Below are 72,089 nucleotides of genomic sequence, written 5' to 3' on the forward strand. Positions count from 1 at the left end.
GTGTTGAGGAGGTCACAGCGACGGTGTGGTCCTCCAGACCGTCTGGACTTGTAGATTTTTTTTGTATATATGTAGTCTGTTTTCGCACCCCGCCGGCCTTTGTTTTCAAAGGAGGGGTGAATGTGGTGAACCATCGTTGGTTACCACTGTGGGGTTATTCTAATGTTGCTGTTGGGTTAGGGTGTTGACACTGTGGGGTTGTTATAATGTTGTTGTTGGGCTAGGGTGTTTACACTGTGGGATTAATATACCTGTGGTGGATGCTGTTATGGCACATCCCAGTCGGGCCCCGCCTCCTGGGAGAGGTATAAGACCCTCTGCTCAGGCGGGACCCCTCCAGTCTGGAATGGTGTACTCGTGTTTAAATAGTTCCACTGTTTGTCAATAAAAGCCTTCAATTACTGAAGCCTTGTACCTCGTGCTTGATTGTCGCGCATCAGACTCCTTACGGAGAAAGAGATACCAGGCTTGCATTTACTGATATCACAATTGGATTTGTCAATCACAGACAGATGGGAAACAGGTTGCCGGCTTTGTTTCTCTTTCTCTTTCGTTTCGTCCTCCTCTTTCTCCTCCTGCTGCTCAGCTGTATAGCTGGTGTCAGCGGCTATGCCCTTATGATGGCTAGATTGTGGAGGATACATTAGACCACCACAATCACTGAGTACAGCAAGGCTTCTCCATAGTGAGGCAGAAGCATAGGGTTGTTTAAGTACTCAAGAGTCTGCTGCATCACTTTTACTTGGCAGCAAGGCTTTTACTGTGTATATGCTTTCCATGTGTGTGGTACATCACAGACATATCAATGATATTGTCAAAGGATAGTCCTTGTTGCCCCGCGGCCAGTCTCTGGTTTGTCATGGTGGCTCAAATGCATATGATACAGCAGCCAGACACAGATTGAAGAAGGCATCATGAGAGGTTCCATGATAGCAGACATTGACCTGCACAGTAGCAGCTGGATATAAAGAGACCTTTTTGTTGTGATACATCTTAAAGTTAATATACAGTGCCTGCAAAGTGGCATGCATGCAGGCGTTAATATCCTGGGAGATATTGCAAATATAACTGCTCCAGTTTCGAAGGTGCCAGATGCACAGATGTTCATGGCCTTGGTGACCTCTACTAACATTGCCATCCTGATTCTATTGTAAAGCTGCACGGCAGCTGCGACAGGTGGTATGTATTAATGAGGACATACTTAATGAAACAGAGATGTCTAACACACTGTCCATCACTGAGGTGCAGGAGAGAGGACTGCTCTCAAGACACCCTGGGTAAATATGGCCTCTTGTTGAGAATATTCTTTCATCTCCCCGCTCCTCCAGCAGTTTATCCTGCTCTGTGTCACTTTTACTCTTTCACCCTGTCATGCAGTCGTCAAAAGTGGATGCTACTGAACCCATGTCTGGGAGCAAATCATTTGTGCACTGAACTTACATCAAATCTGTCTAGGCATCTGCAATACATCTTAAGCATGCCAGTGATTTGTTTGATCATATATCCAATGGTAATATGACGCACATTTGGTGCTACTGCACTTCACAGGTTAGGTTTCTCATGCATCATCAGCCATGTTTGAAGTGATAGACCTTACATCTTAACAGCCACCTCTAAGTTTGCTTGCAGGTCCAAAGATGTCAGGGAACTCGGCACAAGAGCTGCCTTGGCACAAGAGCAGTATGGTGGCTTCCCTATGGTATGCTTCTGCATACACCTACAGAAATATCTTTTTGGGGTTCACACCAGATGAAACTGAGACCCTTACAGTTCAAAATTACTGCAGATAGTTCAGGATCACCACGTATTTTGCTGTACATGATGTCCAGCACCTGTGGAAAGTTAGAATGAGAACCTATTCATTTGAACTGGTGTCATCATGGGCAAAGTTTATAGAATTGCTAGTTTTGAAAAACAAACCCTTTTGCATTTTTGTTTTTATTCATTCGTGGGGCATGGGCATCACTGGCCAGTATCAATTGCCTAGTTGCCCTTGGAGGGCTATTGCTATGGCTCTGGAGTCACATGTAGGCCAGACCAGGTAAGGATGGCAGGTTTCCTTCCCTAAAGGACATTAGTGAACCAAATGGGTTTTTCCGACAATCGATAATGATTTTCATGGTCACCAATAGATTCTTAATTCCAGATATTTTTTTATTGAATTCAAGTTCCACCATCTGTCATGGTGGGATTCGAACCCAGGTCCCCAGAACATTAGCTGAGTTTCTGGATTAATAATCTAGCGATAATACCATTAGGCCATCGCTTACCCCCATTGTGGGTCACCTACTGGAAGGTCTTGATATGCCTCCATCAGAGCACTGGAAGGATCCAGAGGCTAAAAAGTTAAGGATACTAGTGATTTGACACATCCTGGTCATATGTTTATAGGTCAGGCAGGGAGCTGGCCTACCTCTAAGGGGCTACAGGTAAGTCCAACACCCGACATGACAATTGAAGACATCGAAAGTCAAGGGAAATTAGATTAGCCTCTGACTGTGGTGTCTCCTATGAGTTGTAGCGTTCCACTGATAACCGCTCTGTTGTCCAGCTTTTGGTCTCTCAAGAGCAGTTGCTGTTGTTACTGTTGCATCTGGTACTGATCATATTGCTCCTCATCTAAGGTGCAACCTTGGGCAGTCAAGGCACCACCCACCCTGATGTGATTCAGAAAACCTCAGGAAGTGTTGAATGTAAATTCCCAGCAAAAGTACTGAACACACTCTATCCACTCGTAGATAAAAAAGCAGCTGTGAGTACTGGCTAGTTAGTTTCCATATATTCAAATCAGCTAGTGAATCGCCACTAGATTCTTAAGTTGTTTTCAATAGTATGTTTCAAACCAGGGATGCTACATGAATTTCACATGTGTTGAAATATGTTTCCAATTAAGTGATTGTCATTTGTTAATAGGCTGTCATACCCTCCTACAGGGGTTGCAAACAACCAGAAAGAATTAATCAATGACCTCTTAATGGAGGCACCCTTATGTAGCAGTGAATATGATATGATTAAAGTTCATATTCAGTTTGATGGAGAGAGGAATCGATCTAAGACTAGTATTTTAAACTTAAACAAGGGCATTGGTGAGACCACATCTAGAGTACTGTGTATTGTTTCGGTCTTTCTATCTAAGGAAGGACATACGTGTGTGCGTGTGCATGCGTGTGCGCGCGTGTGTGCACGCGCGTGCAGTTATCGTATGAGACAAAGTTGGACAGACTGGACCTGTATCCATTGAGTTTAGATGATTGAGGGGTGCTCTTATTGAAACAGAGAAGATCCTAAGGGAACTTGACACGGTGGATGCTGAAAGGGCGTCTCCCCTTGTGGGTGAGATTAGAACTAGTTTAAAAATAAGGAGTCTGCCCCCCCCCCCCCCCCCCCCCCTCCGCCCCGTACCTCCAGAATTTTTTAAAATTGGGAAATGGAACAGTTTGGGACTCATGATTAATTATAAAAATACCTGAGGATAACTCCGATGGGATGTGAGCAATTAATGCCTAATCCTCTCTATACCATCACTTTAAAGTTATGTCAAAATAGCTGACCCCCAAAATATCCCATAGTGTTATGTGCTTTTGTCTCATGATTCGCTGTTCTGTGCTTTGTCTGCCTGGTGTTTTTCTGCTCTTGACGCCCATGTTTCTGGGAATCGGAGAATGAAATCTCGACATGAACACTTTACAGGTGTTCTTGAACAGCAATTTAATCTAATTCAAACGTAATTGTCAGGGTACCAAAAGACAAAAATGCTGGAAAATCTCAGCAGGTCTGTAAGGAGAAAAAAGAGCTCAGGGTCATCTGGACTCGAAACATCAGCTCTTTTCTCTCCTTACAGATGCTGCCAGACCTGCTGAGATTTTACAGTATTTTCTCTTTTGATTTCAGATTCCAGCATCCGTAGTAATTTGCTTTTTATATAGTTGTCAGAGTAATTAGACTTAAACTTTTCATGTGCTAATTGGAGTTTCCATTTTCAAAATATTTAAAAGCTCAACTCAAACTATACTTAGTTTATGCATTTCACAGTAATTTTATGTATATTTTAATTAGAAAAATGATACAACACTGTTGAACAATTAAAAAAAAAATTCAGGAGGTTTCAGAGATTATTGCTGGCAGCCATGTCGATACCAGTTATCTATCACAACTGAAAGAACTTAGCTTTTCGGAGTTGACTGCTGCTGCTTGTGGTCACAGCTGCAAGTAATTGTGCTTCCAATTCTCTTTTTCAGTTCCTCTTGTGGTTTGGAACAATGGTGGGGGATAATTGAGATGCATTCAAGTGTGAAGGGAAAGGTAAATAAAAACAGCTGACTGCATGCTGAGTAAAAACCGTTAAGCTGTCAAACAAATAAAGTTTAATTATTAGTCACAAGTAAGGCTTACATTAACATTACAATGAAGTTACTATGAAATTCCCCTAGTCGCCACATTCCGGCATCTGTTCAGGTCAATGCACCTAACCAGCATGTCCTTCAGACTGTGGGAGGAAACTGGAGCACCCAGAGGGACACAGGAAGAATGTGCAAACTCCACGCAGGAGTGACCCAAGCCGGGAATTGAACCCAGGTCCCTGGCGCTGTGAGGCAGCAGTGTTAACCACTGTGCTGCTGTGCCGCCCCACAGCAAATGAGTTAAAAGAACTGGAGCCAAAGGTTTTAAAGGTATTTCAAAGGCTCTTGGCACTCTATGAAGATTCAGAATCTTGAACTAAATGCTGTGTTACAACAATGGGGCTAAGTGAACAGCTGTGGAGAAGGGAATTCCCTCCCATGTTAAAGTGAGTGGCTTTTGTCAGTCAAAGGACTTGAAAGGGATCTTTTCATACCTGCAGCTTCCTGGACAGAGAAAGGGGAATCCCTTCTTTAGAATGGAGTGCTGCGGTGATTTGGAAGCCTGCCAGCTGTCCTGAGGGCATGGAGGTTAAAGTGGACCTCGAAGGTTTCAGAGGATACCCACAATAGTGAATATCTTACCCCAGGATGGTATCTGCATTAACCATCCTTAAATTGAACACACCTTTCCCAGGACTAGAAGGGGCAATCCAGCCATGGGACCACCATCCTGGGGGAGAGTGGCAAGGTCAACCCTTTGCCTCAGGCTCACCCAATCGCCAGGACCCTGCAGCCTGCAGCAGCAGAGGAGCACGTGAGCACTGGAGCTACCTCCTTGACCCCACCCCCCCTTTGCGGTCCAAGGCATCAGGCCAGGGTGTCTGCACCATTGGCACTGCCAGGGGGCGGGGTCTGAAGGGGGGCCCGAAGGTCAGGTAACCTTCATCCCTACGTGATGTGGAGGTGGGGCAGGGGCGACCTGTTATTTGAATGTTGGGGGTGAGGGAAGGATACCCCTCTTTTCTGAGGGGTTGGGAGTGCTCTTCTTGGCTGCGGTGGAGGGGGGGGGTCACCATTTCTGTTTTTGGGGTGAAGGGGACCTGTCTACAAACACTATGTTGAGGAGCTGAAGATGTTGGCTACCTTCTCTGAAAAGCCGGGTTGGCCAATGTGATTCCTGAGATGCATTAATTTGCAACTATCAGGTGGGTGAATCCCACCTGATAGGAGCTGCTAGTGCCAGGGGAAACACTCCGCTTTCCCCTCTGGCGTGGGCACTTTGTGCTGACTCAAGAGAATTGCAGCCAACATCTTCAGCCCCTCACCTCTTTTGAAGGGTGCCTATTTCCAAAGTTAGTTCTAGTTCCAAACAACCTTCCTAACTTTCTTCCCTTCCCAAGAAGTTTCAAGCATCTTCATCCCTCCAGTGCAGCATTGTCCTTTAGCCACAGTTGTAGTTACGGCAATTCTGTTTTTACCACATCCACTAATTTTAGTAGGATCCATGTTCTGCGCACTCACACAATAGAGGCAACCTGAGTGTAGTTTGCCTGCAATTTTTAGTTTAAAACTCATACCACAAGAGAGAGAGAGTAAATAAGGAAATACAGCACTCGCAACAATGAAGAAACACTTGCAACTGTTCGCACATTTTCTTCCCAGTTTTCTGGCAAACTCATAAAAAAAGTTTAAGTTTATATATATGCACTACATGAACAAGTATTGAGTTTATGTGCAACATGGCTGTGAATTCTTATTTTGTCAATTCAATTTTCATTTGTTAATCAGAAATACAGTAAGCCCTATCTGGATTCCCAACTCACCACATCTGGCTAATGCTTATCTTTTTGGAGAACATTGTTCCAGTAGACATCCAAAGTGTGACCATGGTAAAGTTGGCACCTCTCAGAATTATTCAAATAAACTGATCTTATGTGACTCTGAATGCTTCGGCAGGGTTATCTGTGGGACATCCAATTCACTGTGTTCACATAACAGGGCCAAGGAATTCCATCACATAAAGCTAGGAGCATTTTATGCATATACTGTATACTTACATGGCAAATATTTAATGTTGTGTACACAGTGGGCTCACAGCTAATCTTGTTAGCAACCTTGCACATCTTTTATAGTCTGAAACAGAAAGCACACAATGGATTTTTGTAATTAAATATTTAGAGAACAATTACTTCTGTGAACAATTTTATTCAAAATGTGGAGAAAATTCTTGATGGTTTTAATAAATTACTAAACTTCATTGTTAAAAACAGAGCCTAGTCCAGAAATTTAAACTCCAAACGAAATTGTGATCACCCTTCACTGATTTGCCCCCACTGGAATATTCAATAAAGCCCCCGTGCTTTAGGAAGCATGCAAAAATTTTGGATAATGCTTGGAAAAGATTTACGGGAATGGTTTCGGGGATGTGACTTCAGTTGCGAGGCTGAATTAGAGAAGTTGAGATTTTTCTCTGGAGAGAGGAGAAGTTTGAAAGGATATTTGAAGAAGACATCAACATCATCAGGAATCCAGACAGAATAGATGGAGAGAAACTGGCATAAGAGTCAAAAATTAGAAGATGGATGCAGATAGAACCAAAGGCAACATGAGGAAAATCTTTTTTTACGGAGTGAATGGTTACAATTTAAAATGCTGTGCCTGAGTGGGTGGTCAAGGCAGATTCAGATATGCCTTTCCATAGGAAATTGGATAAGCACGTGAAATAAAAAAAGTTACAGTGGCAGGGAAAAGAGTCAGGGAATGGAACTAACTAAACGGTTCTTGCAAAGAGTCAGCACACGTTTTTCTGATCAAATGGCCTGTTTCTGTGCTATAGCTATTCCATGATTCTGTGAGGAAATTAAACTAAGATTTCTTATTTTATTGAAATAAGGGGACACAAGTATAAAAAATGAACTTTATTTTAGCAAAATCAAGGTTAAAAAAAGATTTGGCTTCAAGTTGCAATTTTCACATTCTCAGAATGTCCCAAATGCTTATTTCTGAAGTATTTTTCAAGTGTAGTAGTGTATCATTAAATTAGCAAAGACACTTCCCCACATTAATTACAATTATACTGCCATGGAAGAAATGCATCTCCCACCAATTTCCAGTGCAAAATGTGTGTCGGCCATAAAGATGCCAGCCTCAAGCTCAACCAGAAAATGGGCCTTAGGTTTCATTTGTAAGAAAGTAGAGAATTTCAGACACTAGTCGTGTGTCTTGTAGCCTTTTGGGACCTGGCCAACTCCAGCCAGCTCAGTCACCAAACCCGGTAGGTTTAAGGAGGGGTGAGGAGAGGAGGCAGTGGCAAATGGAAAGATGTCTGGCAGATGTCAAAGTATTTTGCAAAGCTAGTCAGTGCACTCCTGTTCCTCCTGGCTCCATTCAATGAACATGTTTTAAAACAATTTTCAGGGGTGGGATTTTCTGGCCGTGCTCGTCCCAAGAACGGAAAATCCCACCCGAGGTCAACAGACCTTTGCAGGGTCTGTGTCCCACCTGCTATGATTCCCAGACCAGGTGTTTCACAGCGATTCTCACAGCACATTTAGGAAAGACGGGTTAATCCACTGAAAATCTGGATGGAATACCTTCAACCTAAGCTGTGACCATCTGTTTACCAACTTCAGTCTGCGTCCTACATTTTTATTTATGGGGTCCTAATCAGCCAACTCAAGCAACCATGCTGCATCCCCAGAGGCCACCAGCATCCAATTTGGTAGTCAATGCATTTCTGGGAAGGAATTAGCATGGAGATTATGACCCAAAATTTGACACCCTCATCTTTCTGTTTTGTCCAAGAAATGGAGAAACAGAATTAAAATTCTCCCTTCGTGATTTCAACCCTCACCTCACACTTTCATTTCCAGAAGCTTAATGCTGCTGGACAAAGGTTGAAAATGTGATAAGAACTTTGAAATTGTAACTTGCTACCTTTGAAAATTGATCATTTTAAATTTTCGATGGAATATTTCATTTTGTTTCTTGATTCAGAGGAGACCACCCAATGGACAGCAGATGTTAATGAACTTTGTATCCTTGATACAATGACATTCACACAGTGGAATTGGTATCTCAGGATTATAGAAAAATAATTTACAAAACACTCCAATAAACATTTTATGTTTGTGGATAATTGTAAAAAACCTAAAGAATCGAGAGTGCAGGCGTTCACACAAAGCCACCAACTAAAATTGGCAGATCAAAAAGTGTACTATTTACATTATTCAACACCACTAAACTTGTTTTTCTCCTGGGGAAACTCTTTTATTTCAAAGCAGATGAAATGTTAACGCTGCACAGCGAGGGAGAAAAGCAGCTTCAAAATCTGAGGCATTGGGAAAGAATGAGTTGGAGTGGGAGAATGAGCAATAAATCTTGATTTCAACATTGTGAGGTGTGGTGCATAAGAAAAAAATGCATGGCAGCAGATTTGGCAAAACACAGCAGGGAAGCTCAATGGTGCTGTCCCATATTTGACCTGTAAAAGCTCAGAAAGGAAATATCTTTCAAATGGTCAAGTTTTTTGTTCTGTTCAGGCTGCAAGCGAAGTGTTAAACAATCAGAATTGTATTTACCCTTTCTGTTAGTGGTCTAATGAATATTTTGACATGGTGCAAAGATGTGAGTGGCACAGTGCCACAGCAGTTAGCACTGCTGCCACACAGTGCCAGGAACCTGGTTTCAATTCTGGTTTTGGTTGACTGTCTTTGTGGAGTTTGCACATTCTCCCCATGTCTGTGTGGGTTTCCTCCGGTTTCCTCCCACAGTCCAAAGATGTGCAGGTTGGGTGAATTGGCCATGTTAAATTGCCCCTTAGTGCTCCAGGATGTATAAGTAAGGGGGATTGGCTGGATAAATGCATGGGTTACAGGGATGAAGTGGGCCTAGGTAAGATGCTCTGCTGGAAAGTCGGTGTAGACTCAATGGGTCAAATGGCCTCCTTCTCTACTGTAGGGATTCTATGAATGCTGCTGTTACACCACAGGTACTGCTTTGACAGCTGGCACTTTGGCACAATTTCATGGGTCTCTGCTGGCAGTAATCATGAGGGGAGTGGGAAGGAAGCCTGGGAGAGGGAGGGTCTTAAGTCTCCAATGGTGTCCAGAGGAACATTCTGACCCCCCCAGGAACACCGTATTATCGCCTCCACCATCCCAAAAACTCCCAAAAATAGCATAATTTCTGTCTTTATCCTCTTTTAAGCTTGTCCATCGTGTTAAGTTTCCCAGGTGAGACCAGCACCAGATCTTGCAAGACAAGCACAAAGTCAAAATTATATCAGGGTCTCACTCACATCATCAGACCATGACTTTCAAATTTAAAAGGGCCCACAATTGTTCCTGGCCTGCTTAAACAGGTTTCTTAAAATAAGAACATAAGAGTGGAATCTTCCATTCCAGAGACTAAGGCCAGGGTATCCTGGCTCCGTCGTAGCAGGATCCTCACTGGGAGATTCAGCTTTCAAGCCTAAAGTCCATTTGCTTTTGGCAGGACCAGACAATATCAGTGGCGGATGGTGCAGGAAAGTCTTGCCCTAAGTGTGGGGGTGGGCAGGTTTTGAGGCACATTTCCCATTGGGTGGCATGGTGGGAAATTGCATTCGATTTAATGCTCAGAAGTTCATTAATTAATCATCAGCAAATAGCTCTCCTAATCATATAGTAGGAAAGCACTGATTCATCCACTGGGGTGAAAGGTCCAGGAGCCAATTTTAAATGTTACCTGAACATACACAGTGCTCTCAGGAGGCCAGTTGTCTATGGGAAAGTTCTTGATGTGGTTCTTCCAAAGGGAAAAACTACTCCCAGCTTCAGCAATGATTCCCTTGAGGCCTTCATTCATGAAGTCTGTCAGCTTGAATATTCTCTACTCGAGGGGTGGTACCAGGAGACCCACCAGCCTCACCTTGCCTGTCTGGGAGGGGGTTGCAAAGGTGGTCAGCAATCAGCAATCTGCCTGAGAAATGCTATGCAGTGGAGAAAGAGGATGAATGATCTCATCTGCTCCGCCAGGGTTGGTCAACTTTCAACTCAGTCCAAACTCACATTCATAATGGCATCATGCACTCAGGGATCACACGGCTCAGGGATTCCACACAATATTAGCTGGAGACACATTGACACTGACTCTCTCACAGATACTTTCACATCACCAGTATCTCATCTAACATGCCAAATGATCTCCATCCTCAGCCCTCAGTTCAATCAGTCTACATCATGCACCTTTGTAAATACATTTGCTATTCATGAGAATGGCCTCATCATTTGAAAACATTGCGCATATGCATCTGTGTGCCCTCTTTTTGCGAGGGGACTCCATGCTCCCAATTAGTGATCACCCAGCCCCCCCCCCTCTCCCCAACCTTTGTGAGCCTCACATTCATTTGAAGTGTAGCTGAGTCATGATAGTTACTCGGCCCTTGTGTTATTTCAGCGAGATGTGTCAAATTCTTCATTGGAGGTATCTGCTAAATGTGTTACTAACCCCTACTCCTTACATGGCAACATGAAGTTAGGTTGCTCAATAGCCTTGGAGGGGTAGCTGTAATTGTTTTTCAGAATGAGAAGGCTGTCCTCATTGGTAGTGCCAAAGAACAAAACCTGTAGCCTTTGACGCAGTGCCTGTGCTGTGTTAACTTTCACTTTCCAGAGGGCATAGATACAGGGTTCATAGCTGACCTTTCCAAAGGTTGGGGCCCATTGAAACACGAGGGCTGAAGGAGAAAGCCTAAATGCTGAACCTCCTCTCAATGTTACTGGTTGTAAATACATTTCAGTGCACAGGCATGTCATTAAAGGACTGAAAGAATGTGGTTGTGCCCCATTACCTAGACCTTACTCCTCCTGGACTCTTCTGACTATCAGTGTGGCATCGGCATGTCTTCCGCATGGTGTTTCTTTGAAGGCATCCTCACCGGAAGCTGACCCTCATCTCTCCCTTTAGGTCCCTGCCTCTCCTGCTCTCCATCATCTGAAGAGCTCTCAGCCGCCTCCATGTTTGGCATTGATCCCCCCATTTGGAGGGTCAGGTTGTGACGGATGCAGCAGACCACAATTATGCAGGACACACTCTGTGGAGATAACTGCAGAACCCCACCTGAGTGATCCAAACATCTCTTCAGGAAGTCAATGGTCTGCTCAATGAATGATGGTGTCAACCAATGCACTGAGAAGGCACTTGAAGGACAATGTATGGGTGTCATGAGCCGTCATTTGAGGCATCCACAAGCAACCACCCCTGTAATTGCTGAAATCCTTTGAATATCTGTTGTTTCTCCTTGGCACCTGGGCGTGACTCAGGATATGAGTCATGGGAACTCCCAGGGTACCTGGCACAAAAGTGCATGATGTGCTTCTGATCACACGCTGGTTGAATGTTCAGTGAGTGAAACCCTGTCTGTTAATGAATATCAGGGACTTCTGCCATGGAGCTGTCAAAGCCTCATGTGTGCAAGCAATTGTACCCTGAATTCTGGGGACGCCTGAAATATCTGCAAACCCCAGAAATCTAGCCGCCTGGCTGGTTTTATTGAATATGAATTTCACATAATGATGAGACTAACTGTAAAGGGCATCCATCACCTCCTTGATAGGTCTACTGTGTATCCCTGGAATGATCCACAGGCAAATAAAATTGAGGTGTCAGTGACCTTCGGGGCACTGGTAGGAGATATCCTCCCAGTCCATGCGGCATTTGAACTTCCCACAAAATGTGGCAGATGTGATCTCACTCATCCCAAATAAGAAAACCTTCTTCATTAGACTCCTGGTCGTACAAGTCACCTCCAGGGATGGGTGTGAATTCCTCACCCTGTCGGTCTTACTGAGCCTGCCCTGGACTATGGACTTCAGGTTGGACCTCCTCTTGAAGCTGTGCTGGGTGATACCAGGCCCTTCTCCTCCTTAACCTGAACACTGCCATCAAGAAGGCAGGACTGAGTGCAGACTCCATTATTCAATCCTCCTTCTCCCTGGAGACTGTTAGAGATTAATGATCACTGGGAAAGTATAGTAGATCTCCCACTCGCAAACAGAAAGCAAATGTCATTCCCCGGAGCTGCATCTGCAACATGAGCTGTTTGCAGATGCAGCCTTGTACCTGAGTCATAAACTCACAGATCTAAATAACCAAAATGCCCACCCTAATACTTGATATCTCAATTTCACAGAGGTTGAAAGAGGTTTGGACATTTCCATGAAATGTGCCACCCAACCATTGGCAGGTCTGTAATCTCTGATCTAGTTTGCTGATCAAACTCAACTTGCACTTCAGCAATGACTGGATATCCTTTGCTCCATTATCCATGGCAATTACAGAAAACACATGAAAGATTGTCATTGATGATCTGGCTATTGTAGCAGTTGTTTTTCCTTGACACTTGGCTGCATTTTCCATTCTCATATACCTCTCTGTTCATCTTTAAATGGAGCAACTATATTGTGAAGCCAATAAGTGGGAATTTCCGGCCGCACTTGCCCCAGGACCAGTAAGTCGCGCCCGAGGTCAACAGACCTTTGCATAGTCCTCTCCCGCTCGCGATGATTCCTGTGGCAGGCGGGACAGGAAAATTTCAACCAATGACTCCTACAGTCTCTTGAAAAAGTGCCTCAAAAGGCACAAATGGCTCCAACTGCACTTTTTCAAGGATGATTTCCTTTTTCCTCTTAGCTCTGAGTCTATCTCAATGCTGTGACTCTCAGCAGTTTGAGGGTGCCCCCAGTTAGGGTCCCTTAGTCCAGCTGTGGACTCCTTCCACACGGCCTCAGATCCCTCCCCTGCAGACTCTTTTCCAATTTTAATTTTAAACTGGGCAATAACTTTGGGGTTTCAAGATTGTCCCTCACATCTCTGTAACCTTCCACCACCATACAAGTATTAATCTTAATTAAAAATCAAGCCCTTTAAGTACTTGAGGTTTAAATCTATTGACATGTTATCATTTGGAAGTTCAGTACATTCATATTATATTCTTCTCTCTGCAATAAATTGCATTCCTTTAAAAGTACTTCACTAATGAATCTAGGCAGGTCAAGTACTTTTCTTCGTCTGGGGGGCATCGTCTTTAAGAAGCTGAAGCTGCCAAAGATTAAAAATGTGACTAAATGTGTGCTATTAATATTGGCAGTACAATCTACCCTTCAGGGGTAGTGTCAAAATGGCTAGTTTCAGATACAACCAGAAAGAGACTGGATATGTAATAGGATCTAAAACTATGCAGATCCAAAAAAAAATAATGTTGCCATCTTCAAAAAGCCCAGCAATAACTGAAAATGGAACAATGTAAGAAACTAATACCAAAACTTAGGGTTACAGTCCAGTTAACCAGAAACTATAAAAAATAATTCACCAATGCCAAAGAACATTCTGAAGGCAATTTGTGTAATATGTCGAGAAGTTTAAGGCTTCTGATGTTAGTTGTGTCCAAGGTTTCAATGCAAACATCTATATTTCACCCTGCAAACTATCATTAGATGTAATTGCAATAGTATTATCATTAGACCTCCTGTTGTGATGCATGCTGTTTTCTTTATTCATTCATGTGGTCAATGTTGGCTAAGCCAGCATTTCTTGTCCATCCCTAATTGCCCTTGAGAAGGCAGTGGTGAGCTGCTTTCTTGAACTGCTGCAGTCCATGTGGTTGTGGAGAAAGTTCCAGATTTTAATCCAATGACAGTGAAGGAACAGTGATATATTTCAAGTCAGAGTGATAGAGTGATGTGTGGTTTGGAGAGGACCTTACAGGTGGTGATGTTCCCATGCATCTGCTGCCTTTGAACTTCCAGATGGTAGCAGGCCTGGGTTTGGAAACTGGTGTTGAAAAAATCTGCGTGAGTTGTTGCAGTGGATCTTGTAGATGGTACACACTGCTGCCACTTTGTCAGCGGTGGAGGGAGTGAATATTTATGGATGTTATGCCAATCAAGCTGGCCATTTTGTTCCGAATGGTGCCAAACCTCTTGAGTGTTGTTGGAGCTGCAGCTTTCCAGGCAAGTGGAGAGTATTCCATCATATTCCTGACTTGTGCCTTCTGGGACTGAGATGATTGACTTCCAACCACCTTTTTTTGTGCCAGGTATGACTTCAACCAATGAAAGGTTTTCCCACTCATTCCCATTCACTCAAGTTTTTCTGGGCTCCTTGATGCCACACTTAGTAAAATGCTACCTTGATGCCAAGGACAGTCACTTTCACCTCGCCTCTGGAGTTCAGCTCTTTTGTCCATGTTTGAACCAAGATTGTATTGAAGTAAGGAGCTGAGTGGCCCTGGTGTAACCCAAACTGAGTGTCAGCAAGCAGTTTATTGCTGAGTCAGATAATTGCCGCTTGATAAAACTGTCGCCAACCCCTTCCATCACTTTACTGATGAATGAGAGTAGACTGATGGGACGGTAATTGGCCGGGTTGGATTTGTCCTGATTTTGTGTACAGGACATGCCTGGGCAATTTTCCACATTGTTGGATTTTATTTCCTGTTGCAAGTTTGTGGAATATTTCAACGTAATATGACTGTAAACCTTTAGTTTTTATCCTCTTCTTTCTACCAGAAATAACAATGGACGGGATAAGTTACTTTTATGAAAAGGTACCTTTCTGGAAAATTCTCAAGACAAGTTTTGGAACAATCCATGTGCAATAAAGTGTTGTTTATTCAGTACAATTACTTCAAAAGTTGATATTTTTATCTACCAACAGTCCATTCTGGAAGATGATCCTTTTGTAAGTACAGAAATCCTACCCAGACAAATAATTTGAAATTAAAGTAATCAGTCATATATAATTAGACTTTTACTATTAATGCCCTGTGTTGTTACAGACATAGAAGAACTCTACATTATTTCCTGTATAATAGCTATGTCCTTTAGGACTTGGCCAGCTCGGTCTGTGGTGGTGTTATCGAGCCACTCTTGGTGATGGACATTGATGTCACCCAACAGAGTATATTTATAACCTTTTCACCCTCAGTGCTGCCTCTAAGTGGCGTTCAACATGGAGGAAACTGAATCATCAGCCGAGGGGAGGGGTTGATACCTGATAATCAGCTGGAGGTTTCCTTGCCTATGTTTGACCTGATGCCAGGAGACTTCATGGGGCCCAATGTCAACATTGAGGACTCTCAGGAAACTCTCTCTAAACTGTATACCAATGTACCATGACCTCTGCTGGGACAGCATATACCCAGCTTTGACAAAGGGTCGTCTGGATTCAAAACGTCAGCTCTTTTCTCTCCTCACAGGTGCTGCCAGACCTGCTGAGATTTTCCAGCATTTTCTCTTTTGGTTTCAGATTCCAGCATCCGCAGTAATTTGCTTTTATACCCAGGGATAGTGATGGTGGTGTCTGGGACATTATCTGTAAGGTCTGGTTCCATCAGGATGACTATGTCAGGCTGTTGCTTGGCTAGTTTATGGGACAGCTCTCTCAAAATTGGCAGGAACCAAGGTTGCTTGCTAGGCCATTTCACATTTCGGAGTCAACCACATTGTTGTCTGGGGTCGTATGTAGGCCAGACCATATGAGGATAGCAGATTTCTTATCCTTAAGGGCATAAGTGAACCAGATGGGTTTTTACACCGCTCAGCAATTGTTTCATGGTCATCATTAAGATTTTTGATTCCAGGCTTTTTTAAAATTGAATTCAAATTCCACTATCTTCTGTCATTTAAACGGTTAACCATTTAAACCAGGTCCGCTGAGCATTAGCCTGGGTCTGTAGATTATTAGTCCAGTGACATTAACTCTATGGCAACACCTCCCCATAGGGATAAAGAGAGTTGCGGTGATTAGAGAGAAAGTCCATTTATTTGAAGGTGACAAGCACGGGGTATCAAAAGTAGACTTTGTTCTACAGAAAGAATGTATCAGTGATATGATCTGCAGTACCCCTTCCAGTAAATGTCACCAGTGTAAATCTGCCAGTGGTTCAATCCAGCAAAGAATCAGAAGCAAATACAGGTGTCTGTCAGCATTATAACATGGTTTGCACTCGCATTGAAATCAGTGGAAATGAAAATCAGCTGGTGTCAGTAACAATTGGCCAATCTGTAATGCGAGCGTCAGTCATTCTTCTGCCTTTGTGGGTGGCTCAGAGGGAATATCGGTGGAGGGCAGCAGGTCAGAGTTCAATTGAAAAACTATGGGATGCAGAGATACTTAGCAGTTTATGTTTCTTGGAATTGAGGGGTAGATTTTGTCTTTGCCACTCAGATGCTTAGAATCACCTTATTATAGAAAGGCAAGCCGATGGAGAGGATCGCATGCCAGAAAATGAAGCTGCCTGACTTTTCTTCTTTTCGAAGAAAATTTTATTGTGGTTAAAAACATGGTCATCCTCACTCCTCTCTGCACTTTAGCCAGGTGATACTTTATACTGAGGTGATACGTTATACCGAAGCAGAAAATCTCCCCCAGAGGTTTATACTGTAGTACTTTGCATTAGACCCAAATTGGTTCTCTTCAAACTGCCATCTTGCCTTTAGACCCAAGGCTAAATTTTAACTGAGTAGGGAGCAGAGTATAGGAGGTGCCCCAATCCATAATTTTCCTTCAATCAAAAAGAGATTATCTGGTTATTAACGTTTTTGTTTGCTAGATCCAGTTGTGCATAAATTGACTGTAGTGCTTTACCAATTCAGAAGAATAACAATGGCCCAAAAGTAATGAATTGGCCCAGAAATTTGGTCCAGCCTCAGGCAATTAGCTTCCGATGTGTTTCCCAAAATGGGCAAAAACAAATTTCCAACCGTTTTTGTTTAACTTGGACCTTGATTTGGAAGAATAACTTGTGGGTTTATAAGTGATGAATAGTGAACCTTGTATAGTAAAACTGGGGTGCTGTTCAGTGACAGAAGCGCAGTGTTGCTGCTTTGATGATGCTCAACATTTTCCACATAGGAATGCAGTCATTTTCCAACATCAAACTTCAAAATCAAGAAGAGATTAAGTCTTTATTTTTAAATTGCATCACAGAATGCTTTGACCGCAAATTACTATTTGCTTTGGCAAAATGCAATCGTATCAAGAATTACTTCATGTGAGGAGCTATTTCAGGCTATTTCAATGCAGCAGGACATCTGAAATATTTCATTAAGAGCTTACATCTGGCTAAAAGCATCATTCTGAAATATTGTTTATTTTCAGAATTTTGTAAAGTTCCTCATGTGGACAGATCAGGGTCTGGGACACACCTAAGGACAGGCATGATGACTGCACAGGAACTTCAGTCACCATTTCATTGTAAACCATAAACCCTCATCAAGGAATCTCATTGGAAGTGTTGATTTGGATTTGAATCATCAATATCTGTGCTGCACAACTCAACACAACAAATTAGTGAACATTTAACAAGTTGAACACGAGCACTAACCTCATTAATAACTCAGTTTTTCTCACCTGCTTAAATTTAGCTCAAAATGGAATAAAACAAGGGGTAGTATTTAGCATATTCTGCTGGTGTTGGTTACAGAACAGGTCTGTTAAAGGAGTCTTCTGTATGTTAACAGCAAGCCTTTATTAACTACTTGTATCTATATAGTAAAGGGAACAGGAGTATATCCATCCTCGGTCTTAGCGTGTCTCTGAACATTCCACACTGACTCTAAGTCTAGGTCACGTGCTTTCTTACATCATTGTGTGGGCAGTACTGTGCTCCTTCCCACATTAATCCTGTGTGCACTGGTTCCTTCTACAGAATTAAGAACCAACCTAAATCTGCCCTCAGGCCTTATCTAAAATTTGTAATGAGCTACCGACACCTCACAGACAGCTGACACAATGAGAGAAACACTATTTAGGCTGCTGGCAGCAATACATTCTGGGATGAGAATTAGAACAGATTCTGGCTTTTGAGGCAATTGTGAACCCCTGTAGAGTCAAGGGGGGCTATCACTGAGAGACAAGAAGGGCCGGTGAACAGTGCTGGCCCTTCACCTGTCTTGTTCATTGATAATTAATTTTGCAAAAGGGTCCTTGAACAGTTCTTATGCCCCTCGTAGCATCTCAGAAGGTGTAATGTCAGTTATAGGTGCATGCTGGGAAGGCTAATAAAAAGGGACTCCATGAAATTAGCAATGGGACCAGAACCTGTGAAGTCTGGGCACTGCTAGATTTTCAGGCTTTGCAATCACTTAAGCTTGAGGAATAAGCACAATGTTTACTAACTGCTATTTAAATGTCTACGCGTACATGTTTTCTTTTCAGACCACTGTCACGAGCATAACTGACAACTCTTGATATATAAGAATGATGGATAGATTTTTTAAGAGTTACATTCCTTTATGCCTTACATTTTGTTTTATTTTACACAGTAGCATGTTCCTACTGAGCTGCATCGAATAATACAAGATTCATAAGGACAGATGCAGCTGGCACGCAGGCTTAAATTAATCTGGTTATCTACTCAGACAAAGCCGCTGGGATGCATTTAGTGCAATTCTTCAGTATAAAACAGCTGCATTACAGCAACTGGATATGTCGTAGTATTCGGACTGACCTATTACTAGATCCTAAGTTCCAAACCAACTCAGGCTGGTGGCCTGAAAATCTCCATTGTGTGTTGGCTTTAAGATTTCTGTGTTGAATAAATTTGGGTGTCTCAATCCAATTGTTAGTAACACAAATGACTTTAATCACACACCGAGCTGTCAACTTCATTCCTTTCTGAATTGACTTTGAGGCAGATTGCTGGGGCCTTTACACTCCGTATTACAGCAGAGGTGTAAATGATTGATGCTGACCCTGTGTGACCAAAAAATATTTCTTATATTTCTCAGCCTTAAAGTTATATTAAAATAAAAGGAAAGCTTTAAAGACGATTCTTCAAATGCTAGATATGATTTTTTCCACATTAACCGTTTGTGATTTCATCAAGTTTATGGTTGCCAAATGCTCCATCTGAGGGGAAGATAAAAAGGCATTCCAGAGGCAAAAGCTTAGAATCTGATCACTGCTGCGACATAAAATTAGCTTCCTCATAACTTATTTAATCGGGACAGAAGTCCCAGCCATAAATGCAGCTCAGAAAATATGTTTCATTTTATTTTTGGGATGTAGGCAACAACATTAAGAAGGGAGATAAAAACAAAATACTGTGGATGCTGGAATCTGAAACAAAAACAGTAAATACTGGAAAATCTTAGCAGGTCTGACAGCATCTGTAGACAGAGAATAGAGCCAGGATGACCCTTCGTCAGTGTAGGAAGACAGCATTGATTTTTTTTAAATCTCTTGCTATCTGAACACTATTTTATGAAACAATTTGATCTCTAATCCAAGACAGTTTTTGTGGCCCAGATTTCAATGTAAATGAGAAATTGAACAACAAGGGAGGTTCTGCAGTTTTCCTGTCCACATGGTTGCACAGAGACCCACTTTCATAGGCAACTGGAGAAATACCGAGGCTGCTGTTTCTCAGTGGTGCCATAACCATCCAATTTGCTGCAGGGAGACAGTTTTCAAAAATGTGTTCTTAGGATGTGGGTGTCGCTGGCAAGATCATCATTTATGCCTCATCCCGAGTTGCCCTTGAAAAGGTGGTGGCAAGCTATCATCATGAACTGCTGCTGTCCATATAATTTAGGTACACCCACAGTGATGTTAGTAAGGGAGTTCCAGGTTTTAAACCCAGCAACAATGAAGGAGTTGTGATCAAAGTGTGAGTGGCTCAGAGAAGATCCTGCAGGTGGTGATCCCATACATCCCTGCCTTTGTCCTTCTATAGATGATAGGGATTGTGAGTTTGGAAGGTCTATCAAGACAGCCTTGGTGAGTTGCTGAAGCATATCCTGTAGATTGTACGCACTGCTTCCACAGTGTCTTAAAGGTGAGTAATGAACGTTTAGGATGATGGTTGGAATACTGATCAAGCTGGCTTGGACGATGTCAAGTTTCTTGAGTGGTGTTAGTACTGCATATCCAGGCAAGTGGAGAGTACTCCATCACATTTCTAACTGGTGCCTTGAAGGTGGTGGACAGGCTTAAAGGAGAAAGAAGGTGACCTCCTCTATGTGGCCACTGTACATATCTGGCTGGTCCATTTAAATTTATGGTCAAGTTTCAAGATGTTCATAGTGGGGCCAAGTCTGGCTCTATTAGGCATAGACTGCTTCAACATCTGAATTATTGAGAATAGTAATGAACACTGCAATCATCAATGAACATCCCCACTCATGACCTTATGTTGGAGGAAAGACCATTGACAAATATTTGTGTCCGTTTGTCTCAGTAGGTTTCATTAATACTTTTTGAATCATAAGATTATGGTTCAGGTTTCCATCAAGAACCTGACACTCTTATGCACTTTTAAGGAAATATACTCTGTAACCTTAAGTTGAAACTCTGCCTGTCCTGTTGAAGCAGTTCAGCAGATGTTAAATATTGAAGCACACTAATTACCTTGTCAAAGCTTACATGTCAGAGCAGACAGAGGTTTAATCTCCACAGATCAGTACGCGATTATTAGTTATTGATGACTTTACTCACTGCTGACTCATCTGTATTGTAGAATGATATTGAACAGCTATAGTTTAGCCAATAATGTGGCACAATTAACTCGCTAAGCTGGTTGGTCACCACTGAGCCCTATAAATGCAACGTTTGTTATCTGTTTTGTTCCTGACAATGGTAGTATTCTGGCCAACATTTCTCCATCAACCAACAAAATCAGGTAACTGATCATCTTGCTCTGTGTAGAATAGTGAAGGGTTAAGTTAAAGTTTAGTTTATCTATTAGTGTCACAAGTAAGCTTACATTAACACTGCAATGAAGTTACTGTGAAAACCTCCTAGTTGCCACACTCCTGCGCCTGTTCGGGTATACTGAGGGAGAATTTAGCATGTCCAATACACCTAACCAGCACATCTTTCGCACTGTAGGAGGAAACTGGAGCACCTGGAGGAAACCCACAGGTTAAATATAGAGTATAGGAGGTACTTCGTCATTGTGCCTATGCCAATTTGATAGCAGAGATATCCGATTAATCCACTCACTTGCTCCACATTTTCCCTTTGAATATTTATCTAATTTTTCCTTGAAAGTTACGATTGGACATAATTTTATCACCCTTTCGAGCAATGCATTCCAGATCAGAACAACATGCTGTATAAAATATGTTTTCTCATGTTGCCTCTGGTTCTTTGATCAGTTCCTTCCAATCTTTGTCCTTTGTCTATTGGTGCTTCTGTGTGATCACAATTTATTGTGTGTGATTCTAAACAACTCTATCAAATTTCGGTGGCTAAGTTGGCAGCATTCTTGCATCCAATGTTGTGACTTTGAGTTCCACCCTGCGGCCAGAATTTTCCATCTCCTGCTGCCATGGGAAAACACGCGGTGGGACCAATGAGCCATTAAAACCTCTGCTAACATTGGCAGGACTGAAAACTTCCACAGGCGTGAAGAGCTATTTTGACCTATGACTTGGGTACTGAAATCCATGTTGACACCAGTGCAATAGTGAGGGAGCTCCTTACAATTGAACATCTGCCTTGTGGATGAGATATTAAACCAAGGCCCCATCTGCCCTCTCAGATGGACATAAGTACTGATGGCATTAATGCAAAGATGAGAGATTATCCCTGGTGTCTTGATAAACATTTGTCCCTCTCTCAACATCACTGAAGCAGAAAATTGGGTATTATCAACTGTTGTTTGTAGGAGTTTGCTGTGTTTAAATTGACTGCTGTGTTTCCTACATTATAATAGTGGTTATTGGCTATGAGATGCTCTGAGACAATCTGTGATCATGAAAGGTGCTACGCAAATGCCATTTTTAAAATTTTCCTTTTACTGGATCGCCTTGAGGGAGAACTCCAGCAGCATCTGCAGTTTTACCACAATTGAAGTTATGGAGAGATGGTTGTGTAGTATTACTGTCACTGGACTAGTAATCCAAAAGCCCTGATGACCTGCGTTTGAATCCAACCATGGCAGATGGTGGAATTTGAATTCAATAAAAATCTGAAATTAAAAATCTGATGGTGATTGTCATAAATACCCATCTGGTTCACTAACGTCCTTGAGAAGGAAATCTGCTATCCCCTCCTGATCTGGCCTATATGTGACTCCAGAGCCTGAAATGGCTGAGAAAGTCACTCAGTTGTCAACACTATCATGGACAGATACATCTCTGGCAGGCAAGATGGTGAAAATGAGGTCAAGTATGTTTTTCCCTCTTGTTGGTTCCATCACGCTCTGCCACAGACCCAGTCTAGTAACTACCTCCTCCAAGTCAATAAAAAGGAATGAAACCGGACCGACCACCCAGCATTAACCTGAGCAGTGGAAATGACAATGATTAACCCAGCCCTGTTGACCCTACAAAGTCCTCCTTACTAACACCCGAGGGCTTGTGCCAAATGTGGGAGAGCAGTGTCACAGACTGGTCAAGTAACAGCCTGACATAGCCATGCTCACAGAATCATACCTTACAGATAATGTGCCAGACACCACCATCACCATCCCTAGGTTTATCCTGTTCCAGATGAAATGGCAGCACAGTGGTATACAGTTGGGAGGACATAATGACCAACTTTGGATGGACAGTACATGCTGACCTCGGCAGTGATGCTGAAACATCATAAATAAGTTTTTAAAAGTTCCACATCCCCAGTGCGATTCTAGGAAATATCTTCCCCCTTAAAACTTAGCATTGATCCTAATATATGCTGCCCAGAAGTAAACAAGATATTCCAGCTAAGGCATAACCAGTTTGTCGAAAAGATTTAGCACAACCTCATTGTTTTCTTATGCTATCTCTCTATTAATAAAACTAAGAATCCACTTCAAAGGCCTTTTCAATGTGTGCTACCACCTTCAAGGATTTGTGTACATATGCACTCAGATCCCTTACAAACATTGGGTGGGTTTTTCCAGCCTCACGCAGCCCAAGACCACAAAGTCCTGCCCGAGGTCAACAGACCTTTAAATGATCTGCCAAATTTTCTGTCCTGTCCACTACGATTCCCGAAGCGGTGGGATGGGAAAATTCTGCCCAGTGTATCGCTTTGTTTATTCTATTTATCTTCCTTACCAAAATTTATCACTTCAAAATTCACTGTGTTGTCACGTGCCGGCCCATTTTACCAATGTATGTCTGGAAACCTGTTTCTATCCTTCTTACTGTTTATACTATTTCCGAGTTCTCTGTTATCTGCAAACTTTGAAATTAAATCCTGTATACCAAGTTCAGGTTATTGATATATATTAAAGAGCATCGCAATACACTTTCCTCCAATCTGAAAAATTATTCATTACTACCTTCTGCTTCCCTTTAGTCAATTTTTATACACCCTTTCATCATATGAGCTTTAGTTTTGCTGACAAATCTATTATGCAATACTTTGTCAAACGTATCTGCAAATTCCAGGTACACAACCGGAATACAACTTTTCCATTCCTTCATCAAAGAATTTGGTCAAAATAGTAAAATACTTTGGGCAGGATTTTCCAGCCACCAAGAACGGAAAATCTCGCCCGAGGTCAACAGACCATTGCATGGTCCTGTCCCGTCTGCTATGATTCCCATGGCAAGCGGGTCAGGAAAATTCTGCCCTTTGTTTTTAAAAAATATCCATGCTGACTTTCATTTGTTAGCTCATATTTATTTAATGTTGTGTCCAGATAATTGTTTTTAAAAGTTTCCTCACCATCATGTTAATGTGACTGCCCTGTAGTTGCAAATTTTGTTCCTCTGCCCTTCTTCAAAACAGGGTGTAACATTTGCAATCCTCCAGTCCTCTGGCACCACTGTAGGTCTAAAAAAGATTGGAGAATTTGGCCAGGCCTCCACGATTTCCACTCTTACTTCCCTCATTTGAAAGCTGCCAATATACTTTTCTACTTTGAGGACCTTGCCAACTTTAAGCATTTCCTCAGTAGTAAAGGTGCAGTCTAAGAGAACAGTGTTTCCCTCACTGGCAACAATTTCATGATCATAAAATAGTTATAGTGGGGAAGGTAATTGGCTCACCAAATTCATTGATCCAGAGAGACCCTAAAAATCCCCTGCAACACCCAATGGTTTTGTCAATGTGTCCATTGTTTTCACCTTTACTCACCCAACTGGAAGATTATTTTGCATATCAACTACTCTTCATTTGAGTCAATCTTCTTGGTATTGATCTGAATTTGCTATTTATTAAAGTGTAACCTCTCAATCTGAAATGCTTGGCACCAAGTCATTTCTAGAGTTCAGATTTTCTGGATTATGGGATAATTATAGATTATAGAATCAAATCAAATCAAAGCACAGTTGATAAAATTATCTGCTGCAGTATAAAACATTCTAAAGCAGTAATAAAAATATTTATCCAAACGCTGTATTTTCCTTGTTTCTGCTCCCAAAGTACTGCACTAAAACGATGCTATGAGTTGCTTACAAATGCCTAAAAGATTTCTGGACAACTGGTGTTTCCAAATAATCTATTTCCAGACTGGAGAGTTTGCTGTGCACTTTGATATTTCCTCCCCATGTCTTAATTTAAAATAATATACCACTGAAGCAAAATTCACAACATAATGACTATGTTAGATGTGATTCTGCAATTAGGCAACATTTTCTAAATAATCCCAAATATTCTAAGAATTACAGTAGCAAACAATTTAAGATTATCAACTGGGCTCACAGTGTAGTTCACTTGTGCACACTAAAAGCTACATATATTTAGGGATCTGTCTTTTGCTGGTGGCACGGTGGCATAATGGTTAGCACTGCTGCCTCACAGCACCAGGGACCTGGGTTCAATTCCAGCCTTGGTCACTGTCTGTGTGGAGTTTGCACATTCTCCCAGTGTCTGTGTGGGTTTCCTCTGGGTGCTCCAATTTCCTCTCACAGTCCAAAGATGAGTGGGTTAGGTGGATTAGCCATGCTGGATTGCCCCTTAGTGTCAGGGGGATTAGCAGAGGTTATGAGGATAGGACCTGGGTGGGATTGTTGTTGTGCAGGCTCGATGGGCTGATTGGCCTCTTTCTGCACTGGAGGGATTCTATGATTCTAAGAAGAATATGTCCCCGCATTGCATATTTTTTTAATAACCAAAAACATGGAGGACAATAACTTCCTGGTGCATTTGCCATGGCAATAGTCGAGACGAATCAGATCTCACTTGCCAATCAATCAGCATCCCTTTTATCATGCAGTATAAATTGTTGTTCCTCTTGAAATTAGACATTCTTGTCTCTGTTCTGATAAGAGCAAGACAAAAAGCTTCAACAGCAATACTTTTTTCAGCAAGTTCTTTACTAATAAGTGACTATTTAAAGTAATATGTTAGTTTTTATCTATCTCATTCCTTTAACTTTCCTGTACAATCACCTCTCAAATGCCTCCTCTTCTCCAGTCATTCCATGTACTTCAGAGCTTTGACACTTTTGATAATCAGCCTTCCTGCTCTTGAATATCTACCTCTTGACTCAGTGATTGGAATTGGTACAGGATTCAAGGTGCAGTTTGAATGAATGCTGCACAATTTGACCCTGACTTCCCTTGATTTATATTCTACTTTTCTGGCTACCATTCTATAGGGCTTTGTCGATTGCTACCATGTATTAGTTGGGCATATTTAGTGTTGAGTCTGCTAAGACATCCACATTTCTTTCACCTTCATTCTTAGCTATTTCAATCCCATTAATGGATTATGTATCCCACTTATTTTTCCTTCCTATATACAGTACATTTCATTTGATGGCATTAAATTATCTTTGTTAATATTTTGTCCACATGCTTATTTTGTTCAACTTATAGAACATAGAACATAGAACATAGAACATTACAGCGCAGAACAGGCCCTTCGGCCCACGATGTTGCACCGACCAGTTAAAAAAAAAACTGTGACCCTCCAACCTAAACCAATTTCTTTTCGTCCATGAACCTATCTACGGATCTCTTAAACGCCCCCAAACTAGGCGCATTTACAACTGCAGTTCTGAGTCACTGATATTTAAAATAAATCACTGTATTTTAAACACTTTCCACTATTTCTCAGAAATCACTCACATATTCAATTCTCTGACAATCTGATATTTCTTTAGCTAAGTATTGTTGATGTGGCCATATAAATTGACCTTTTAAGCCTTGAAAAATCCCTCAATAATGGGAGTCAACTCCTGTGCTGATTAATAAAGTGAACCACTGGCATGGTTTTGGATCGTTACCATTTTGAAATGTCACCACGAACCGATGGAAAGAATGAACACATTCAGCAAAATTTAGCCAAATCTCCGGTCACTGTGGCAGGATGGGAAAACCCCGCCAGCACGAATGGTGGTAGGATTCCAGCCTTGATCTTAGCCAAAAGTCCAAGATCAGTCAATTTATGTGCCCATGTTTTACAGTAACAGATTTTCCATGAGATTTTACTATTTACATAGCGAACGAGAATTCCACACAAAGTTTGCTGTCGGAAAATAACAGGATTTGTTTTTCTTTAAAGTTCAGTAAGAAGTCTCACAACACCAGGTTAAAGTCCAACAGGTTTAGTTGGTAGCATGAGCTTTCAGAGTGCTGCCCCTTCACCAAGTGAGAGCTTAAAGTTGACATGCATGCAACTATGATGTATTAAAAAAAGAAATGCACCTAGCTTGCAGTTCCTGTTTGTTCAAATGAACTTCCCATTGTTAGATTTCTGAGTCAGTTTTTTCCCATCAAAACACTTCTGAATGCAATTTTAGCCAAATACTTTTGATGTCAAAGATCCTCTGAAGTAACTAATTGGGGTCAGAAACTGAAACCACTGTTTAGCCTATGTGTGGTGGAAAACATCCTCTTGGTAAAGGAGTTTAAGTCAGTATTAGGAACCCCATCTGGGTGCTTGACAACAGCAAATTACCATTTAAATACATATAGAACTAATTCCAGAGGCAATGGCACTTTTGATTTTTGTACCTAATGCTTGCCCTCTCCAAACAGTGAACAGTGTTCACTACCACACACACACACACACAACCACACACACAGAGGAGGGGTGGGGAGGTGGGGGGGGGGGGGGGGGGGGCGGTGTAGAAAAGATGAGGATTTACAACTATGGTCAGCAACAAAACTAGAACCAGAGAAATGAATATTAGTTCATGTGATTTGCAAAGTCTGAGAAGTCAATGTCCAGAGGGTGTTTCTTTTATGATGGAGTTCAGTCCAGTTGAGCTTTTGATTCGAGACAAGAGCATGAAAATCCTTGAAACATGTGATGATTGCAGCACAATGGGTTTTCTATGCTTCGACCACTTGGCAGACTATTTATGATCAGAGACTTTTAAAATCAAACAGGCTTTGAGAAGTTGAGAGATGGTGGCCGGCTGCTTGGTCAGCCAGGAGGTGCTGGAGTTTTTTCCAATTGATGTTAAATCAGCAGTCTGAGCTGTGAGGGCAGAAATGTAATATTAAAATGATCCAAAAGGCATGGGGTCATGTGGTATGAACCATTTATTAGCTAACTGCAGCCTCAAAAGCAGTTTCTGTGCTCCTGGCTATAATCTACTGTTTCCCTGGTGGCTGTTAACACATTTTCACATATAATGAGTTTCAATGTCTCTGTCTTTGTTACCATCCTGGCTGGCAGAGTCAGTTCTTCTGTTAGTTAACTAGTTTTGTGGTTATGATGAAGTCTTACAGTGGGCTGTGGATTCCACAGATATGGGAGTAGAACTCTTTTGTTCTTGTAGTTTCTTCTGGAACCTTCCAGAACAGATAGACAATCATGTGAGTCATGTGACTTGCAGCAGCCATTTTGTGGTTCTGAAGAGATCCATTTAAAATAGCAAAAAAGGATAAAGTTTTGATACATACAGTTTTGATTGCTTTTCATGTCATATTGACACAACAGTATTCATCAACTAGAGATCATGTCATTTCAACAACAGACTACAAAATCCATGGACCACTTCATTAGTAAACGCAGGGAAAGTGATATACTATGATTTTTCAAAAACGGAGCTAGCAGACAGAATTGTTGAGTTGTTGATAACATCCATGGCCATAGAAGAATTCCAGAAAGATCTGCTATAACAGCCCAAAACGTTTAGCATTGAAGAGCTGCTCAAGGATGGAGGTAAGTATGAAGAAATTCTCATAGCTGATGAAGTTTACAGGTCCTAAGTACAATTCCAATTGTTGATGCACTCACTAGAACACCCAGACCCAGCAAGACATATAGAAGGTGTGACCTTCTGAATGAACCAAGGAACTGCTCAGATTCCCAGCTATTCTAAAAGGCATGTGGCTATAAAGGGCCATTAACACTGACAGTGCACTAGAGTAAAGAGTCATGTACTGATCTAAACAGATTGTACACAATCCGTCAGGAAAAAGATACAAAAGTCTGAGGACACATACCAACCAACGCAAGAAGAGCTTCTTCCCTGCTGTCATCAGACTTCTGGATGGACTTAGCTCGCGTTAAGATGATCTTTCCCTACACCCTAGCTATGACTGTAACACTACATTCAGCACTCTCTCCTTTCCTTCTCTATGAACGGTATGTTTTTTCTGTGTAGCATGCAAGAAACAATACTTTTCACGAATACATGTGACAATAATAAATCAAATCAACTCAAATCAATGGTTGCCTTCCAGCAATAAGAATGACCATCTTATATTCCTTCTGAAACTTATACAGGAGTTGATTAACAAACTGGAAAACACTGATGATGAGCTGGATAAGACAAAGAGCAATGAGTATATCTCATGGAAAACATAGACCTAGTCACAGGATTAAATCTTACAAAAAATATGTTGTTTCTGGTGAGAAAGCCAACATGTTTCTCTCCAGAGAAACCAATCAGTTTTTTCTCCAGATCTCTGACACTCTGCCAAAAAAAGGGGGTGTGTTTCACGCCATCATACAGGGGGACAGGGCCTCAACACGCCGGCAAAATCCGGCTGCACAGAGATCGAGGCGCCATCTTTAAAGGGTGCCTCGATCACAACCTGTATAAACTCCCCCCAGCCCACCGCTGAGGTGTCAGGGACGTGAATATTCGGTATATTGAGTATGCCTAGAGAGAACATTACAGATAACAATCTGCAATTTATTTGCAAGTCATTTCAGGGTATGTGTGAGAAGTGGATCACACTACTTCTTCTCCTCTATACCCTAGATTTAATAGCCTCGCCAAAAGAATAATTCACATGGTGAAATCCCTAATTCTCAAAAGTAGGCAGACCAAGCAAAATCTATGCATTGCAATGTTTCATCTGAGAGTGAAACCTTTAAATGAAATTATTCCATCACCGGCAGGGCTTATGCTCAGCAGGCCAGTGTGCACCTACCATCAGCCATCCTACTCTCTCAGAAACTGGACAGCAACTTTTAAAACTACAAGAGAAGATGGCCAACATGCATGATAAAAATGCAGGTACAGAATTATCAAGTTCATAGTTTGGACAAAAACTTCACATCCAGGATCCCACAGAAGATACATGGCAACCTGTAGAGGTGACAAGGATTTGCTCAGAACCAAGATCCAATGAAGTTATTATGCACAAAGGCACAATGGTGAGGCACAACAGATAACAAATCAGATTTATTCCAGCTCCTCAACTACCATACTGTCCTACTGCACCAAGGGCAAGATCCCAAATGCAACCAGGAACGGGGCCATTTTGAGCCAGCACTTTGTGTCTGTGGGAATGGCAGCACATGGTCAAATTCCAGAGAACATGATTCGTGCTGGCGAGTTTCCAAATTCCAATCTTACCGGCACCTTGCCATTAGTGGAGTGGCGTGAAATATGCTGGGGACTGTAGAAAGCTCATTTTAATACATTAACATGTCATTAGCAAGCACACTCTCTGGGAACCCTGCCTGGATATTCAGCAGGCGCCGGGTGATGTCACGCTGGCGCCATTTACAACAGGTCAACATAAACGTGAACATGGGGAGCCTTCATCTCCGAGGGAGATTTCGGAGGTGAGCAGTCAGGCAGCCAGCACCCTCTGCGAAAATGACTCAGGGGACACAGATAAGTTCAACATTGGACCAGTGACAGTGGTCCCAGAATCGCAATTTTGGCAGAGGGATCAGGAGTGGCCACTTGCAGGCCTTACCTTCTCTTCCTGTTGGAGCACCCCTTGCTTTAAAGGAGTTGTGAAGGCTGGTATGCCAGCAGCACTTCCTGTGTCCTCCTTCCTGAGTTCCTGTCCATATGCAGCCGAAGGAGTGCCCTTCCTTAATAGGGGCTGGCCAGAGGGTGGGAGGGACGTAGCACTGTCATTCTCACACTCCACAGGGATGAAGCACCCGGTGAGCGCAGTGGATCCCCCCAGGCTTGGTGACATGAACAGACAGGGTGGAGGCTCTATGGATGAATGAAGTGAAATTTATTGCCAAACATTCAAAACAAAATGATGACCTATCTGCCTATATTCACCCATGCCCACTGAGTGCCCACGGTATCTTAATCTTCTTGACCCTCCCACTACATCTAGGTGTAACCCCAGGATCCACAGCTGAGGTTGAGGCGGCCTGCTGACTTCCACACCCTTTTGCCAGAGATGACCTTGGCAGGAGTCCCACGAGGGGTGGCGGGAATTTGAGGGTCCAGGTGTGTTGTCAGACAGCACGGATGTTTGGCTGCTTCTTTCCTCAGTGTCAAGGGCTGGAGGTGCGTTGCTCACAAGGAGTTGGTTTCCAGATGGGCTGGAGACGCCCGGGTCCCCTGGCTGCAGGGCCCCAAGCTGTGCACCTGCTGATCCTCCTCCCTTCGGGTTCCTGGGGGGCTCTGTGCTCCTCCATGGGATGCAGAGGCAGCTGGAGTGAGAACCAGAAGCTCAGCTGTCCTCTGGTAATGACACTCGTTGGTTCCCACCAGTGCCTGCAGCATGGAGTCGAAGCCCTGCACCATGTTGTGGATATCTCCTGCCATGGAGTGCTCATTATATACGAAGGTCTCCACTGCAGACGCCAACCTCAGTGTTGGCCTCTGAGGGCTGCATGTCTGTGGATAGAAAGCGATGGGACTTCTCCAATCGGCCTTGCACTTCAAGGGGGGCTGCTGTCCTACCTTCCTGATAGTCGGGGTTCTGCCTTTGCAGCTCCAGGCCCAGGAGCACATCATCGGCAAGGGACTCAGCAGAGTCTGGCCACTGGCATCCCTCCCAGTGCCAGACTGCTGAGACGTCCCTACCTCTGCCTGCTGTGGATCTTCAGATGTGAGGTGCCCAGGAGCCTGCCTGAGTATTGGACCCACCAAGGTGAGAGTAACTGCATTGGTGCTGGGTGCGGGTAACAGCTGTGACACCTCTTCAATGGTGGGACTGGAATCCCCCTCTGACTCCCTCCGGTGGGTCCAGGAGGTGTGAGGATGGTCCGGACTATTCCAGTGGTCGGCCGTTAGGGAATACAGAGGGAACAGTGCTCGCTCACTTGAAACCTGAGGAATGACAGCATATGCATTGAGGATTCTCATGTTTCTCTGCTGCCCCCACTTCACCAGCAGCGCAGGCTCGGTCTCCCTTCTCCCCAGCCAGGTTGAGGGCTTGCTCCTCAAAGCACGAGAATGTTCTCAGATTGAGCATGACTCCAGCTGACTGCGCTCACTTGTGGTTGAGTTTGTCCTCAATTACACCGACATGGAAAGTGTTGCATTGACATTTAGATGAGGTGTGGCAGGTGTGGGGCTTGGGTGGGAGCTGGAGTGTGAGGAGCATAGCAGCTATGGGGGAACATGGTGATTGGCGGGATGGGAGGGAGGGGGGAACCTGGTTCCTGGCGTTGGCAAAGACCAAAGTGTCTGAGTGAGAGAAAGGGTTGGAGATGCGAGGGGTGAGTGAGGGGGTCCGGTGAGAGACTGGGGGTTGTTCACTTACCCTGGCTGAGCGAAGAAGATCATTCATCATCTTCTGACACTGCTGCCCCATCCTTTTCAGGAGTGTGCTTGCACGAACCAGGGCTGCCACTGCATCCCAGACGGGTCTGGTCACCCCACTTGACAGCTGTCTCCTGGAATGGGGATTTATGGTTTCCCACCTCCACGCCACTCCATTTAGCAGTCTGGGAGGGCCCCATCTGAAAAGTGCGGTGCTGCCTTCTCACCTGCCATCTCCTGCAGTCGCTGTGGAACAAGTGCTGGGGAGCTATTAATATAGGGGTCCCCAGTGTTTGCAGCAGTTAAATCATTGTGAGGCAGGTGAATCAGAGGGAATGCACCACTGGAGCAGCATGAAACCCATGGGAATAGAAATTAATTCCAATGAATTATTTGGACCATTTGGACCAAAAATACACTGCTGCCCTTGACGGGAAACACTCTGGGTGCAATCTTACTGGACATTCACACCACACTCCTGCTGCAGCGCAGTCAGAGAATTTGGCGCCCAGCCAAATCTCCATTCACTGCAGCAAGATGCGAAAATCCCATTGGTGTGAACGTTGGTAACATTCCAGACTCCGTTTTTCGAACCGTAACCAACACTCTGCCATTTTTTGATAAGATTTCACCTAACGTCCAAGAATTACTTTGTGGACCTTAAAAAAACCTCCAGACAAGGGGGGCAATCTTGAGCCCATGCTCTCTGTCTGCGGGAAAGGTGGCGGAGGCTCAAGAAACTGCATAACCTGGAAATCGTGAATCTTGCCGGCAATATTGCGATTTCCAATTTTTGCCATCCCTCACCGGCGACGTAATCAGGTTCATGGCCACAAATTGCAAGAACCTCAATTTAATATATTTCAATAAAGTTAAATATCATTAACAGCCTCTCCCCTCGCCATACACATTGACCCCTAGCCGTGTCTTCAAACTTCATTGACGTGACGTTTACAACAAGTTCACCCAGATGTGAACCTGTCGTGGGGATCCCCTGACAATGAGTATAGTCCCTGGGGAAGAGGGACATGGCAGTAAGTGCCCTGGCAGTATCCCTAGCACCCTGGCAGTTCTGGACCCTAATAGGAGTCTCACAGCAGGGGGAACTCAGGTGATGGGGGTGGGGGAAGCAGGCGCGGGAGCTGTGGGGATGCCTGCATTGAATGTTTCAGGTTGGGCAGGGAGGTAGGAAGGTGTCTGATGCCAGCACTGACTGCTTGTGGGAGGGGGAAGGGATCTGATGCCGACAATGTCTGTTTGCGGGAGAGCGGGGGGTGGGGAGCTGGGTGTGGGGAGGAACCCCCTAAGTCCCTCCATGGTGGTGTTGGGGTGTTAAGATTCTGTCCATTCTTACCACTACAAGATCTGGCCAAACCAATGCTTTAAAGTTCATTGATTTATCAGTTCCAAACACTTAGATAATGGCAATTGAACATGAGCATGTACTATAAATCGGTATACTTCTTTGTTAGAGGGAAAAGTATATTTTTCAAATAAAGGGAGATGTTGTAACATGCCTTTAAGAGATAACAACATGTCATCATCAGAAGGGAAGTGTGTCATGTGATCCTGTCTCAATTTCATTTTTGCCTGTGAGCAGAACACAGCACAACTCTGATGTCTTCGAGTTTTCTATCTCATGTGTTAGTTCAAAAATAAAATGAACCCAAAACATGTTTACATAATCCTTTAGAAGTGAATGCTGCCTTTACATCATTATAAACCGATTATGAGGGCAGAGTAGACAGTTTGGCTGCTCCACCAACAATAAGATGCCCAAACTTGGGCCTGAATTAATGCAAATTGGCTGCTTGCTCAATGGAAGGGGACAGCTGACCTACCTCATACAATTAGCTAACCAGTGGTAAAAATTCCCCAGTGCCAGGCCTGTGTCGGGTTGCCATCCCAAAATGGAATTCTGCTGTTTTATGCTCCTTTCATCTGGAGGCCAGTAATATTTAGCCCATTGATTCTGCCTTTCTGTCTCAACAGATGCTGCCCGACCTGCTGAGTATTTCTCGCGTTTTTGGTTTATGTTTCAGATTTCCAGCATCTGCAGTATTTTGCATTTGTGTAAGGGAAAGACCGTGGACTTAATTTTAGCACGAAGTGTCATCAGGGATGAAGTGGAAATGGTTGAGAGCTTCAAGTTTCTGGGTGTCCAGATCACCAACAACCTGTCCTGGTCCCTCCATGCTGATGCTATAGATAAGAAAGCACACCAACGCCTCTACTTTCGCAGGGGACTAAGGAAATTTGACATATCCTCTGTAACTCTCACCAACTTTTATAGAGGCACCATAGAAAGCATCCTTTCTGGTTGTATCACAGCTTGGTATGGCTTCTGCTCTGACCAAGACCACAAGGAACTATAAAGGGTTGTGAACGAAGCCCAGTCCATCACGCAAACCAGCCTCCCATCCATTGACTCTGTCTACACTCCCCGCTGCCTCAGAAAAGCAGCCAGGGACCCCATGCACCCCAGACATCCTCTCTTCCACCTTCTTCCACCAGGAAAAAGATACAAAGGTCTGAGATCATGTACCAACCGACTCAAAAACCCAAGCTTCTTCCCTGCTGCCATCAAACGTTTGAGTGGACCTACCTCATATTAAGTTGACCTTTCTCTACATTCTAGCTATGACTGTTACACTATATTCTTTCCTTCTCTATGAATGGTATGCTTTGTCTGTATACTGCAAGAAACAATACATTTCAAAATATACTAATACATGTGACAATAATAAATCAAATCAAATTAACAGGCCATTCCTGAGGCCAGTGTCCAATCGATAACAGCACCAGCTCGCCCCCTGACATCCCTGGGATGATCAGAATTTGCAAGATTAGTGGAAGAGCACCTCACTTGCACAGGGTCAGAGGACAAATGTACCACTTTTCTTGCATGCTTGGTATTCATCTGTAGCATATGCCAAGAATGCTTATGACTGTGTACCTATGGAAGTTGCTGAGGACATCTGACCCTGCTACCATTGTAATCAACCCCTGAAGAAGGAGGCTGTGCTGGAAATGTTTTTTTATAAATGTTCCTCTGTATAAGTCCCCGTCTACATTCTTGGATAACATTTTGACACTGCTGCAATCTTGATAGGAACCATGTGCACAAAGAGCACCGGTTGAAGTGAGGGGTACAACAATATTAAATCTCTCTTATTTTTATTCCATGGAAGTTGAATTCCTGCTAGATATGGAAGAGAATGGAATTACACCCATGTATTAATTTCTATTTTAAACTCTGGCATGGGCACTAGAAAGCAGTGGTGGATTGAACCCATTGATAAGGTAGGGGATGATGCATAACAGGGGACCAATATACTAACACCTATTCTGCAACCTGTCAAAGCTGAATTCCACCCTATATGACCTGTGTGTAATACAGAGCTGGCCTTCATATCAAGGCAGATTTTCTCAGAGATACGTTTTTCAATAATTCTTCAGAAATTTTGGAAAGATGGCTGATATGTAACAAATCGAGTGGACTCCTTAATATATTACTGACATATTTTTAGGATTGGGGTAATGATCCTAACACTTGTCTATGCTGCTGCACTTTTGAAATCCAATATAAAATCACAAATCTGCATCCAATCTACACTACTGTGCTGTCTCTATTTTAGCCAAGAATGCTCACCCAAAATTTAAACTGCTAAAAGGTGTTGGATTAGAATGCCATACCAAACTTGTTCATGTCTGCTTAATATGATGGGTACTTTGAATACAAATATCTAATTTTTAAAATATGCACATAGTTGGGTCAATCCATTCTAATTCACTGAAGATGCAGCTTACAAATCAACAAGAACTATGGAACCATGGAGCACAGAAGGAAATAATTCATTCAGTCCATCATGTCTTTGCCAAAAACTAGAATTTACACTAAACAGAATGTTTTTAACCATGGTAAGAAGATAAAGGAATGAACACTTTTCTGTGCCCTAGATCATGATGCCAACAGTTCAAAAGCACGCATAAAGCACTTTGGGATTACCTGAGGTGTGCAACATATTACATTAAGGCAGTCTATATTTTATTTTCCAACTACAAATTCACACAATGGTGAATCATAAGGAATCATAGGATCCCTACAGTGCAAAAGGAGGCCATTCAGCCGACCAAGTCTGGACTGATTCAGGCCCACACCCAGAGGAAACCCATGCAGACATGGGGAAAACATGCAAGCTCCACACTTGCAGTCACCCAAGGCTGGAATTGAACCCAGGTCAAAAGAAAAGCAGAAGTAGGTAGGATAGCTCTGTTAATAAAGGATGAGGGCAGTATAGTAGTCAGAAATCTTGATCTTGGCTCAGAAGATCAAGATGTGGAATGAGTTTGGGTGGAGATAAGAAACAACGAGGGAAGGAAGTATTGGTAGGAGTAGTTTATATACACCCTATATCAAGTGATGGAAGATGTTGTCAACAGTGGTATCAAGTGGTACTTACTCACTTAAACCTGTTCACCAATGCTCAGTTTAGGTTCTCCCAGGACCACTCAGTTCCACGCCTTATTATAGCTTTGGTACACACAGAGACAAAACATGTGAATGCCTTCGGCATTAAGGTATGGTAAGTATGGTAATACTGAGCCTGAATAAAACTGTAAACAATAGGAATCAGGGGAGTTACACCTTACACAAAGGAAGATGATTGTGGTTGTTGGGAGGCCAACCATCTCAGCCTAGGTCATTGCTAAAGCAGCTTCTCAGGGAAGTGTCCTAGGTTCAACTATCTTCAATTGCTTCATTAATGAATTTCCCTCCATCTTAAGATCAGAAGTGGGGATGTTCGCTGATGATTGCTGAGAGTTCAATTCAATTGACAACTTTTCAGCTAATGAACCAGTCTGTGCATGCATGCAAGATTTGGACAACATTCAGGCTTGGTCTGATAAGTGACATGTAACACTCAAAACACACAGGAAATGACCATTTCTAACAAGAGACGGTCTGACCATATCCCCTTAATAAAAGATGGCTGAAAGGGGTGATTTTTCAGATACTGACCGATTGATCCCTCTGGACAAGATCTGCCATCAGAGAAATGGCTACTTGGGCATGTAGTCAACATAGTCATGTGTAAAGAGGTGGCAATGATGCTGAGTGCCACCTTTCAATTATCAAACTAATCAACCAATGCAAGAAAATGTCACCTTGGTAGATATGGCAAGAGAAGAGGGATTGTCAATTTTTGCTCAGGCATCATGGGACACACTCACTACATAAATGAAATAACATGTTTGTTCACAATACACTCCAAAATATCCCTGCCACTTCCACCTGATCTCATCTTCCATAAAGTCTCTTGCAACTCCAAGCTTTCATATGACATGGTCCTTCCTCTATTACCTGCTCCCAACAGATAGCCCCTCTGTCTGTTGCCACCATAGAGAGTCCCTTCAGCTACCTGCTTTCATTTTCAGCTATTAACATTGCTCCACCAGAAACTGGCTTACAGTATCCAGGAAAGACCGACTACTAATAGCAGTTCACAGAAATAAGGGAATTGGCAAATTTAAAAGTCCAAGGTATGGAGATCCTATGAACACAATGCTTTTAGTTTCTAACAATTGCAAACTTGGTGGGCTAGTGCCAGATGTAGTTGGTCGAATGATAAGGAAAACCTGCTCCCAAGAGTGAAAATAACTTAAATTTCTTACCAGTAAGGTCATATCACAATCCTCTAGGCCCCATCACTCTTGACTTTGTGTGACATTTGTGTCTACACTTTGTCTGTTATGATGAACATCTCATTAACTTTTCCCTTGGACCCACTGTACATTTCATTTTAGACACTCCTTAAATAAACATGTCAACTTTTGTCCTTGTTGTTGCTGTCATTGGGATCCTTTTAAAACAGGAAACACGATTGAACTCAAACTTCCTTGTTTAGTCAATTATGAAAAGTAACATTTTGTATTTAAAAAATCCTATCTTCTGATTATTACTGTCCAATCAGCTTATACTTTTTAAATCTTATTTTGGGATATTTTCAGCAGTTTTTAAAAATATTTCTTTTTTTTTTGCCCAACAGAGTCATTGTAAACTGAGAACAATGCAGCAAATTTCCACATTTTAGTTCTTTATCAATCAAATGAATATTTTGTTTCAATGTTTGAAAGCAAAATCTTAGTTGAATCAACTTCAAAAACAATGGGCGGCATGGTGGCACAGTGGTTAGCACTGCTGTCTCACAGCGCCAGAAGCCTAGGTTCGATTCCCAGCTTGGGTCACTGTCTGTGTGGAGTTTGCACGTTCTCCCTGTGCGTGTGTGTGTTTCCTCCGTGTGCTCCGGTTTCCTCCCACACTCCAAAGATGTGTAGGTTGGTTAGCATGCTAAATTGTCCCTTAGTGTCAAGGGGGATTAGCAGGGTAAATATGTGGCGGTTACAGGGATAGGGCCTGGCGGGATTGTGGTCAGTGTAGATTTGATGGGCCACATGGACTCCTTCTGCACTGTGGGCATTCTATGAAAATCAGCACAATGTAAATTCTGATCTGCTGTGTTTCACAGCTCATTTTACAGGCCACTGACTGACTCACTGAAACACAGCCATACAATATAATGTAAAAATAAAATATATTTCTCCTGTGGTTTCATTAGTTGTCGAATCACTTTCCCCCCACCCCCAATTTCTAAAGAAGTTTAATTTCTCCTTAACACTTAGAAAGTTAAAACGCAAATCATTTTCTCATTAGTTAAAAGCCATTTTATTTGTGGTGCTGGGTTATTCACTGTACTTCATTCAAAGCTGATGGAACTTTAAGCCTCAGCTCAGAGGAGAAACAACTTCCAAAACAGATGCAAAACTAAAGGCTGTCTAACTAGCATTAGCTATTTTTCCAATTTGGAATGACTGCTTGGGCCAGGTTCCTACCAGTACACCAGACCGTACCATACCGGTTTACTTTCACCTCTGCCTACTACAGCTGCAACATTTTATTGAACTTCAGGTTGTCTTTATCTCATTACTTTCTGGGTGCTGCATAATAAGAATTGCTTCAATTCCATCATGAATGTCCCATCACACAGGGAGAGAGACAAAAGAAGAGGAAAGTGAGGATGATGATGAGGGCCATGATGTTTGATTTGTTCTAGATAAGGGTATCAAGATTCAGGGCAGGGTGAAATATATATCAGTCATGATTTAATTGAATGGTGGAGAAACTTAATGGGCTGAATCGTCTACGTCTGTTTCTCTGATGTTGAGGTGGCAAACATTTTTACGTCTTGCGAGATGATGGCAATAACACGCCAATGATGATCTGAAGAAAAGGATGAGGATGACCTTCCTATTTCTTGTCCTCCTGCTGTCCCTGTCTTAACTCCCATTAATTTAATATCATTGCCATCCACCTGATTTATCCCTTGCACTAACTCAGACTGTCATTGGGTGGATTCAAATAGCAAGAATAAATATATTACATCAGCTGACTTACTGAGCGTGAAAGAGCTGGAAGAACATGATGTTAGCAGAGCATGTAGAGATACCTTCCTTAAGCTAAGGAGGCAGTGATCTCAGATTTCATGGATCCTTCTAAAGAGAGATGTGTGGTAGACAAACATCAAAACTATGCTCACTTTCTAACATGGATTTTGAGTAGGTCAACTGGCCTCGCATGCACCTACATCAGGGAATGTTTTCCTTGCTACAGCTATTGATGAAGTATGTGGCAGTTTTATTCCAGTCTATAGGCATTTTTCCATTCCACACCTCATCCCCAACCCTTCACCACAACAGTGTCTCAAAACAAGTGGTGCTTGTCCTCATTAGAAATATAGACTTCAGCCTTGGAGGAACCTGCTCATGGATCTTGCTTTTCTATATTATGTTGTAATAAATTACATTAAATCGGATTATGGTGATCAACTTTTGCGTTAACACAAGACCTTCAGACGTCATTGATAATGTGAAACACCCTGACTATGAATATTTGCCATAAAACTAGCCACTGTCAAAGCAACATAGATAAAGTGCTTTAACAAAGCACAATGGGGGCGATTCTCCCAGAACTGAAGTCTCTGGGCCTGCTAGCCTAGGGTGGACAGCAATTGGAGTTGGCCATCGGGGTGGGGGGAGGGTGTCAGGACTGCAAGGGGGAGGGGGAGACGCTGGTGGTGGTGGGGGGGGGGGGGGTGGGGGGGGAGAGGGGAAATCGGGAGACCGAGACTCGCAGAGGGGGAGGGGACGGAGATCGAGGCGGGCCGAGGGTGGGGGGAGGTCGGGGCTGGCCCGGAGATGGCCGGAAGGCTAGTGATCGGGACATGGGCGGATCGGAGGAACAGTGAGGTGAGTCACGGGGCTGGCCAGTGATTGAGCTGGCCAGCAATCAGGAGGCCGGCAGGGCGGAGATACTGTGCATGCGCCGATCTCCGCTATGACGGATTGCGCATGTGCAGTGGCCCACTCAGCACTATGCTGCTGGCCTCTCCAGCAGGAATAGGCCCCCACTGTGGTGACCCACTGTAATTACATGTTGTATGCCTGGACACACCTCTGCTGCACCTGGCCCGAGACTCCTCCCTTTCCACCTGAAACTCCTCCCTTTCCACCTGAACGAGGTATAAAGGTGACGGTTCCTCCTCCCTGCCTCAGTCTGGGCCAGGTTAGCTACAAGGGTGCGTTCCAGTTCTTTGCAATTAAAAGCCTGTTATTTTCACTCACTCGCTGAAGTCCTCGTAATTGATGGTGCATCACCCACCCATAGATTTTTTTTGTGATTTACGCTAGTGCACTCTGCAGTGCTCAGAGTGTGGGAGATTCATTTTCCAAATGCCACTATAAAAACCAACAGGATTTACTCCAGTTTCTACGCAAATTCGGCATTTAGAATATTTTTGGGAGAATCACGGCCAATATGTTTGTCACAACATTTCTTATGACTGTTGTGACCATTATCTATATCTTGAGCATCAACTGTACCTCATTTCTTCCTGTACAATGTGCTTCAGAAAATAACTGATCATTTTTTACATTTGGTATCCTTAAACTAACAGACAGAACCATGAAGCACACAAACCCACAACCAAATTCCCAACATGTGGCTCTAACATGGAACAATAATTAATAAAATCTATCCTTATATGTTTAACATTGCTTGGATTAAACATTGTTTCTAACTAAAAAAAATGGAAGCAAAATAGTTAAACAAGCTTGTTTGACTATTAGCACAATAGCAATATTAAAAATGAATATGATTCTCAAAACCATCAGTTTTGATCAGAATTTTGTAATAAAATTGGTTGTATCCAAATACTGAAGACAGATGAAGTCAATACAAGTAAAATCTGGAACCAGGATTTTTTGGATGGTGAAATTTTCTTTCCCGCCATCTGAGAAATCAGTGGAAATGCATCAATGGACATAAATTGACTGAAGGTGAGATGTCTGCCCATCAGTCAGAAGAAAGTCCTGCCTCAGAGTGCTTCAGGCCAATCTAGTTGGTGGCAGCTCTTGGTCCTAGCAGTGCCACTAACTCCAGTGGACACAACTAGGACTAGGTTTCAGAGTCTACTGCTGGAATTTTACCGCCTCACCCACCAGAGCTCGCAACATTCCGGCAGAGGCCAACGGAGAATGTCGTTCTGCGAGCCTCGCCCACCCTGGAATCGGGGCAGACCTGCCGGTAAATTTCCAGCTTATGTCTTGGGGATCCAGGACCAGATTTGTTTTGGGTGTCTCAGAATGAAGGGGGAGGCAAGGCCTGGAAATGGGCAGAGAGAGATACAATGTGGGGGAGAGGCCAGGGATGGAAGAAACAGCCTCAAGGGTCAGACACTGTAGGGGAAAGGGTGGGAGGGGTGGGGTAAATGCTTGATGTTGAAAGGAGGCTGTCGATGGATATGCCCATACCTTCCTGCCAAGGTCTGAGAGTCACTTTGCAGGTTTTCCCCCTGCCCCTGAACTCTGATGCTGTGCAGGAAACAGCCATTAGGTGACCATTAATTGACCACTAAAAGGCCTCAGTTGGGGCGAGGGCTGAGGTGCTAGCCTAGTCTCATCTGTCCCAATATAAAATGTGGAGAGGCAAGTGGGCCAGGCAATGGTCCAGTGAGAAGGCCATCCAAAGGATTTTATGGCCACCCACCTGCCTACAAACCTGTTGGCAGGGTAACATAATATTCTGCCCTAGGTTCCAAAGCTAAAAACTACGGTCATTAAACTACGGTCATTATTGGTATCTGAGTTGAGTTCTACGATATCAGCTGTAAGATATCCAATTGGTGTTAGAATGTAGTGAACAACAAGCCATTCGGTCCTCTTGGAAGCAACACCTGGGCCTTTTTTTCAACACTGGCTCCTGCCTGATTGACACCACCCACAACAAATTTGATGGAGGCATCATGCCATAACTGAGGGCCCAGATAAAGCACCTAGCAAGGTAAATCAGGACTTGAGGGACTGGGGGGATGAATGAGAATCTTCATAATCAGGATAGGAGGGAAAGCCTTCAACAGGAGAGGCCCAAGGTGTCCTTTAGGGGCAGAAGGAGCATTCTTTTTAATTCTTCGGAAAAAAATAATTATTTCTCTGGGCTTCATGTAGCCAATGTCCTTGGTTATGTTGCTGGAGGGTTTGAGACCTTATAATACTTGGCCAAGCCTACAAGCCTATAGTTAAAATGGCACATATGCCTGGTGATATCATTGGGTCATGACTTTGCAATTTAAATTAGGTCCCTGATCTGTCAGGGCTGATAATACTCATAAACCTAATTTCAGGGTTGTTAAAATGTTGAGAATTGCAGCACCAACAGGAGGTTAAAATTTCCCAATAGTTTTGAATGAAAGTTGAAAACAGCAGTCATTATTATCTTCATAAGGTAACCTTGCAACAGTGTTGACCCATTTTGGATCACATACTAAGTAACATCTGCAACTAATGTTCTGTTGTCAATTAGTCACTCACTGAGAATTACTATCCAGAAATATCAAATGGAAAACTATTTGTTCACATTTAACCAAAAATAAGTTTCCACCAAACCGGATTTAGCAATTCAATTCAAGTTCATAATGGTACGTTATAAAGCATATAAAATAAAGAAGAAAAAAATTTCATAATAAATAAATTATGGATAAATAAAATGTGATTAGTACTTACAAGCTGGTGTAGAACAATCCCTTGTGTTATAGTAGAGACGTTGAAATTGCTTACTACATTCTGATGAGAATGAGATTGGTCCTGTTTGATAATTAGTAAGAGGTTTATAAAAATGCTTCTGTCACATGAAAATGTATTATTTCAATAAATCATGATTCATTTAATACAGTATGAGTGATTCCTACCTGCAAAATGTTTTATGAACTTTTCTTTCGCATTGGGGTCTCTATGGACAACCTCTGTGGGAGAAAGTAAAGATTTTTTCAGATATTCTTCTAGATTTTTTAGATTTGCTAATCCTCATCCATTTAATCTGACTGGCAAAATCAATATATTTTGTATTGGCATACATGGATGGTAAAATGCATGGAGTACATTTTAAATTACCTCAAATTCCAAATGCTTAAGTTTGGAAAAAATATCAATTGTTTTTCACACTAAGACATGAGGCTGCTGTCTCAGGAATGTGATACTTTCCTACTTATTTTACAGAAGTGTCACCACTCAAATTCAGGACCTCTGGAGATTGGGTTACAAAGAAGAAATTTTAAATGCTGAAAATCTGAAACATACATACATAGGAAGCCCATCAGTTCTGACATAGGATTTGCACCTAAAATATTTGCCTGTCTTCTTTATGAATAGTGTTGGATGACTTGTGTATTTACAGGATTTTGGCAATATTCTCAGTGATGCGTTCTAACTTTAAAGTGAACCCATTATCAATTTGAGATTTTTTTTGCAATTCTGAACATGTGAACAAGGAAAGGGGCGTAGTGTATCCCACTACGTGGTTGTTAATGCTTTTATTTTGGTCACACCATCTAACCCTACAGAGGAGCAAGTCCATTTAGGCTCGTTGTCCATCTAACAGTTGAAAAATAAGAATTTCTGATGAGCTGCAGTATGTGAAGACTGTGAATAGCAAGTGTCTTGTGTAGTCATTCCTGTCCATGAACCTACAAGTGGATTGATAAGAGGTGAGCAAATATATGATGTTTCATTATTATTTTCAAAATCAGCGATGATCTTGGTATCAAAGCAAAAATACATATCAGCCTAAAGAAAAGCATGATTTTTAGCCTTGACATTATTGGATATAAATCATATATTTTCTTACCATTGTACTGCATTTCATTATATTGAAGGAGGAGAGGTGGAAGAGATAAATGGGATAATTAAGTAAGTTGAAGTCGCTCAAGAATTTCAAAAGTTAGTAGTTTCTTCTTAGTAATAGGATATTTGAAACATCCCCTCACATACTTATTGGAAATACAGTCAATAAATGCCACAGTGCAACACTTTCCTAACCTGTCATTACAACAATTCCAGTCTGCCTGAAGTGAAAACTTAAGAACGAATGCAGAATCAGTTGCATTCATCTGCAAGCTTCTCTCATGATTCAAAATACTATCATGACATTTGCAGAGGATGCACGGACCAGACACGTGCTTTTAGCAGACCAGTACCGAAGGAAAATTGCAAAACTCTTAAAATATGGATATTGATATCATCAGAGTTCTGTAAAATTCACATAGTCCCAGGTGACCATAGGCTGCTCACCACTTTGAGGGGGAGAGCTAACTGGTGCTGATTTAACTTGAGGATCACCACATCTCAGCTGAGAGGCAAGATTAAGAAGATGGGCCTTCATGAATAACCTTAGCCAATACAGGAATTGAACCCACACTGTTAATGCCACTCTGCATCACTAATCAGCCATCCAGCCAACTGAGCTGACTCTCACGTCCCAGCCAGTTAATGACATCACTCTTTCGAAGGAACTCATTGATATCAACGGCAGCAGTCCTTAATGACTAAATTTAGAAGACAATGGAACAGATTTATTTCCTGCTGAAGTTATAAACATAGATATGAGCTTCTGAAAAAACAATCACAATTTTGCACCATTTTTGCTTGATTTGATAGTTATGCTTTTATAGGTCATACAGAGGATGGAGTTCACTTGCTTTTCTGAAACATGAGTCAGTAGAGGGCACTATTGATGCAAATCAATGTTTTGAATCATAACTTTCAAGTTGTTTATCCTTATGATAACGAATCCTTATTCATGAGAATACTTGATAAGTTGGCTGAAGAAAGAAATCTTAGTTCTTAAAAAGCTCATGATTAAACATGTAGAACTGTCCTGGCAGCATAGCTCGGTTACATCAAGTTCAAAAGCTGCGTGAAGACATGGGTAGTTGTTATACATAATTAAATCATAAAGTGTGCTCTATGTGGGTGTAAGTGGGGAGGAATTGACTGGGTTTCCAACAGGTGATGCTATCCCCATCTGCCTCCTCTCTGACTCTGGAATAAAAGGGGGCAGGTGACAGAAAGTGACCAAACATAGAAACATACATAGAAAATAGAAACAGGAATTCAGCCCTTCGAGCCTGCTCCATCATTCATTATGATCATGACAGATCATCAAATTTGATAATCGCCTTCCCCCCAAGAGCTACATCTAATTCCTTTGTGAAAATCACACAATGTTTTGGCCTCAACTAGTGAATTCCACAAATTCACCACTTTCTGGGTGAAGAGATTTCTCCTCACCTCAATCCTAAAAGGTTAACTCCTTATCCTCAAACAATGATCCTTAGTTCTAGACTCCTCCACCATCGGGAACATTTATTCTGAATCTACCCTGTCTAATCCTGTTAGAATTTTAAAAGTTTCATAGAATCATAGAAATCCTACAGTGCAGAAGGAGGCCATTCGGCCCATCGAGTCTGCACTGACCACAATCCCACCCAGGCCCTACCCCCACATATTTACCCACTAATCCCTCTAACCTACACATCTCAGGACTCGAAGGGGCAATTTTTAACCTGGCCAATCAACCTAACCCGCACATCTTTGGACTGTGGGAGGAAACCGGAGCACCCAGAGGAAACCCACGCAGACATGAGGAGAATGTGCAAACTCCACACAGACAGTGACCCAAGCTGGGAATCGAACCCAGGACCCTGGAGCTGTGAAGCAGCAGTGCTAACCACTGTGCTACCGTGCCGCCCCATAATGTTTCTATGAGATCCCCTCCCTCTCTTTCTAAACTCCAATGAATATAATTCTAACCAACTTCGTCTCTCCTCATATGACAATCCTGCCCTCCCAGGAATCAACCTGGTTAATCTTCACTGCACTCCCTCTATAGCAAGAACATCCTTCCTCAGATAAGGACACCAAAACTGCACACAATACTCCAGGTGCGGCCTCACCAGCGTCCTATACAATTTCAGTGAAACATCCCTACTCCTGTACTCAAATCCTCTCGCTATGAAGGCCAACATACCATTTGCCTTCTTTACTGCCTGCGGTAGCTGCATGCTTACTTTCAGTGACTGATGCATGAGGACACCAAGGTCTCATTGAGTATTCATATCTCTCAATTTACACCCATTCAAATAATAATTTGCCTTCCTAATTTTGCTACCAAAGTTGATAACTTCACATTTACCCACATTATACTGCATCTGCCATGGTTATGTCCACACTCAGCCTGTCCCAATCACGTTGAAGCATCTCTGCATCCTTCCCACAGCTCACCCTCCCGCCCAATTTGGTATCATCTGCAAATGTGGAGATAATACATTTAGTTCCCTTGTCCAAATCATTTAATGTGAACAGTTGGGGTCCTGGCACAGATCCGCACTAGTCACTGCCAGCCAATCGGAAAAAGACCCATTAATTCCAACTCTGCTTCCTGACTTCTAACCAGCTTTCTATCCATCTCAGGACACTACCCGCAATTCCATGTGCTTTAACTTTACACAGCAATCTGTTATCTGAGACCTTGTCAAAAGTCGTCTGAAAGTATAAATAAACCGAATCCACCAATTCTCCCTGGTCAACTCTTATTAGTTATATCCTCAAAGAATTCCAGTAGATTTGTCAAGGCTGATTTCCCTTTCATAAATCCATGCTGACTTTGTCTGATTATGCCACTACTTTCCAAGTGCTCTGCTATGAAATCCTTGATAATAGACTCTAGCAACTTCCCCACTACTGATGTTAGGCTCACTGGTCTGTAGTTCGCTTTTCTCTCTACCTCCCTTTTTGAATAGCAGGCTTACATTAGCTATCCTCCAATCTGCAGGAACCATTCCAGAGTCCAAAAATTTTGGAAAATGACCACCAATGGATTTACTATTTCCAGGGCCACTTCCTTACGTACTCTGGGATGAAGATTATCAGGCCTTGGAAAATCATCCCCCTTCAATCCCAGTAATTTCCCCAAAACCATTTATCTATTAATATTGATTTCCTTCAGCTCCTCACGAAAACTTGTGCTTCTCAGAACTTCCCGTATATTATTCATGTCTTCCTTTCTGAAGATAGAAGCAAAGTATAAATTTAGTTCCTCACCCATTTGTTTGCTTCCCATTATGAATTAACCCGTTTCTGACTGTAAGGGGTCTACATTTGTTTTTGTCAATCTCTTTCTCTTTACATAACTATATAAAAATTTACAGTTGGTTCTTATGCTCCCCACTAGCTTACTTTCATATCCTAATTTGCTCCTTCTTAAATCAATCCCTTGGTCTGCCTTTGCTGAATTTTGAACTGCTCCAATCCTTAGGTCTGTTGCTTTTTCTTGCCAATTTGTATGCTTCTTCTTTGAATCTAATGCTATCTCTAATTTCCCTTGTAAGCCATGGTTTTGCCATAGTTTCCTTTCCACTCTTGAGCCAAATACAAATAAACAACTTTTGGAGTTAACCGATTTGGTCCTTAAATGCTTGCCATTGCTTATACATTGTCCTTCCTTTCAATAATATTTCCCAGTCAATCATAGCCAACTCATGCCTCATCCTATCATAGTTACCTTGATTGAGACTCAGGACCCTGATCTCAGAATCAACTACCTCACTATCCACCTTGATAAAGAATTCTATCATGTTATGATCACTCATCCCCAAGGGTTCTCTCACTAGATTTCCAACTAATTCTTTCTCATTGTACAATACACAGTCCAAGATAACCTATTCTCTTATTAGTTCCTCAACATATTTGTCCAAAATATCTCTTCTATTGCACTGTGACTAATGTGACTCACCCAATCTATATGCAGATAACAGTCACACCTACTCACAGGTGTTCCTTTATCACATACATCTCTGATTTCCTGTCTAATGCTATTCCCAACATTACCATTACAGTTTGGTGGTCTGTATACCATCCCATGAATGATTTTGTCCCTCGGTGTTTCCTCAATTCATACAGATTCTACATTGTCTGTAATAACATCTTTGCTCAATATTGTATCAATGTTTTCTTTAATCAACAATGCATCTCCACCACCTTTTCCTTTCTGTCTGTCCTTCCTAAACACTGAATCACCCTCAATGTTTAGTTCTAATCCTTGGTCACTAGGAACAATGTCTCCATAATCCCAACTATATCATACCCCTTTACATCTATCTGCACAACTAATTCATCCATTTTATTTGAATGTTCCAAGCATTCAGGGACAAAACCTTAAAGCTAGTCCTTTCAACATTCCTTGCCCATCTCTGCAATTTTATACTGTGCCCTTATCTGATTCTGGCCCTTGATTTCTCTGCCTATGACTTTCCTTATTCTCCTTGTTGCCTTTTCCTCTTATTCTTGATTCCCCCTGCTCTGAATCCTTACATAGGTTCCATCCCCCTGCCATACAAGTTTAAACCCTCCCCACCCACTCTAACAAGTACCCCCCAAGGATATCAGTCATGTTCCTGCCCAGGCGTATTCCATCCAATTTGAACAGGTTCCACCTCTCCAGGACCGGTCCCAATGCCACAGGAATCTGAAACCCTCCCCCTCAGACCATCTTTTCAGCCAGGGTATCCATCCTGTATATCCTGCTGTTTCTACTCTGACTAGCACGTGGCGCAGGTAGTAATCATGCGATAACTATCTTTAAGGTCCTATTTTTCAACTTGCTTCCTAGTTCTTTATATCCTGGTTTTAGTGCCTCATCCTTTTTTTTTACCTATGTCGTTTGTACCAACGTGTTCCATGACAACTGACTGTTCACCCTCTCCTTCACAATGTGCTGCAACCGCTTTGAGACATCCTTGACCCTCGCACCAAGGAAGCAACATACCATCTTGGAATTTCTATTGTGGGCGCAGAAATGTCTATCTATTCCCCTCACAGTTGAATCCCCTATGACTATTGCTCTTCTACGCCTTTTGCTCCTCCCCTTTGCTGCAGAGCCAACCATGGTGTAACTGTTATCCCCCAAGAGGCCATTCCCCTCAACAGTATCCAAAATGGTATATCTGGTTTGTAAGGGAATAGCTACAGAATGTTCCTACACTGCCTGCCTAGTCCTCTTGCTTTGCCTGTTGGTCACCGACTCCCTTCCTGCCTGTGGGGTCTGAGCCTGCTGTGTGACCACTTCTCTATACATGCTATCAACGATACTCTCACCCTTGCAGATGCTCCACGGTGCCCCCAGATGCTGCTTCGCCTCCTAAACCTGGGCTTTCAGAAGCTGCAGCTGGAGATACTTCCTGCATGCATGCTGGTCTTGGGAACTGGAAATATTTCTGGTCTCCCACATGGAGCAAGAAGAATTGGCCACAGCTTGGAGCTCTCCTGCCATGTCTTACCCCTTTAAGTTAAATTAATCCTTTTGTTATCAAACAATATCAACTAGGGCCCTTCCTCTCTACTCTTTGTTACTATAGAATATATTTCTTCCAAACAATGAATCACAGAATGGTATCTTAACAAGTGTAACCACTAACACTGCTGCCAGGCATTTCCATTGTGAGGGGAAAAAGGAACAGAAAATTATGTCCCATCATGTTTTGTTATTATTGTCATCAGTAGGCTTACATTAACACTGTGATGAAGTTGCTCTGAAAATCCCCTAGTCACCACATTCCAGCACCTGTTCAGGTACACTGAGGGAGAATTTAGCATGGCCAATGCACCTAACCAGCTTATCTTTCAGACTGTTGGAGGAAACTGGAGCACCCAGAGGAAACCCATACAGACAAAGGGAGAATGTACAGACTCTGCACAGATTGTGACCCAAGCCAAGAATTGAACCCAGGTCCCTGGCATTGTGAGACAGCAGTGCTAACCATTGTGCCACCGTGCCATAGATCATTCCTTTCATCCCACCCCAGTATACACTCAGATAGTTTCCTTCAGGTGCAAGGATTTCAGGTTAAAACCTGAGGCCACATTTATTGTATTCATGCCATTCTACTTTCAACATTATTACCACCTGATGGCATTAGCCAATTACCTTAAATAGGCAAATGTATCCATGGAAATAGCAGATTAATGGATTTCATACAATATTAAGGCCTTCATTTTTCTTGTTGTGACCAAACCTGCTGTTAGATTGCACTATTAATCTGGGAGCTCGAACTACACCGGCAAGCATTCATTAAGATCCCTGTTGTACATCTGATCATGAACACTACTCTGCCTACCAGGAGACAATTCTACCCCCTAGTTGGTGAACTTGGTTGGAAAATCTTGGGTGATCTGGGACAAGTAGAATCCCAGGGATCTCTGGATCAGGGGGCCACAACATGAAGCAGAACCATGGTTCTACCATTAGTCCACATATTTTCTTTCCCCAAGTAAAATGCCTATAGTGGATCTGTTGTATACACAACCCCTCCCCAAATCAAGGAGACATTTTGGGGGAGGAGTCCTGAGCTACCCCAGGAATTTAGCTAAACACACTTAAAATGCCATTGTAACATGTGTCCTTAGTCCCTTTGAGGCAAAGAATAATGGAAAACCTGTATTTGAAAAGTTTCAGTCAATCTGAATTTGAACAAAAAGAACCCAAATTTCCATTCAACATAACAGGCACATTGCAGCATTATTACTGTGACTCCACATTCGAAATGGAATACTTGTTTGATTCTAAGTTGCAGTTCTTTAACTTAACGCTTTTTTATTTATTGGGACTTCATATTGTTCAGCAAGTTTCTTTTCCGGACTGTACTGAACATATGTTAGCTGGAGTGTTAAACTGGAGTGTGAAAACCCCAAAAATCTCCACAACGTTTCAAATCGATAGATTTCTAATCAAGTTCAAGGGTTTGATCATCTGCACCTCATATCACCTCCTGCTCAGGATCACAACCAGAAAAGCGAGGCGCGCTCAGATGAAATAATTTGTCCTGTGGGTACGTGGAGCACATGACTCTGCGATGGGTCTCGACAGCTTCACAAGCTGAACAGGGGCAGCTTTCATTTTATTTCCTCTCATGCTTGACAAAGGAGCACCCCCCCCCCCCCCCACTAACTTAAAATAAAATCCAGAATGGTAGTGGGCAAAGCCCTAACATGGAAATCACAAATGACAAAAATAAGAAAAAAAATTGTTAAACCATCGATTTCGTGCTAAATGGGTTTTGTTTAGAAATTGCCATTCACGACTTCTTGCGGAATGTATGGATACATTTAGACATTGACATATGAATTCTACAGACAAAGAAAAACATCATCTGATTTAAGATCAGACATGACCTGGCGGCTAGGAACAGTAACGCTCTGGGCTGTCCCAAATCCTTGTATTACTTCAAGAGGATTTATATTTGCACTACAATTGTTCCTTTCAGACATCGCACGAACACAATGAAGGATCATCCTTTCGTGCTCCAAATGCCATTCCTAATAACCAAAGTACGCGCCATGGTATTTCTGTTCCCATTAATATGGGTGGAACGATCCATACTTCTCCACGTCCTCACATATGATATAACCGGGGATTAAAGTCTGTTGTGGCCAGATTAGTGTTGGGAAGTGGAGGAGGACACCGCGTGTAATAGACACACACAACACACACACACCCACTCCAGCACCTATCCGCCTTCACTTCTTACCTATTGGCTTTTCCGACCTTGGGACAAGCGCGGCTTTTTCCTTGAAGTGTTTGTAGTTTTGGTCCAAGGCATTTAAAGTGCTGTATCGCTTGGCTATGTGCCTGGCCCCGTGATTGCTGTCTCCCACGCCTTTTAAAATGAGGTCTAGAGGTGACTGTCTGGTTGTCTGCCTCGGTTCTGCCCTGCTTTCACAATGTCCCACAGTCACCAACAAAAGGACGATGCTCAGCAAAGTGTGCCATTTCTTTCTTCGGACCATCTCTAGGTAAAAGAGAGATTGAGAGAAGATGAACATTCCTTTCAGAAGCTTTTGGAACCACGATTTCTCTCCTGATGCTGCCAGACAGCTTGCAGACCGAAAAAGAAAGAGTCCTTCAATCCTGCCTGGGGAGCTTGGGGCGGGCGGGGGGTTGTTAGATCAGACCCGGGGAGCGATCCCAGCGCTATCGCAGAGTGAACCGGGTTTTATTTTTTACATAAGGCTCCTTGGATCAAATCTAAACCTTCTCATCACGGGATGAGGTGGTGTCACAAGGACAACTCAATCTCCACATTCCTGAGTTTTTATCCTGCTCGACATCATGCGAGCTGTCGCTCTGGCCCTCCCCCTTAACACTTGTTTCGTCCCAGATATAATATCTCGTTAGGTCACATTTATAGACATGGATTAAGAAAGGTATTGCCAAAGCAGCACATTGCAATCCTGGCTTTAATTTAGATCTACTTTGCACACATCACTGCATCGATCCGTTCAGTAAGCTGCGGGGGTTAGGAATAAATGAGCAAACCGCATTCAGACGGGAAATTACTGTGTAACTTTGTCTGCTGACAATTGTTGACTAAAGTCTATAGATAACTGTTGTTACGCCACTTTGGCAATTCGCTCCAAAATGATGCATTCAATTCAAGGTATTTTCGGGATGAAATTTAAAGATCAACCCATGGAAGTTTTATCGAAATGTTTTCCTCTAGTTCTGCAATATTAGCGGCTACTCCAGCATTTCCCACTCACCTGAACGTCAAATATCTTTCAGATTTCTTCCGAGCAAGAATGAAGTAACTTTTTAAAAGAAAAACAAGGTGTTGCTGTATTTTCTAGATTTCTCTTTCGCACCAAGTAGATCCAGTGGTTCTAGGTAAAAAGCACAATGCTCTGTATTCATCCATCCATACACCAGGCTTTTATACAGCGGGCAAGTGTTAGTTCAATATGATACTATCGACTTTAGGTGGGTGGAAGGCAATGGAAACATCTCCTGGTATTAATCTTCCTTCACAAGTCCCCGCTGGCACACGTCCTCCTCGCTCTCCCGGTGGACTGGGACTCAGGGCCATCAATTAGGATCGAGCTAAAGTTTTCTGAAAGCGGAGATTTCCCCAAGTGCAGGCATTGCCTGTCGAGTTACTTGCAAATCTGATCATCAGCGGCTGTGCCATGTTGTGCAAGGATTATGTTCACAATTTTGGGATTCCCTCAAAGCCGCTGACGTCAGAAGTGTCTAGTGGAGCCGGCAGAGCTCAGTAACTTAAAACACAGGGAGAGAGAAATCTACAAACAGTAAACCACGCTTCATTGCAAGCCACCGAGTGGGATCCCTGTTAAACCCTATTCACTTCAATTTCAATCTTTAGTGCGAGGAATTCCTCCATCCGAATAAAGCGAGAATCCCCCCCGCCCATTCCCTAACACCTCCTCAATAAATTTGTCTGGCAAAGATTTGTAAAAGTTGATGGTTTAAATTATTAATGGCTTGGGAGGTGGGGGGAACACTGTCCGCCTGCTGCCGAAATGCAGAGTCTTCCACGCACTAACAAGTTCAATAAAAATAATAAAGCAAAACTACTGCTGCAAACATAAACAGAAAATGCTGGAATTACTCAGCATCCTTGGAGGGTGAAATCATTTTGGGCCGGGTTTTCAATCGCTGGAGGGGTGGGCTTTGAAAGATCGGGGTCCCGCAGGGTTGGGCTGCATTTACACCTCGGAGGCGGATAGCTTGAGTTGGGAAATTTCTCTGCTGGGCACTGGGACAAGGCGGGCTGTGGACTGAAACTCACAGTTGCCTCTGCCACGGGTGTCAGCTGCCTGACACATCAGCTGGGCTAGCACTTGGCCTGCACTTCCCCTTCAATTAAATGGCAAATGAATGGACACGGTCGCCTTGTATGCATGCCCAAGGTGTAATGGAGTGGCATCTGAATGCCAACATGACACACCACCAAATTGATGAGGTTCATGTTTGGTCGCTGGATTTATAATTTAATTTTTAGAATCCCTCCAGTGCAGAAGGAGGCCATTTGGATCATCAAGTCTGCACCGAATCTCTGACAGAGCATCTTACCCAGGCCCTCTCTGCCACCCTAATCCCGTAACCACACACATTTACCATGGCTAATCGGTCTAGCTTACACATCTTGATACACTAAGGGGTAATTTAGCATGGCTGCATATCTTTGGAGTGTGGGAAGAAACCGGAGCACCCGGACTAAATCCACGCAAACGGGGAGAATGTGCAAACTCCACACTGTCATGCAAGGCTGGAATTAAACCTGGGTCCCTGGAGACGTGAAGCAGCAGCGCTAACAACTGTGGTGCTGTGCTGTTCTTTATATCCCTCTGTATTGTTTACTTGCAAGAGAAGAGAACTCAGAATGCCAAAGAGATGACTGGACTGGGGGATGAGTGTGTGAGCCTCAGAGTGATTTGTCCCATTGAAGAGAGGGACATGGAGACGCCATGGTACCCTCTGAGGCCAGTATCCAAAATGGTGAACTTCACCTTTCAGGTACTAGAGGCAGTGTTATAAATATCTTCAAGTGTGGCTTCATTGGTGGCGGTATACAAAGCACATGGTGGAACAGAAGGAAGAGTTGTCGGTCCAAGATTCTGGTAATGTGGTTTTCGACAAGGACCAGGAGCCTCATGTGCGCCCACCCTGACCAAGGCTTACACTAATGATCTCCTTTCTCAAAAAGATCCCATCAATATACTCTCTACCTCCCCTCTGCCCACCCCCGCCTCCCCCCACCATCATCCCTTGGATATCAGGAGGAGGAAGAGATATCCAAGGATGCACCATCAGTTTTGACCAGCCCAAACTCAACAACACAAATGCTAGCATTCAACACATGCTTGGAGTGAGTGGTATGTGGTGAAGGGTTTCACTCCAGTGTAGGAGGAGATGCCTGAGTCAGAGGCATCTATGCCCAGTCTCCCTCAGAAAAGGGGTGGCAATCACAATGATACTCCACTAGGCATTGAGGTAGGATGCCTATAAATCTGACACTGGCATCCTTTTAGGGGGGAGTATTTGGTTCAGCAGCAGCAGATGTGCAGACATCTGGTGAGGCTCCCTGAGGCCATGCAAACTCACGCACAGCGATTGAAGCAGTTCATCCTGGTGGTGAACTCCACATTGGCTCGGTGGCTCAAATTAATGGAAGAATGGCCAATCTCATGGAGAAACACATGCAGCATCACATGGAGTGCACACAAGAGCAGCATGACGTCCTGCATATGGTTCATGGCATTCTGCTCGGAGTCTGAGTGTTGATCTCCATGGAGTACATGAGATGCTACATAGCAGTAACAAGCTGTCCCAGTACAGCTAGAACACTGTCATCTACCTGGCAATGTGAAAGTTTGCCCACATATATTCTGTAAAGAAAAAAGCAGGACAAATCAACCCAGGCAATTACCGTCCCACCATGTCTACTCTCAGTCCTCAGCAAAATGATGAAAGGTGTCATCAACAGCACTATCAAGCAACAGTCACAGAGCAATAGCCTGCTCACTAAAGCTCAGCTTGGGTTGTGCCAGCGTCACTTAGCTTCTAGTCTCAGTACAGCCTTGATTTAAGCATGGACAAAAGAGCTGAAATCAAGAGATGAAGTGAAAGTCACTGCCCTTGATATCAAGGCATCAAGGTTCCCTGGTAAAACTCAGTGGGAATCGGGGGAAAACTCTTCACTAGTTGGAGTCATGTATAGCACAAAGGAAGATGGTTGTGGTTGTTGGAGGCCATCCACCTCAGTTCTAGGACATCATTGTGGGAGTTATAGAATCCTACAGTGTAGAAGGAGACCTTTCGGCCTATTGAGTCTACGCCAACAACAAACCCATCCAGGCCTTATCCCCACAACCCCATGCATTTACCCTAGCTAGTCCCCCTGACACTAAGGGGTAATTTAGCATGGTCAATCCACCTAACCTGCACATCTTTGGAATGGTGAGGCTCCCTTCTTCAGGCTAGAGTCCTAGGCCCAAACTTCTTCAGCTGCTTCATCAATGACTTTCCCTCCATTGACGTGGGGATGTTTGCTGCACAATATTCAGCATCATTCCAACTCCTCAAATTCTGAATCAGTCTGTGCCCATATGCAGCAAGACGAGGACAATATTCAGTCTTGGGCTGATAAAGGGCAAGTAACATTCACGCCACATAAGCACCAGCCAATGACAATCTCCAACAAGAAGAAATCTCCTCTTGACATTCAATGGCATTACCATCGTTGAATCCCCCACAATGAACATCCTGGCAGTTACCATTGACCAGAAACTGAACTGGTCAAACTATATAAATACTGCAAAAGCAGGTCAGAGGCTTGGAATCCTGTGGCAAATAGCTCACCTCTTGAACTCCCAAAGCCTGTCCATCATCTACAAGGCACATGTCAGGAGTGTGATGGAATACTCCCTACTTTCCTCATGGGGTTCAACACCATCCAGGACAAAGCAACCCACTTGGTTGGCACCCTGTCCACCACCTTCATAAGATTCTAAATTAAAATCCCCACCCTCACTGACATCCATCTTCCTAAGGAGAGGCAGCTGAAGAAACAAGCAGGGAGATACATTTTTAATGGAAAGTAAAGGCTGACAATGACCCGCATGTCCCAAGGTCAGTGCATACTTCTGGTAAAGTGTGCTTAGCATAGCATGACCCTATTATAATAAACATCCTCAGAAAGACAAATAGAAAACCACACAGAGGCATCCTAGATTTGGAGAGCTGGTGTAAGCATGATGGGTCAAATAGCCTCCTCCTGCTCCATAACAATTCAGTGATTCTATGATTTAAATATAGACTGAGATATAGCAGAGCAGGCTATGTGTCTGGAATGCAGAATATGGGAGTTTGCGGACAGTGAGACTATTCAGAGTGAATACATCTGTGGTAGATGTCTCTGTCTTGATCTCTCTTGCCCAGAGTCATTGAGCAACAATGTAATTGGAAACAATCCAACACATCAAGGTGAAGAAGCCTTTTCAAGACAGTTTGCTTCAAAGTTAGGTCATCTCAGCAGTGAGCTGCAGGTTCAGAACTGGGTTGATATGACTGCTAGTTTACAGACTAAGCGGAACTCAGGTGAATCAGTGAAGAAATATCTGCAGAAACTGTTCCTACCCGACAGGTTCATGTATAAGGAAGGATGGCCAGCATGCAGACCATGGTACCTTTAGGTCTATAGTGTGTTAGCTTTTATTAACAGGGGGTTGGAGTTTAAGAGCCGTGGGGTTATGCTGCAACTGTACAGGACCTTGGTGAGACCACATTTGGAATATTGTGTGCAGTTCTGGTCACCTCACTATAAGAAGGATGTGGAAGCACTGGAAAGAGTGCAGAGGAGATTTACCAGGATGCTGCCTGGTTTGGAGGGTAGGTCTTATGAGGAAAGGTTGAGGGAGTTAGGGCTGTTCTCTCTGGAGCGGAGGAGGCTGAGGGGAGACTTAATAGAGGTTTATAAAATGATGAAGGGGATAGATAGAGTGAACGTTCAAAGACTATTTCCTCGGGTGGATGGACCTATTACAAGGGAGCATAACTATAGGGTTCGTGGTGGGAGATATAGGAAGGATATCAGAGGTAGGTTCTTTACGCAGAGAGTGGTTGGGGTGTGGAATGGACTGCCTGCAGTGATAGTGGAGTCAGACACTTTAGGAACATTTAAGCGGTTATTGGATAGGCACATGGAGCACACCAGGATGATAGGGAGTGGGATAGCTTGATCTTGGTTTCAGATAAAGCTCGGCACAACATCGTGGGCCGAAGGGCCTGTTCTGTGCTGTACTGTTCTATGTTCTATGTAACCTTAGTTAGGCCGCACTTGGAATATAGTGTTCAATCAGAAGGATGTGGAGGCTTTGGAGAAGATACAGAAAAGATTTACCAGGATGTTGCCTGGTATGGAGGGCATTAGCTATGAGGAGAGGTTGGAGAAACTTGGTTTATTCTCACTGGAATGAGGGAGGTTGAAGGGCGACCTCATAGAAGTTTACAAGATTATGAGGGTCATGGACAGAGTGGATAGTCAGAAGCTTTTCCCCAGGGTGGAAGAGTTAATTTCTAGGGGGCATAGGTTTAAGGTGCGGGGGCAAGGTTTAAAAGAGATGTACGAGGCAAGTCTTTTACACAGAGTATGGTGGGTACCTGGAGCTCACTGCGGGGGAAGTAGTGGAAGCAGTTTCGAAAGTGACTTTTAAGGGGCGTCTGAACAAATACATGAATAGGAAAGGAATAGAGGGATACGGTCCCCAGAAGGTTAGGGGGTTTTAGTTCAGTCGAGCAGCATAGTCGGTGCAGGCTTGGAGGGCTGAAGGGCCTGTTCCTGTGCTGTAATTTTCTTTGTTCTTTGTTCTTTGTTGGATAAAAATTTCCCCAATGTACCGAGGCACAGTACATTGGGGAAACCATGCAGACGCTACGACAACGGATGAATGAACACCGCTCGACAATCACCAGGCAAGACTGTTCTCTTCCTGTGGGGGAGCACTTCAGCAGTCATGGGCATTCAGCCTCTGATCTTCAGGTAAGCGTTCTCCAAGGCGGCCTTCACGACACACGACAGCGCAGAGTCGCTGAGCAGAAACTGATAGCCAAGTTCCACAGACCATATAATGGTGTGTCTTGTCCCCAGCCAGAGGTTGGCTTACCACAGTTCTCTATTGGACAGGCTTGTCACACTTGCTGCTGTATCTAATTTAAAATTAATAATGCATTCATTGACGCACATGCCAGAATTCCAGGAGGTGTATCTGAGATCTTTAATCTCACCTAGGAAACATTGTTGTACTTCGTTTTGGTGTGGCTCTTCTATTGTGTTGATGGATTTTTGTGCAAAGATTCACTGGTGATCTTCTATATGTTTAATGACTTTCGATCCGTACATTTTGTTTGTGCCTCTGAGGCTGTTTGGCACCGTGGGGATGGCATGGTTTACTGCTATCTTGAGTTTTAATTGCATACGATCTTTTTTTTCACTCCATCCTTAAAGCTACAAACTCAATGCTTAGAATGGACCTGGCAAACCCAAATCCACTCCTTGCTTGCTCCAAAAACCAAATTCAAATTCCAATTCAATCCAATTCAAGGTCCCACAAGGGAGACAAACAGGATCCAAGCTGACAAGATTAGGCATTGCACCCCATTGATCCAACACTTGATCCACACAATCTTCTTTTTCTTGGACTGCCTTTCATATTTCATTGTCACACCTGCTGTACCACACATCTGTACCACCATTGAGGATGTTCTGCACCATGGTTATCTTCCTCTTTAATATGAGTCTATTTTGCTGATGGGCCTCAGATTGGCTGACAACCTGTATCATCTTCTCTAAAGATAAATCTTCTTTGGATTGAAACAGGTCAGGGCATCATCAGTTACCCCAGCCACTATTGGTCTCATAGCAGTTCAAAGTTAACTTGCAGCCTTCAGCCATAACCAATCATCAATGAAAGTGTCCATTGGTTCTCTAGGCTTTTGAATCCTTCTATTCAACTTTGCCCTTTACAAAATTTTGTTAATCCATAGGTTAAAATAGCTGTCAAAGAATTTTATGAAATTTTCAAATTGTCAGATGATTCATTAATGCCTTGTTTGGCTTTCACATTGTTATCAATTGCACCAATTGAATAAATTGATGTATTAACTTGTTCAGCCTCTGATTTATTATTTAATCCTGATGCAATTCTGTATCTTAAAAATCTCCTCCTTCATAGTGTCTAATTCTATGCCTGTTGTGATCCTTCCATATGCCCAAAACGTACTGGCAAAGGAAATTTTGAATCCTTCATTGTTTTTACGTCAGATGAGGATTGCTTTAATTTTTTAAAATGATGCTGCAGAAATCCTGCCTTTCCTCACCGGTTGGGGTGTTTGTGATACCGGCTGTGTTTACTAAGCCATTTCAAAACTTCTCAGAATCTCTGGAATCACTAAAGCGATTATTAAAGCCAATTACTTTGCTGTTACTGAAGGATCGAATTTAGTAGCCTTTATTTCTTCTCCTTTTTTCTTCACCACATAGTTGCCACGTGTTATGGCATCAACTCTGGACCCGGGCTGCAGCATGTTTCAAGCATCCACTGAAAAGTAATTGTCTCCCAGTCCTGCCTAGTTACTGTATCCTGTTTAGAAACCTTTTTTTTAAAAATTGTTCATCCTTTCTCGATCATTGCCAAGTACTTTGACCGTTTCATCAAAGTCTTCTGTTTTGATGTGTTTTTTTTCAGGTCAGACTGCAGATTTTTCCCAGTCCAATAACCCTTTCAGTCCTGAGCACACTAATGCTGGTTATGAGGTTAGGAGCTGAGTGGCCATGGCGGAACACAAACTGAGTTTCAATACATAGGTTATTGCTGATTAAGTGGCCCTTGATAGCTCTGTCAATGACACCTTCTATCACTTTGCTGATGATTGAGGCCAGACTGATGGACTATTTGCAGGGTTATATTTGTCCTGCTTTTTGTGTACAGGACATACCTGGACAATTGTCCATATTGCTGGAATTAATACCAGTATTGTAGCTGTACTGGAACAGTTTGGCTAGGGACGCAGCAAGTTCTGGAGCACAAATCTTCAGTACTATTGCTGGAATTTTGCCAGGGCACAAAACATTTGCCATATCCAGTGCCTTTATTTCTTGATATCTGGCATCTGTCAACGTGAGGACCTTCGGAGGGAACTGAGATGGATCATCCACCTGGCATTTCTGGCTGAAGATGGTTGAAAATGCTTCAATCGTGCCTTTTACACTGACGTGATGGACTCAGCTATCATTGAGGATTAGAATATTTGTGGAGCTGCCTCCTTCTGTTAGTTGTTTAATTGTCCACCACATTCATAACTGGATCTGCCAGGACTACAGAAAGATTTGAAAATAGCAGAGCAGGCTGGAGGGGCTGAATGGCTTGCTCCTGCTCACAATTCATATATTTGCCTGGTCCTTGGTGCAGGAGGGGGAGGAGCCAAAGGGAAAGTGTGATGCAATAGTTGTTAATTTAAAATGTGAGATTGATAGTTCTTGTTAACCGAAAGTATTCAGGAATATGAGACAAAGGTGCGTATATGGAGTTAGGTTGCAGATCAACCATGATATGATGGGCTGGTGGTGGGACAGCCTGGAGGAACTAACTGACCTCCTCCTGTTCCAATGTCCTTCTGTCTATTAAAATGAATCAGAAATGATTTTGTAACTTCTTCAACTTTATTTTCCACCAATGAAGCTGACATTAAAAAAGATATGAGGAATGGCCAATGCTATTAACTGCTGAAAGAGGCCTGAGATCAAAAATTCAGCTTAGAAATATCATCTTGCAGCAATTCTGTGTGTGTAAATGATTTTGTACTGGAACACAAAATGTGAGACATGAGCATATATATGATTTGGGTATCCCTTTTCTCAGCTATTTTAATTTGTGTAATTGGAGTCACCCCCTTCTGGGTTCCATTGTAGATATGTTACTTGGAATGAGAGTGGAGGAGAATGAGAAAAAATGTTAGCCTGCCAGGGAAGTGAAGAAGGACCCCCTCCCCAGCCAATTCCAATATAATTATCTCACAGAGAGTTAATGGTTTGATTCATAATATAGGTTGTGATAGGGTTGTCCAACATGCTACAGGATGACCTTCGGCTGATTACCAAGGCAGGCATGGGACTGTTGAAGCAATGAAGATGAAAACTTCTGCAAACATCTTTGCCTAAGGCTCCTTTTAGAGGGAACATCAACAGTGTGAAACAGAACGCCTGATTCATGAGATCAAACAAGTAAGAAACAGGGGAGGCCACAGGACCTTTTCTCAATGCCAAGATTCTTGAAAACAGAGGATGTCACTGATAACAAGCTACCACATTTCTGAATACATTGGCTACACTACTACAAGATAGATTTATATTTATACAATTTGAAATGTGGTTTGAATTTAAGTTTGCTTTAGGAGGACACAGATCTCAAGATAACCCCAAACTGGCTTGTGAATTTAAAGTTGGATGGAAGGTAGTTAATATACTAATAACATATACTTTCCCATAAAATAAGCAGTAAGCAATTCAGTGGCTTGTCTCCATAAATGATAAACTTCATACGCTCATTGTGAACAATTAAAAATAAAGCTCAATCTTATATGTCTTAAAAAGCTATTCAGGGTTTGAAAACAGCACAACATAGCCTGGCAGTGAAGTGCTCGGAGAAAGTTAAACAGAGGAGACTGTCAGAAGCAAGATTCAACCCTGGATTATAGGATAGGAAGCAGAAACACTTTTCCATTCAAGTTAATTAAGATGCCCCACAAGAGTAGGATAAATTGTCTGTTCATTGTTTTATAGCATTACTTGCAAATTCAACTTAGCAACTTCATGATAACTATTGTGCTGTATATTTCACCTTGCAATTTATCTGATCCAATGTTAATTCAGTCTATCATTTAAAATATTTGAAAAAAAAAATCAAAAACTGGAAGATCCAGTGCATTTGGCCAATATGAACTATATGGCTTACATCCTAGTGTCTTAAAGGAAGTATGGTTGGAGATAGTGGATTTATTGGTTACAATATTCCAAAATTCACTGGAACCAGGAATTGTTCCGGTGGATTAGAAAAATGCGAATATAACATCCTTATTCAAAAAGGGTGGAGGCAACATGCAGGAAACTATTTGCCAATTAGTTTAACATCTGTCATTGGGAAATTGTTAGAATCTATGAAGGAAGTAATAAAGGGTATTTGGAAAGTCAAAATGCAATCCATCAGCGACAGCATGGTTTTACAAAGGGTAAATTATGTTTGACTAATTTGCTTGAGTTCTTTGAAGATGTAACAAGCAAGGTGGATAATGGTGATCCTGTAGATGTAGTATATCCGACTTCCAGAAGGCATTTGATAAGGTGCCACATAAAAGTTTAATGCACAAGGGTAGTTCACATTGGATTAGGGATAATTTATGAGCTTCGATAAAGGATTGACTATCCAACAGAAAGCAGAGTGTCTGGATAAATGGGTATAACTAATGGTGTGCCACAGGGTTTGGTCTTTAGGCCCCAACTATTTGCAATCTATGTAAATGACTTGGATGCAGGGCTGGTAGGTGCCATTGGCAAATTTGCAGATGACACTAAAATAGGTGGGATAGTAAGTTATGATTTGATTTGATTTATTATTGTGACATGCATTAGTATACAGTGAAAAGTATTATTTCTTGGGCGCTGTGTAGACAAAGCACACTGTTCATAGAGGACACAAGGGAGAAGGAAAGGAGAGGCTGCAGAATATAGTGTACGGTGTAGAGAAAGATCAACTTAATATATGGTAGGTCCATTCAAAAGTCTGATGGCAGCAGGGAGGAAACTGTTCTTGAATCGGTTGGTACGTGATGTCAGAATTTTGTATCTTTTTCCCAGTGGAAGAAGGTGGAAGAAAGTATGTCCACAGTGCTGGGGTCCTTGATTATGCTGGCTGCTTTTCTGAGGCAGAGGGAAGTTTAGACGGAGTCAATGGATGGGAGGCTGGTTTGTGTGATGGACTGAGCTACGTTCACAACCTTTTGTAGTTTCTTGTGGCCTTGGTCAGAGCAGGAGCCATACCAAGCTGTGATACATCCAGAAAGGATGCTTTCCAACGGCGCATCTGTAAAAATTGATGAGAGTCGTAGCAGGCATGCTGAATTTCTTTAACCTCCTGAGAAAGTAGAGGCATTGGTGGGCTTTCTTAACCATAGTGTCGGCGTAGAGCATCCAGGACAGATTGTTGGTGATCTGAACACCTAGAAACTTGAAGCTCTCGACCATTTCCACTTCAGCCCTGTTGGCATGCTGGCGCAGTGGTTAGCACTGTTGCCTCACCGCGCCAAGGACCCGGTTCAATTCCGGCCTCAGGTAACTGTCTGTGTGAAGTTTGCACGTTCTCCCCATGGCTGCGTGGGTTTCCTCCGGGTGATCTGGCTTCCTCCCAAAAATGTGCAGGGTAGGTGGATTGGCCATGCTAAATTGACCCTTTGTGTCTGGGGAATTAGCAGGGTGAATACAAGGGTGTTCGCGGGATAGGGCCTGGGTGGGATTATTGTCGGTATAGACTCGATGGGCCAAATGGCTTCTTTCTACAGTGTAGGGATTCTATGATTCTATGATGTAGACAGGATTATGTCCTCCACTATGCTTCCTGAAATTATAACTAGAAATAAGAAATTTAAAATTGATATGGATAGGGTAAGTAAATGGGGCAAACTTTGGCAGATAGAGTTTAATGTGGATAAGTATGAGGTTATCCATTTTGGTAGGAAAAATGCAAAGGTAAATTATTATCTAATTGGAGAGGAACTTCAGAGTGCTTCAGTGCAGAGGGATTTGAGTGTTCTCATGCATGAATCGCAGAAAACTCGTATGCAGGTGCAGCAGACAATGAGGGAAGGAAATAGAATCTTGGTATTTATTGCCAAAGGAATAGAATATAAAAGTAGTGTTGTGTTGCTGCTACTGTACAAAGCATTAATGAGCCCATGCTTAGAACAATGGGCCATATTCTCCGGCCTCCCAGGAACGTGGTTCTTGGTAGTGGGAGGTGGTGCGCCATTTGCTGGCAGTGGGATTCTCTGGTCCTGATGCTATCAAAGAGATTTCCCATTGAAGCTACCTGGAATTTAGAAGAATAAGAGGAGATCTAATTGAGGTGATAAGGGGGATTGACAAAATTGACGTGAAGAAAATGTTTCCTTTTGTAGAGCAATCTAGAACAAGAGGTCATAATTTTAGGATAAGAGGTGGCAAATTAAAAACAGAGATGAGGAGAAATTACTTATCTCAAAGGGTCATGATTCTGTGGAATTCACTACCCCAGAGTGCGGTGAATGCTGGGACTTTGTGTAAACTTAAGGAAGAGGTGGACAGAGTTTTAATTAGTAATGGGTTTGAAGGGCTATGATAAGCGGGCACGTGTGTGGAGTAAAGGCCGAGATGAGATTAACCATGATCGTATTGAATGGCAAAGCAGACTCAAGTGGCTTAAATTGCCTACTCTTGCTACTAGTTCTTATGATTCTTATGATTTTTATGATATCCAGTTATGCTCCTGCATACCAATAATACAAGTAGATGTAAGGTAGTGTGAGCTAACTCTCAAAAAAATACATGTGACCTTTGAACTTTGTAACATTATGCAGATATTATCCGTCTGAACCACAGTTGCCACAATGCATTAATCGTCCAGCCTTCAGTCTTCTCTAACCTCTTTAGCAAAGGAAGCCACTTCAGTGATAAATGTTAGTTGATAAGCCATGCCCCTCGCGGCCGTGGCAGATGACTGCAATCTAAGTACCTCTGATAAAAGTAGTGGAGTGGTAGAATGAGATACTTTCAATCTGGTGATTAGAAGAACCATAGTGTCGAATTCCCAGTTTCCCAGCCTAGACAGTTTGTGACGGAATTTACATAATTCTCCATATAGGGTCTCCAAATTGTGATAGTCTTCTGAGAACGTCGCCATTCATGAAAAGCTGCAGCATGAAATGGCTGATGAGGAAGCCTTGGCTTCAGTGGATCTCAGCTTCTAGTTGCATGTGGCATAAGAGGACAGACAATCTTGGAAGTCTTCTCTGAGTCTACCTTTTTTATTCATTTGTGGGAGATGGGCATCGCTGGCTGGCCAGCATTTATTGCTCATCCCTAGTTGCCCTTGAACTGAGTGGCTTCCATGCCATTTCAGAGGGCAGTTAAGAGTCAATCACATTGTTGTGGCTCTGGAGTCACATGTAAGACAGGTCAGGTAAGGACGACAGGTTTCCTTCCCTAAAGGACATTCGTGAACCAGATAGGTTATTCCGACAATCCAGCAGTAGACTCTTAATTCCAGATATTTTTTATTGAATTCCAATTGCACCATCTGCCATTGTGGAATTCGAACCCGGGTCTCCAGAACATTCCCTAGCTGATTTCCTTTTCACTACTTGCAGATAAAAATCCATTTCCTCAAACCGTCCTCTTAGTCCCGATTTAACTAATTTCCATGAATAATAAAGTACCATTTCAGTGCACAGTCATTTTAACCAATAAGTACATAGTGCAAACAAACATTTCCTGTTCTCTTACCTAACATTGTCCTCCCTAGGTATGTGCTTTGCTATCACCCATTCTATTGCTCTTGCTAAGTCACTGTGGGGTGTGGATTGTGTGAGCTAGTTGTCTCCTCATGCTGTGCAGAAGGGTTGCAAGACGGTTGGCTCCTGGAGGGTGTACATGGGCAGCCATCCAATGGTGTAATACTATGTGGTGAAAGACCGAATGTTGCTGTATGGAGAGAAAGCTGTATCCAGTAGGTAGACAGAAGCCATCAGCATTCCACTTGACCCTGAATTCATATCCTCATCAAGCAGCAAGATGGCTAGCCTGACGGCTAGTAGATTTTAAAAGCCCTGAGGACAGCTGCTGCCACAGCCTGGGAGCACAAATTCATGTCGCACTCCAATCTGCCCGATTGCTTCTCGAGCTGCAGACTGTGCTTCCATTAAGTTAACGATAACCCTCCTTCTCACTTCACAGCTGCCGCCAGACCTGCTGAGTGCATCCACACTTTCTGTTTTCATTTCCGATTTTTAGCATTCGCAGTATTTTGCTTCTGTATTCTGTTAAACTGAGGAAGCATGTGCCCTCTCAGGTCAATGTGACCCATGTTACTATTTTGAATAGTAAGTTACAATTAATACTCAATTGAAATCATGAAAACAGGTCATGTGGTCGTTGTTACATTGCGGTTTGTGGGAGTTTTCTGTGTGCAAATTGGCTGCCATATTTCCTCAATACAACTGTGACTACACTTCAAAAGTACTTTGTTGGCTATAAAGTTCTTTGGGATGTCAGGTGGTTGTTAAAGATGGGGAGGCAATGGCCTAGTGGTATTATCGGTAGATTATTAATCCAGAAACTCAGCTAATGTTCTGGGGATCCCAGGTTTGAATCCCGCCAATGCAGTTGGTGAAATTTGAATTCAGTAAAAAATATCTGGAATTAAGAGTCTACTGATGATCATGAAACCGTTGTTGATTGACGGAAAAACCCATCTAGTTCACTAATGTCCTTTATGGTTGGAAATTTGCCATCCTTACCTGGTCTAGCCTACTCCAGAGACAGAGCAATGTGGTTGATTCTCTTTTGCCCTCTGAAATGGCCTAGCAAACTAACCAGTTCAAGGGATCGGCAACAAATGCTGGCCCAGCCAGTGATGGCCATGTCCTATGAATGAATAAAAAAATAAATAAATGCAAGCGTTTCTTTTTCATTTTTGTCAGACTTAGGAAGATGGCACATGCTCATCAATCCTCATCCTCCTTTGCTTCAGATATCTGTAAATAATCCAATGCCATATTCTCGTTACAACTATTTAATTCTCCCCAGGAAAAATGATGATTTAGTAGCTGGTGACCAGGGGTAATCGTGGAGGCGTTCCTTCTTTCGGGTACTGGAGAATGTTTGGACATGAGATTTTCAGATCAAACATTTCAAAAGGAAAATTTTTCAAACAGGACATTTATAACACTGCCCAAATAGAAACATTATCCCTTACATTAATATAACAATTCATATATTCCAAATTAAAATAATAAAATAGGCCTTTTGGACAAATATTCTAAAGCATGAAGTCTAAAGAGCAATTATGTGTTGTTAATCTACCAAAAACTATGTTGTTATTCACTGCATTATCTCAATGAAGATTTAGAAGCCCAAGCCTATGTAATCGGTTTTCACTTAGATACGGGGCGGTGCTGGAGAATTATAAATGTTAAACCCTTGTTCAAAAAAGGGTGTAAGGATAAGTCCAGCATCTTACAGGTCAGTCAGTTTAACCTTGATGGTGGGAATGCTTTGAGAAATGATAATCTGAGACAAAGTTAACAGTCCATGGACTAACTAAGGAAAGCCAGCATGAATTTGTTAAGAACAAATTATATTTAAATAATTGCATTGAATTCTTTTGGTGAGGTAAGAGGAACAGTTGATGGCGGCGAAGCAACATGGACTTCAAAAAATCATTTGTTAAAGTGCCACCACTATGTTTGCCAGCAAGACTGAAGCGTGTGGAATAAAACAAACAGTTGCAGCATTGCTACAAATTTGGCTGAATGACAGGAAGCTGAGAATAATGGTGAACGATTGTTTTTTGCACTGGTAAATGTCTATAGTGAGGTTTCCCATGGGCCAGTATTAGGATGATTGCTTTTCTTGATCAAATTAATGGCATAGGGCAGGCAGGTTTTGTGAGGACTTAGAAAGTTCCACAAATCTTCAAAAACGGCACACTTAACCATGATGTGGAAGTCCCACTCCCATTTCCAATTTTTGCTGGCAGGAGTGGACCATGATCCACACATGAGAGAAACACAAACTCAGCGGTGCAGAGTTTAAACAGACCCCAGTTTAGCTGCTGGAAGTGCCTTAACTTGCAGTGTGGAAGTAATGGATTTATAGAGTAGATGTAAACACCCTTGGAGGGTAGACAAGGTCCATTTAACTATCATAATTTGAAGGGTTTTTTAAATCCCTGTTCTTTAAACTATAAAAAAAATGGCTGCATGTACCAGTGAAAGTTTAAAAAAACTCTCTTCTTTGCTTGGATTGACAGGCCAGTTAGTGTAATATCTGTTCTGGTAGTTTCAATGGCTCTTTGTTGATATTTCCCTAAGCACTCTTTAAGAATGCTATTCCAAAATCTGAAATGATTTCAGCAGGAAAGCTCTGAGTTCACAATTTGATTAACGTGTTGAAGAGCCTATTAAAAGATCAGCTGTCCTGTGCGCACTTGTCTCCACATTCACTTAGGATCTACTTCCAAATTTGGTAGATCAGGTTCTATCCCGCACCCACCATCCTGGTGTGAAAACGTTGTGATTTGGTGTCCTTTGTACCGAGGCAGGTCCGACAAGCCTGGAATTTCCCAACTTGAACTATCCACTTAAGTAGCAAAATTCTGCCTTCTAGGCTTGGTATGGAAGGCACAACTTCAGAATTTGCAGATGACATAAAGTTTGCAAGTATTGTGGGGAGGATAGTGTTAAACTTCAAATGGGCATAAACAGGCTTGTGGAATGGATGGCCACCTAACAAATCAAATTTAATGCAGAAAAGTGAAACATTTTAATGGAAAGATCAAGGAAAAACATAATTTTAAAGGGATGCGGGAGTAGGAAAATTTGGGAGCATATGTAAACAAATTGTTAAAGATGGCAGGGTGGGCTGAGAAAGTGATTCGTAAAGCATACAGGATCCTGGGCCTGAGGCATGAAGTACAAATGTAAGGAAGTTATGGTTTACCTTTATAAAACATTAGGTTGGTCTCAGTGGAGTATGGTGTCCAACGCTTTAGAAAAGATGAGAAGGCCTCATTGAGGGCGCAGAAAGGGTAGACAGAAGTTATTCCAGGGATGATTCGGTTGTGTGCATAGTTTGTAGAAGCTGTTGTTCTCTTTGATGAGCCGAAGGTTGAGAGAAGACTTGATGGAAGTGTTCACAATTATGATGTACCTGGCCATGTGGATAGAAAGAAACTGTTCCCATCAGCAAGGGGTCAAAATCTAGATTGCACTACCTGAGACTGTGCTGGAGGCTGATTCATTCAGAGCTTTCAAAAGGGAATTAGATGATTACCTGAAGAGAAATCGTTTGTAGGGCTATGGGGAAAAGGCAGGAGAATGGGACTAACTGAGTTGTTCTTGCAGAGAATGAGCAGGGAGATGGCAGGTCGAATGCTGTAACCATTCTATGATTCTCCGGTTCCAAATTGTTGAGGGATTAGGCCTGAAAGAACACATTTTCTTTCAAGTTTTATAGGGCATTTTCTTGAAAAAGGAGGGTTGGTCTGAAACAAACCAACAAAACAAAATATAGAACCTTGTGGGGGAGGTTTGGACACCCTGAAATCTATAATGCTACAGTTTGAGACTGAGGATATATGTGCTGCAGTGGTGAGTTGGCAGCAGTCATGGCAGAGGAACACGGAGCAGGATGAAGCAGCTCTATGGAAAATGTTTCCCAGATCTGGTAGTCCTCTTCTTCTACCTCATCATAGTTGCGTGACAGGAGAAAATTACTTCCCATCTATTCCTTCCTCAACATCTTTCTGTTTCTGTGTCCCTCCCAAACATGAATCGCCCACCCCGCCTCCCTCCCCAACTCCCAACTCCAGCTCCCAACTCATCCACTTCACATTTGTTGTGATGTATCTGTAATGAAGGAGGGAAGATGATAAGAATGAATGAGCACTATATCTTTGAGATTAGGGACACTAAGAAAGGCTGGGATGGTGGTGGTGGTGGTGAAGGTTTTGTCTGCATGGTACTACAGCAGGATGCCTGGGTAATAATCTAGGTTCTTAGACATTAACCTGGCACAGCAAGATACTGCCAACCTCACCATCTCTAAGGAATAGGCTCCATGGTCTTGTCCACAAAAGCAGCGAGAGGTTTTAAACTGGGATATCCTCTCAACTGCTGTGCCATCCCCAATCTTCTAGTGACAAAATGTCATGCATGATGATAAAGGAAATTAGGTTAAGACTAATAATAGTTGGGGAGAATATGCCAAGGAACATGAGAGAGGTGAAGTAAGAGATGTGAGATACAAACGTTTTAAAACACTGTAGAAGAAGCTGGCACAATGTTGCAAAGGGAGATCAACAATAGAATGCACCTGAGCAATTGCTAACAAATAAAGTTTATTTCAGACAAATGCAATGTACTGTGTCTAAGAAGAAAGGAATCTTATGTACTTCACTGAACTTGTCAAGAAATAAATCAAAATAGACATAGGAATGTAAATTGATTCATTGCCCACGATGTCTGGACAATGAGAGGCAACAATAAACAAAGTAAATAGTACCCTGGTTTATACTGCCAAATCAGATTAATTCAAATCCTCACACGTCATGCTGAAGCTGCGCAGTGCATAGCCAGGCTTTATTGTGTTCTAGTTTGATCAACTATTGTGTTCTAGTTTGATCACTGTGACATGAGGGGTGTATCCAGGTCATAGGAGAGCAATGAAGCTATTCCATGGTATCAAAGAGATGAGCCATGAAGACTTGACAAACTAAGACTAATCAACCTTAAAGAGACAGATCTCAGAGGGAACCTTACAAAGGTATATAATAAGGTATCTTTCTGATTGTGTGCCCCTGGGTGTGCATATTGTTCTGATATTGAATGCATGCCAGTACAATCACATTGCTCCTTTAAGAAACTGCATAGTGACATCACTATGATATTATCATGTGTAATGCTGGAGGATAAAAGGTATGGCCTCCATGTTAGATGTTTACTATTGCCCATGATAGTGCAGATGTTCACTACTCTCTGTGACTCTGTATCAGTAAGACTTTGAGCAGGATTTTCCAGCCGCACTTGCCCCAAAACCAGAAAATCCCGCCTGAGGTCAACTGACCTTTGCATGGCCTACCCCCCCACTCCCGACGAATGATTCCCATGGTGAGGTTGATGCAGAGCCTTCATGAATAACCACAGCTGGTACAGGAATTGAACCAGCACTGTTGATACCATACCGCATCATAAACTAGCCATCCAGTCAACTGAGCTAATTGTGTATATAGCTGTTGCCAGTAATAAACTTAACTTAATTAGGTTCAACCGGAATCCTTGACATTCTCAATATCTTGCTTAGCATAAATAACAGAGAGAGAAATCCCTTGAGGTCCACATCGAG

General features: G+C 42.7%; 1 protein-coding gene across 1 annotated transcript; it reads right to left on the reverse strand.

Annotated features, from left to right (window-relative positions):
* Positions 1-6,397: 6,397 nt before the first annotated feature.
* Positions 6,398-52,371, reverse strand: alkal1 (ALK and LTK ligand 1). Its single transcript, XM_078217072.1, has 4 exons — positions 52,113-52,371; positions 43,443-43,496; positions 43,258-43,338; positions 6,398-6,473 (listed from the first exon to the last, which is right to left on the reverse strand). The coding sequence occupies exons 1-4, from the start codon at positions 52,369-52,371 to the stop codon at positions 6,409-6,411; spliced, it is 459 nt and encodes a 152-aa protein (XP_078073198.1). The 3' UTR covers positions 6,398-6,408.
* Between the last annotated feature and the right edge of the window lie 19,718 nt (positions 52,372-72,089).

This window comes from Mustelus asterias, chromosome 7 (assembly GCF_964213995.1).
Source record: "Mustelus asterias chromosome 7, sMusAst1.hap1.1, whole genome shotgun sequence".
In the NCBI taxonomy this organism is placed as follows: Eukaryota; Metazoa; Chordata; class Chondrichthyes; order Carcharhiniformes; family Triakidae; genus Mustelus; species Mustelus asterias.

Coding starts and splice junctions, on each gene's coding strand:
- alkal1 (XM_078217072.1), bottom strand. CDS start 52,371: ATGGTCCGAAGAAAGAAATGGCACACTTTGCTGAGCATCGTCCTTTTG. Junction 43,339..43,442: donor GTTCATAAAACATTTTGCAG/GTAGGAATCACT, acceptor ATTATCAAACAG/GACCAATCTCATTCTCATCA. Junction 6,474..43,257: donor GGATTGTTCTACACCAGCTT/GTAAGTACTAAT, acceptor TTTCTGTTTCAG/ACTATAAAAGATGTGCAAGG.